The sequence below is a fragment of the Rhinoderma darwinii genome, assembly GCF_050947455.1.
Source record: "Rhinoderma darwinii isolate aRhiDar2 chromosome 3 unlocalized genomic scaffold, aRhiDar2.hap1 SUPER_3_unloc_11, whole genome shotgun sequence".
Lineage (NCBI taxonomy): Eukaryota > Metazoa > Chordata > Amphibia > Anura > Rhinodermatidae > Rhinoderma > Rhinoderma darwinii.
In genome coordinates, this window is record NW_027461736.1 from 341656 (window position 1) to 402603 (window position 60948).

A 60948-nucleotide genomic window follows, 5' to 3' on the forward strand; every position below is an offset into this window, starting at 1 on the left:
CTGCCCCATTATCATCTCCCTGCCCCCATTATCATCTCCCTGCTCCCATTATCATCTCCCTTCTACATTATCATCTCCCTGCTACATTATAATCTCCCTGCCCCGTTATCATCTCCCTGCCCCCATTATCATCTCCCTGCCCCATTATCATCTCCCTGCCCCCATTATCATCTCCCTGCTACATTATCATCTCCCTGCCCCATTATCATCTCCCTGCCCCCATTATCATCTCCCTGCCCCATTATCAACTCCCTGCCCCCATTATCATCTCCCTGCTACATTATCATCTCCCTGCCCCCATTATCATCTCCCTGCTACATTATCATCTCCCTGCCCCATTATCATCTCCCTGCCCCCATTATCATCTCCCTGCCCCCATTATCAACTCCCTGCCCCCATTATCATCTCCCTGCCCCCATTATCATCTCCCTGCCCCCATTATCATCTCCCTGCTACATTATCATCTCCCTGCCCCATTATCATCTCCCTGCCCCATTATCATCTCCCTGCCCCCATTATCATCTCCCTGCTACATTATCATCTCCCTGCCCCATTATCATCTCCCTGCCCCATTATCATCTCCCTGCCCGCATTATCATCTCCCTGCTACATTATCATCTCCCTGCCCCCATTGTCATCTCCCTGCCCCATTATCATCTCCCTGCCCCCATTATAATCTCCCTGCCCCCATTATCATCTCCCTGCCCCCATTATCATCTCCCTGCCCCCATTATCATCTCCCTGCCCGATTATCATCTCCCTGCCCCCATTGTCATCTCCCTGCTACATTATCATCTCCCTGCCCCATTATCATCTCCCTGCCCCATTATCATCTCCCTGCCCCCATTATCATCTCCCTGCCCCATTATCATCTCCCTGCCCCCATTATCATCTCCCTGCCCCATTATCATCTCCCTGCTCCCATTATCATCTCCCTGCCCGCATTATCATCTCCCTGCTACATTATCATCTCCCTGCCCCCATTGTCATCTCCCTGCCCCATTATCATCTCCCTGCCCCCATTATAATCTCCCTGCCCCCATTATCATCTCCCTGCCCCCATTATCATCTCCCTGCCCCCATTATCATCTCCCTGCCCCATAATCATCTCCCTGCTACATTATCATCTCCCTGCCCCATTATCATCTCCCTGCCCGATTATCATCTCCCTGCCCCCATTGTCATCTCCCTGCTACATTATCATCTCCCTGCCCCATTATCATCTCCCTGCCCCATTATCATCTCCCTGCCCCCATTATCATCTCCCTGCCCCATTATCATCTCCCTGCCCCCATTATCATCTCCCTGCCCCATTATCATCTCCCTGCTCCCATTATCATCTCCCTGCCCCCATTATCATCTCCCTGCCCCCATTATCATCTCCCTGATCCCCCATTATCATCTCCCTGCCCCCATTATCATCTCCCTGCCCCATTATCATCTACCTGCCCCAATTATCATCTCCCTGCCCCCATTATCATCTCCCTGCTACATTATCATCTCCCTGCCCCATTATCATCCCCTGCCCCCATTATCATCTCCCTGCCCCATTATCATCTCCCTGCCCCATTATCATCTCCCTGCCCCCATTATCATCTCCCTGCCCCCATTATCATCTCCCTGCCCCATTATCATCTCCCTGCCCCCATTATCAGCTCCCTGCCCCCATTATCATCTCCCTGCCCCCATTATCATCTCCCTGCCCCCATAATCATCTCCCTGCCCCCATTATCATCTCCCTGCCCCATTATCATCTCCCTGACCCCATTATCAGCTCCCTGCCCCCATTATCATCTCCCTGCCCCCATTATCATCTCCCTGCCCCCATTATCATCTCCTTGCTACATTATCATCTCCCTGCCCCATTATCATCTCCCTGCCCCCATTATCATCTAACTGCCCCATTATCATCTCCCTGCCCCCATTATCATCTCCCTGCCCCCATTATCATCTCCCTGCCCCAGTATCATCTCCCTGCCCCCATTATCATCTCCCTGCCCCCATTATCATCTCCCTGCCCCATTATCATCTCCCTGCCCCCATTATCATCTCCCTGCCCCCATTATCATCTCCCTGCCCCCATTATCATCTCCCTGCCCCCATTATCATCTCCCTGCCCCCATTATCATCTCCCTGCCCCCATTATCATCTCCCTGCCCCATTATCATCTCCCTGCCCCCATTATCATCTCCCTGCTCCCATTATCATCTCCCTTCTACATTATCATCTCCCTGCTACATTATAATCTCCCTGCCCCGTTATCATCTCCCTGCCCCCATTATCATCTCCCTGCCCCATTATCATCTCCCTGCCCCCATTATCATCTCCCTGCTACATTATCATCTCCCTGCCCCATTATCATCTCCCTGCCCCCATTATCATCTCCCTGCCCCATTATCAACTCCCTGCCCCCATTATCATCTCCCTGCTACATTATCATCTCCCTGCCCCATTATCATCTCCCTGCCCCATTATCATCTCCCTGCCCCCATTATCATCTCCTTGCTACATTATCATCTCCCTGCCCCCATTATCATCTCCCTGCCCCCATTATCATCTCCCTGCCCCCATTATCATCTCCCTGCCCCCATTATCATCTCCCTGCCCCCATTATCATCTCCCTGCCCCATTATCATCTCCCTGCCCCCATTATCATCTCCCTGCCCCCATTATCATCTCCCTGCTACATTATCATCTCCCTGCCCTATTATCATCTCCCTGCCCCCATTATCATCTCCCTGCCCCCATTATCATCTCCCTGCCCCATTATCATCTCCCTGCCCCCATTATCATCTCCCTACTACATTATCATCTCCCTGCCCCATTATCATCTCCCTGTCCCCATTATCATCTCCCTGCCCCATTATCATCTCCCTGCCCCCATTATCATCTCCCTGCCCCATTATCATCTCCCTGCCCCCATTATCATCTCCCTGCCCCTATTATCATCTCCCTGCCCCATTATCATCTCCCTACCCCATTATCATCTCCCTGCTACATTATCATCTCCCTGCTACATTATCATCTCCCTGCCCCGTTATCATCTCCCTGCCCCATTATCATCTCCCTGCCCCATTATCATCTCCCTGCCCCCATTATCATCTCCCTTTTACATTATCATCTCCCTGCCCCCATTATAATCTCCCTGCCCCCATTATCATCTCTCTGCCCCCATTATCATCTCCCTGCCCCCATTATCATCTCCCTGCCCTCATTATCATCTCCCTGCCCCCATTATAATCTCCCTGCCCCATTATCATCTCCCTGCCCCCATTATCATCTCCCTGCCCCATTATCATCTCCCTGCCCCCATTATCATCTCCTTGCCCCCATTATCATCTCCCTGCCCCATTATCATCTCCCTGCCCCCATTATCAGCTCCCTGCCCCCATTATCATCTCCCTGCCCCCATTATCATCTCCCTGCCCCCATTATCATCTCCCTGCTACATTATCATCTCCCTGCCCCATTATCATCTCCCTGCCCCCATTATCATCTCCCTGCCCCATTATCATCTCCCTGCCCCCATTATCATCTCCCTGCCCCATTATCATCTCCCTGCCCCAGTATCATCTCCCTGCCCCCATTATCATCTCCCTGCCCCCATTATCATCTCCCTGCCCCATTATCATCTCCCTGCCCCCATTATCATCTCCCTGCCCCCATTATCATCTCCCTGCCCCCATTATCATCTCCCTGCCCCCATTTTCATCTCCCTGCCCCATTATCATCTCCCTGCCCCATTATCATCTCCCTGCCCCATTATCATCTCCCTGCCCCGATTATCATCTCCCTGCCCCCATTATCATCTCCCTGCCCTCATTATCATCTCCCTGCCCCCATTATCATCTCCCTGCCCCATTCTCATCTCCCTGCCCCATTATCATCTCTCTGCTCCCATTATCATCTCCCTGCCCCCATTATCATCTCCCTGCCCCATTATCATCTCTCTGCCCCATTATCATCTCCCTGCCCCATTATCATCTCCCTGCCCCCATTATCATCTCCCTGCCCCCATTATCATCTCCCTGCCCCCATTATCATCTCCCTGCCCCCATTATTATCTCCCTGCCCGATTATCATCTCCCTGCCCCATTATCATCTCCCTGCCCCATTATCATCTACCTGCCCCCATTATCATCTCCCTGCCCCATTATCATCTCCCTGCCCCATTATCATCTCCCTGCCCCCATTATCATCTCCCTGCAACATTATCATCTCCCTGCCCCATTATCATCTCCCTGCCCCCATTATCATCTCCCTGCCCCATTATCATCTCCCTGCCCCCATTATCATCTCCCTGCTACATTATCATCTCCCTGCCCCCATTATCATCTCCCTGCCCCCATTATCATCTCCCTGCTACATTATCATCTCCCTGCCCCCATTATCATCTCCCTGCCCCCATTATCATCTCCCTGCTACATTATCATCTCCCTGCCCCATTATCTCCCTGCCCCCATTATCATCTCCCTGCCCCCATTATCATCTCCCTGCCCCCATTATCATCTCCCTGCCCCCATTATCATCTCCCTGCCCCCATTATCATCTCCCTGCCCCATTATCATCTCCCTGCTACATTATCATCTCCCTGCCCCATTATCATCTCCCTGCCCCCATTATCATCTCCCTGCCCCCATTATCATCTCCCTGCCTCATTATCATCTCCCTGCCCCCATTATCATCTCCCTGCCTCATTATCATCTCCCTGCCCCCATTATCATCTCCCTGCCCCATTATCATCTCCCTGCCCCCATTATCATCTCCCTGCTACATTATCATCTCCCTGCCCATTATCATCTCCCTGCCCCATTATCATCTCCCTGCCCCCATTATCATCTCCCTGCTACATTATCATCTCCCTGCCCCCATTATCATCTCTCTGCTCCCATTATCATCTCCCTGCTCCCATTATCATCTCCCTGCCCCCATTATCATCTCCCTGCCCCCATTATCATCTCCCTGCCCCCATTATCATCTCCCTGCCCCATTATCATCTCCCTGCCCCCATTATCATCTCCCTGCCCCCATTATCATCTCCCTACTACATTATCATCTCCCTGCCCCATTATCATCTCCCTGCCCCCATTATCATCTCCCTGCCCCATTATCATCTCCCTGCCCCATTATCATCTCCCTGCCCCCATTATCATCTCCCTGCCCCCATTATCATCTCCCTGCCCCATTATCATCTCCCTGCCCCCATTATCAGCTCCCTGCCCCCATTATCATCTCCCTGCCCCCATTATCATCTCCCTGCCCCCATTATCATCTCCCTGCTACATTATCATCTCCCTGCCCCATTATCATCTCCCTGCCCCCATTATCATCTCCCTGCCCCATTATCATCTCCCTGCCCCCATTATCATCTCCCTGCCCCCATTATCATCTCCCTGCCCCAGTATCATCTCCCTGCCCCCATTATCATCTCCCTGCCCCCATTATCATCTCCCTGCCCCATTATCATCTCCCTGCCCCCATTATCATCTCCCTGCCCCCATTATCATCTCCCTGCCCCGTTATCATCTCCCTGCCCCCATTATCATCTCCCTGCCCCCGTTATCATCTCCCTGCCCCCATTATCATCTCCCTGCCCCATTATCATCTCCCTGCCCCCATTATCATCTCCCTGCTACATTATCATCTCCCTGCCCCATTATCATCTCCCTGCCCCCATTATCATCTCCCTGCCCCATTATCAACTCCCTGCCCCCATTATCATCTCCCTGCTACATTATTATCTCCTTGCCCCATTATCATCTCCCTGCCCTATTATCATCTCCCTGCCCCCATTATCATCTCCCTGCTACATTATCATCTCCCTGCCCCCATTATCATCTCTCTGCTCCCATTATCATCTCCCTGCCCCCATTATCATCTCCCTGCCCCCATTATCATCTCCCTGCCCCCATTATCATCTCCCTGCCCCCATTATCATCTCCCTGCCCAATTATCATCTCCCTGCTACATTATCATCTCCCTGCCCCATTATCATCTCCCTGCCCCCATTATCATCTCCCTGCCCCATTATCATCTCCCTGCCCCCATTATCATCTCCCTGCTCCCATTATCATCTCCCTGCCCCAGTATCATCTCCCTGCCCCCATTATCATCTCCCTGCCCCCATTATCATCTCCCTGCCCCATTATCATCTCCCTGCCCCCATTATCATCTCCCTGCCCCATTATCATCTCCCTGCCCCCATTATCATCTCCCTGCCCCATTATCATCTCCCTGCCCCCATTATCATCTCCCTGCCCCTATTATCATCTCCCTGCCCCATTATCATCTCCCTGCCCCATTATCATCTCCCTGCTACATTATCATCTCCCTGCTACATTATCATCTCCCTGCCCCGTTATCATCTCCCTGCCCCCATTATCATCTCCCTGCCCCATTATCATCTCCCTGCCCCCATTATCATCTCCCTGCCCCCATTATCATCTCCCTTTTACATTATCATCTCCCTGCCCCCATTATCATCTCCCTGCCCCCATTATCATCTCCCTGCCCCATTATCATCTCCCTGCCCCATTATCATCTCCCTGCCCCCATTATCATCTCCCTGCCCCATTATCATCTCCCTGCCCCCATTATCATCTCCCTGCCCCCATTATCATCTCCCTGCTACATTATCATCTCCCTGCCCCATTATCATCTCCCTACTACATTATCATCTCCCTGCTACATTATCATCTCCCTGCCCCCATTATCATCTCCCTGCCCCCATTATCATCTCCCTGCCCCATTATCATCTCCCTGCCCCATTATCATCTCCCTGCCCCATTATCATCTCCCTGCCCCATTATCATCTCCCTGCCCCCATTATCATCTCCCTGCCCCCATTATCATCTCCCTGCCCTATTATCATCTCCCTGCCCCATTATCATCTCCCTGCCCCCATTATCATCTCCCTGCCCCCATTATCATCTCCCTGCCCCATTATCATCTCCCTGCCCCCATTATCATCTAACTCTACCCCCTGCCCATAGAAAGCACCTCTGTATTAGTTTACACTGCAGCATAGGATTGTATCATTCAGCTCCATGACCTGCCTAGGTAGAGTCGTGTGTTAACCTTAAACCATACTATCCCCCACCCCCATTTAGTAACGACACATGACACCGAGGTTGGATGTGAAATGGCCACAGCAGCCGTTTATTAATTTCACAGTTTTATAAAAACAATTTAAATCCGAAACATTCGGATAACTAGTTAGGAATCCACCAGAGAATTCCTCCTAATAATTCACATGACCCAACATGGGTCAGAATCATAAATAACAATTAAACGTTAACATTAACCCGAGCAGAGGAAGTCCTTGAAGCCCCTTCACATGTTCCTTTCAAGAACACACCGAATTAGCCATCTGCAAACCACTAATTACCTCCAGCCGTAAACCAGCTCGGAAGCACCGTTCACCTCTGCAGATGGCTCCAACCACTAGAAGTCCACTTCAAGGGGATAACACCCGATGAAGCCCTCAAGTGATATACCGACCACTAGAAGTCCACTTCAAAGGGATAACACCCGATGAAGCCTTCAAGTGACATACCTTCTACCAGAAGACCACTTCAAAGGGATAACACCCGATGAAGTCTTCAACCATGTACCTTTTTTGGGGGACGCATACCCCCGATGCGACCCCCCCACCATTTTGTACTGACTGGCCTCAAGGACTCCCCCCGCCAGCTGCCATGACAACAGAACCTACTCCGGAAAAAAGAAAAACATGTTAAATAAGCACACAAAATAAAACACAACGCTCATAGACAGACGTACATAAGACCTAAGGAGTAACAAAACAAGGGTGGGAGGGTGGGAGCTTTGCTTACTGTGTGTTACTCCTCCCGCTGCTTCCGGCTCAATGCCGAGAAACAGCGGGAAGCGCAGTAACGGCCCCCCCGCCCCCCTTAACTCCTCCCCGTCCCTCCTTCAGCTCCTTCAACTTTCCCTCACCTCGTAACATTAACCCTTTCCCTACCAGGACGGTCATGTCGGCTTCCCTTAAGCCTGCAGCTGCGTCCAGCCTCTTCTCGACGGCTCTTTTCTCCTGTCCTGGTGTAAACAGAGGGAGAAGACAGGTTTATTGTCACATGTTACACAGGACGGGAGATAAGAGCCGCAGAGCTGATACAATCCTATGCTGCGGTGTTAACATAATACAGAGGTGGGTAAGATATTTACTCTCTATGGGGGCAGGAGGAGATTTTTCAGGAGGCTCCGGGCAGCAGCAGCCGGACACAGACATAACTCAGTACTCACTGAAGGCGACGACTGCTGCTGCTGCTGGACGTATCCTCCGAGGCTGAGCTCATAACTCCCGCTGCTGTGATGTCTCCTCCCCACACGCTGTCACGCTGTTGTGGAGGAGGAGGGGCGGGCACATCTCACTCTCCAGCGGACCCTTATGGTTTTATTCTGATGTAATGAACGGGCACCTGCTTCGTGATGGGACCTGTTCCTTTCACCGAAATTAAATCGTAAGAGCCACACTGCCGTGAGTATATTAATTTCAGCGGCAGAGTGCGGGCCCCTTTTTTTTAAATTTATGCCCGGGCCCCTCACTGCAGTACCCCCAGTACCCCCCTGATGGCGGCCCTGCTGCCAAGGTAGAGCAACATGGGCATCAGGTAAGCCTTGGCCAAGTGCAGTGGCATAACTACCGCTGTAGCAGCCGTAGCGGCTGCTACGGGGCCCGCGGCATGAGGGGGCCCGTGTCGCCTGCCGGCATGGGCCCCCACCATGGCCAGAGGCTCCGCTAGCTGCCGCTATGACTACTACAGCGCGACGCCACTAAACACTATGGCAGAGTAGGGAGGTATCTCCCCGCTCTGCCATTAAACAAAAGATATGTATCCCCTATCCCCAGGATAGGGGATACATGTGTGATCGCTGGCAGCGATAGGGAGAACGGGGGACTGAAAGTCCCCTGAAGTTCTACATCACAAACCTCGGACTTCCGGGGTATGTGTCGGCAGCTCCGTAGAAATTAATAGAGCGGCGGTCGCGCTTGTGCGCATGCGTGACCAGCGCTCCTTTCATTTTTATTGAGCTGTACAGACGCCGGAAGTCAGAGGTTAGTCATGGAGAACTTCAAGGGACTTTTGGTCCCCCGTTCTCCCTATCGCTGCCAGCAATCACACATGTATCCCCTATCCTGTGGATGTCCTGTGGATAGGGGATACATGTCTTTTGTAGGACACACTATAGGTCTGATTTTTTTGGGGGGTTGGGGCTGTATGGCGTTACCTACAGGGGGGGCTGTATGGTGTTACCTACAGGGGGGCTGTATAGCGTTACCTACAGGGTGGTCCGTATTGCGTTACCTACAGGGGGTCTGTATGGCATTACCTACAGGGGGGTCTGTATAGCGTTACCTACAGGGGGGCTGTATGACGTTACCTACAGGGGGGCTGTGTAGCGTTACCTACATGGCGGGCTGTATGGCGTTATCTACAGAGGGGTCTGTATAGCGTTACCTACAGGGGGGCTGTATGGCGTTACCTACAGGGGGCTGTATGGCGCTATCTACAGGGGGGGGCTGTATAGCATTACCCACAGGGGGGCTGTATGGCGCTATCTACAGGGGGGGGCTGTATGGCGCTATCTACAGGGGGGGCTGTATAGCATTACCCACAGGGGGGCTGTATGGCGCTATCTACAGGGGGGGCTGTATGGCGCTATCTACAGGGGGGGCTGTATAGCATTACCTACAGGGGGGGTCTGTATGGCGTTATCTACAAGGGGGCTGTATGGCGCTATCTACAGGGGGGACTCTGGCGCTATCTACAGGGGGGGCTGTATGGCATTATCTACAGAGGGGTTGTATGGTGTTTTCTACAGGGGGGCTGTATGGCGCTATCTACAGGGGGGCTGTATGGTGATATCTACAGGGGGAGGGCTGTATGGCGTTATCTACAGGGGGAGGGCTGTATGGCGTTATCTACAGGGGGGCTATAGGGCGTTATCTACAGGGGGGCTGTATGGCGTTATCTACAGTGGGGGCTGTATGGCGTTATCTACAGAGGGGGCTGTATGGCGTTATCTACAGGGGGGCTGTATGGTGTTATCTACATAGGGGGCTGTATGGCGTTATCTACAGAGTGGGGCTGTATGGCGTTATCTACAGGGGGCTGTATGGCGCTATCTACAAAGGGGGCTGTATGGAGTTATCTACAGGGGGGCTGTATAGCGTTATTTACAGGGGGGCTGTATGGCATTATCTACAGTGGGCTGTATGGCGTTATCTACAGGGGGGCTGTAAAAAAGGCACTATCTACAAGGGGGGGTTGTGTGACACTCAGGGGAGGGGGGGCCCCAGTCAAAAGTTTGCTATGGGGCCCAGTCTTTTCTAGTTACGCCCCTGGCCAGGTGAACCCTTTCCCTATGGGACAAAGACCATCCCTTCCATTGGCCAACTTTCTGGGCAGCTATTGATAGCCTACCTTCCCAGTTTTTCTTGGGATAATCACCCGGGCCAAATTCAACGCCTAAGATTCTAGCAGAACCTTTGGGCTCTGGGAGGGTGTTCAGGAGATCAAAACTGTGATCCCCCACCAACCAGAGACTTTCACACTTGTCTCGGTTGATCCTAGACCCAGATGCCCGTGAATAGCGCTCAACTTCTGACATCACCCACTCTGCCTCCCCTCTTGAAGAGACAAAGATAGTGACGTCATCCACGTACGGAACCACCCTCTGAGTGGCTTTCAGCCCCTCCAAGTCCATCCCCACCCCTGCCAATGGCCCACAATCAACTAGGCTAAGAAAGGGGTCGATTGCGAAAACATACAGCAAGGGGCTTAAGGGACAACCCTGGCGGACACCAGACCCAACCTCAAAGGGGGTTCCAGTCCAACCGTTCACCAGTGCAAAAGACTCAGCCCCCGGCTTATACGGTCTGGAGTCAATAAACAAACTCACCCGGTAGGCCATACCTCAGAAGGACTGACCAAAGGTACTTGTGATTCACCCGGTCAAAAGCTTTGGCCTGATCCAAGGACATCATGTACCCCTCCCATTAGCCAGAATGTCCCTGCTCCACTGCCTCTCTGACACTGAGGACAGCACTAAAAGTGCTGCGGCCTGAAACGGAGCAATGCTGGGTCGACAAAAGGAGCCGGGGTGAAAACTTCACCAGACGATTAAACAGTACTTTTACGAGAACCTTTCTGTCCATATTGAGGAGCGCTATGGGACGCAAGTTCTCAATACGGGTCGAATCCTTACCCTTTGACAGAATGATCAAGGTCGACTTGCCCATTGACTTTGGCAGAGTGCCCGAGGAGAGACACTGATTAAAAACTGCAGTCAAGAGGGGAACTAAGATTCCCTTAAAAGCCTTATAAAACTCAGATGTTAAGCCGTCTGGGCCTGGCGACTTTTTGATGGCCAACCCATCGATCACCAGCATTACTTCCTTGATCGACTCTCTCAAAACACCAAGCGAGGGGTCTGCTCCTGGCTCAGGGATGGTTTCGACCAGGAAAGCCGACATTTGGTCTCGGTTTAGATCCTGCTCACCCAAAAGCTGCGAATAAAAGGATCTGATGACCACCAAGATCCCTGATTTGGATCTCATCAGGGAGCCTGTACTATCTAGCAGTCCTGTCACCACCTTACGACTTACTGACATCTTGCAGTTCCTGTAAGGGTCGGGCGAGCGGTACCTCCCGAAATCCCGTTCAAGAACCAAAGATGTGTGCCTATTATATTGGCATCTTTTGAGCAGAGCTTTCACCCCAGAGATTTCCTCACGGCTACCTCTGGTTGAGACTAGATGTTCGAGTTTCCTTCTCATGTCTTGATACAGGTGATATCTGCTCATGGACTTGAGGCATGAGAGCTGGCTGAAAAACTCAGCCACCCGTTCTTTGAACACCTCCCACCACTCAGACTTAGTACCACCTGGATCCAATAGAGGTACCAGGCTCTGAAGAAAATCCTCGAAGGTCTGTCTTATCTCTGCTTCTTCCAGGTGAGTAGAATTCAGCCTCCATATACCTCTTCCTATCTGGAAGGACTCTGCAACATTCAAAGAAAACATAATCATACAGTGATCGGAGAACTCCACCTCAACTACGGACACTACCGAATTGATGGTTTCCTCCTTTAAAAAAACCTGTCTATTGTAGACCAACGACTACCACTGTGATAGGTGAACTGCCCGTCAGTTCTGGTGGCCCACGCTGCCCAAAGACATAGTTTCATAGTTACATAGTTCGTACGGTTGAAAAAAAGACACATGTCCATCAAGTTCAACCAAGGGATGGGAAAAGGGAGGGAGTGCCCCCTTGTTTTTTGAGTGGGTTTTACATGGAACAGGATTTCACCATATTTTTTGTATGTGCCATTAATATATTTATATAAGTTAATCATGTCCCCCCTTAGTCGTCTTTTTTCAAGGCTAAATAGGTTTAGTTCTTTTAATCTTTCCTCATAACTTAGATTCTCCATGCCTCTTATTAGCTTTGTCGCTCTTCTTTGTATTTTTTTCCAACTCCAGGGCATCCTTTCTATGAACTGGAGCCCAGAACTGAACTGCATATTCTAGATGAGGCCTCACTAATGCTTTGTAAAGTGGTAATATTATATCCCTGTCCCGCGAGTCCATGCCTCATTTAATACACGACAATATCTTGCTAGCCCTTGTAGCAGCTGATTGACATTGCATGCTGTTATTTAGTTTATGATTTAGGGTATGTTCACACGACAGCGTCCGTAACGGCTGAAATTACGGGGATGTTTCCGCCTGAAAACATCCCCGTAATTTCAGCCGTAACGGCATGTGCAGGCGCTTGAACGCCGCATCCATTACGGACGTAATTGGCGCAGCTATTCATTGGAGTCAATGAATAACGGCTCCAATTACGGCCAAAGAAGTGACAGGTCACTTCTTTGACGCGGGCGTCTATTTACGCGCCGTCATTTGACAGCGGCGCGTAAATATACGCCTCGTGTGAACAGACAAACGTCTGCCCATTGCTTTCAAAAGGCAGATGTTTGTCAACGCTATTGAGGCGCTATTTTCGGACGTAATTCGGGGAAAAAATGCCCGAATTACGTCCGTAATTAGTGCGTGTGAACATACCCTTACAAGTACACCCAGATCCTTCTCAACAAGTGTCTCCCCTAGTGTAGCTCCCGCTAGGACATATGTTGAATGCAGGTTGTTCGTACCCAGGTGCATAACTTTACATTTATCTACATTAAACTAGATTTACCAAGTGGACGCCCAAACAATCAGTTTGTTTGAATCCGCTTGCAATTCACGAATATTTTCCATAGACTGAACTATATTACATAGCTTGGTGTCATCTGCAAAAATAGAAATAGTGCTATTAATCCCATCCTCTATATCATTAATAAATAAGTTGAATAATAGTGGTCCCAGCACTGAACCCTGGGGTACACCACTTATAACCGGGGACCATTCAGAGTAGGAATCATTGACCATAACTCTCTGGATACGGTCCTTGAGCCAATTCTCTATCCAATTACAAACTATACTTTCTAAACCTATAGTCCTTAATTTACCCATTAGACGTCTATAAGGGACAGTGTCAAATGCCTTTGCAATTTCCAAAAACACTATATCCACCGCGGCCCCTCTGTCTAGGCTTCTGCTCACCTCCTCATAAAAACAAATCAGGTTAGTTTGACAACTTCTGTCCTTAGTAAAACCGTGCTGGCTGTCACTTATAATACTATTTATTGTCACATAATTCTGTATATAGTCCCTCAATAGCCCCTCAAATATTTTCCCCACAATGGATGTTAAGCTTACTGGTCTATAATTACCCGGGGAAGACCTAGAGCCCTTTTTGAAAATAGGCACCACATTTGCCCTGCGCCAGTCCCTTGGCACTATACCAGTCACTAGAGAATCTATAAATATTATGAAGAGGGGGACAGAAATAACTGAACTAAGCTCTTTAAGAACTCTAGGGTGTAACCCATCTGGTCTCGGGGCCTTGTGTACATTTATTTAATTGAATTTAGCTTGGACCATATCTACAGTCATCCAATTCAGTATATCAACTGATATATTAACAGCACTGGCAGTGGCTACATAAGCTGCTCTTTGTTCTGTTGTATATACAGAGCTGAAGAACCCATTTAGTAACTCTGCCTTCTCTTGATCCCCTATGACCAACTCCCCATTACCACTATCTAGGGGTCATACATGTTCAGACCATGGCTTTTTTGCATTTATATACTTGAAGAATTTTTAGGGATTTGTTTTACTATCCTTGGCCACTTGCCTTTCATTTTGTATTTTTGCTGATTTTATGAAAATTTTACAAATATTATTAAGCTCTTTATAATTTATAAAGGCTACAGCTGTACCCTCAGATTTGTATTTTTCCAATGCCCTTTTTTTTGTCATGTATTGCCCTTTTTACAGAAATGGCTAATTTTATCCCCTTGACTGGTCTGCCTTCTGCTGCACGATTAGCCGACCTCTTCATTCAACACATCTTCCGTCTGCACGGCTTGCCTCTGCATATTGTCTCGGATCGAGGGGTCCAGTTCACCTCAAAGTTTTGGATAGCACTCTGCGCCCTCCTCGGTGTAAAGTTGGACTTCACTTCGGCCTATCATCCCCAGTCCAATGGGCAAGTCGAGAGGGTTAACCAAATTATGGAGAACTATCTACATCACTTTGTTTCCAGACGGCATAATGACTGTGTGCAGCCAGTCCCGTGGGCAGAATTCTCCCATAATAACCACACTAGTGAGTCCACCGCCTACGGCCAACATCTTCGATTACCTCTTCCTGTCTCTACTATGTCCCAGGTGCCTGCAGATGACTACCTTCAGGGACTTTCTGAAAATATGGCAACAGACCTGATCTTATATTCTGCTGGCGGTGGACCCCATGAAGAGAAAGGCAGATACTAGAAGACGGGATTCTCTGCAGTTTCTTCCAGGTACGAAGGTCTAGTTGTCCTCAAAGAACATCCGGCTGAGGGTGCCGTCCTGCAAAATTGCTTCCAGGTTCCTCGGACCCTTCGAGATCCTGCTACAGATTAACCCGGTGTCTTACAAGCTGCGGCTGCCTCCTATCCTCAAGATCCCTAACTCCTTCCATGTCTCCTTGATGAAGCCCGTGGTCCTAAACCGCTACTCCAGGACTCCTTGTTCCGCAATGCCTCCTGGCGGCTCGTCAGGGACTTTCGAGGTAAGGCAGATTCTGGCCACCAAGAAGGTGGGAGGAAGGACGTTTTATTTGGTGGATTGGAGGGTATTCGGTCCAGAAGAGAGGTCTTGGGAGCCAGAGGAGAACATCGATGCCCCTGTCCTCGTGAGGAAGTTTCTCTCCCACTCTGGTCCCAAGAAGAGGGGGCGTAAGAGGGGGGATACTGTATCGTTTATGGCTGCAGTCCGTCGTTCTGACTTACCCCTCGACGGCCGCGGCCATGGACAGGTGTGTTCTCTGCAGCGTCATCCTCCTGTGAGGCACCGGCACTCACTTCCTGGTATCGAGACTATCTCCCGGAGGGTCCGCCCGCCCATGCTTTAACGGTTATTAAAGGGCCGGTGTGCGCATATTGCAGGAAGTCTGTAGGAAAGCCCAGAATGCTACAGGACTATAAAAAGGGTTCTACCCTCTTATTCTTTGCCTGAGCGTTGTTAGTTACCCAAAGTTTGTCTTGCAAATGGTCTCCTAAGTGTCTTCCAGTTCCCAGTGTTCCCCGTACCTGTATCCTGTATCCCGTGCTATCCTGGTCAAGTACCGTGCTGAGCTGTTTTTGTGTTGTGCTATATTCCACGCCTGTTCTGCTACTCTACGCCTGATATCAACCTGCTGCCTGGTCCCAGCCGAGCCTGCCTTGCTACTGTCCGAGTTGCCCCAGGTACCCTTTTCTGAACTATAGACTCTGTACTGTACCTATATGGCCAGCTGCCATCCCGCTATGCGGTACGGCCCAGTGGGTCCACACCCCACATCGTGACAACCCCCATACTGTTACTGAATAAAACCACCACACCATAACCACATAGTGACTGAATAATACCCCCATACTGTTACTGAATAATACCGCCACATTATAACCACATAGTGACTGAAAAATACCCCCATACTGTTACTGAATATTACGGCCACATTATAACCACATAGTGACTGAATAATACGCCCATACTGCTACTGAATAATACTACCACACCATAACTACATAGTGATTGAATAATATGCCTATACTGTTACTGAATAATACCGCCACCCCATTACCACATAGTGACTGAACAATACCCCCGTGCTGATACTTAATAATAGCGCCACACCATAACCACATTGTGACTGAATAAAACCCCATACTGTTACTGAATAATACCACCACACCATTACCACATAGTGACTGAATAATACTCCCATACAGTTACTGAATAATACTACCACACCATAACCACATAGTGACTGAATAATACTCCCATACAGTTACTGAATAATACCTCCATACCATAAACACATAGTGACTAAATAATACCCCCATACTGTTACTGAATAATACCACCACACCATAACTAGATAGTGATTGAATAATACCCTAATTATCTTACAGAATAGTACCTCCATACCATAAAAACATAGTGACTGAATAATAACTCCATACTGTTACTAAATAAAACCGCCACATCATAACCACATAGTGACTGAATAATATCCCCATACTGTTACTGAAAAATACCACAACACCATTACCACATAGGGACTGATAGGATGTGTAACGTCTATGGCTGACTTACCCCTCAACGACCGTGGCCATGGACATCTGACTTGTGTGCAGCGTTGTCCCATGTAAGGCACCGGCACTCACTTCCGGATACCGAGACTGTCTCCAGGAGGGCGCGCACGCCCGTGCGTGTACATTCTTAAAGGGTCAATGCGAACATATTGCAGGAAGTCTGCAATCTAGCCCAGGATGCTCTGGGCTATAAAAAGGGCTCTGCCCTCTTGTTCCTTGCCAGGGCGTGGTTTGTTACCCGAAGTTTTTCGTGCTAATGGTCTCCTTGTGTCTTCCAGTTGCCCAGTGTACCCTGTTCATGTATCCTGTTTCCGTGCTATCCTGTTCTAGTGCCGTGGTGAGCTGTTGCCATATTGTGCTGCTTTCCACGCCTGTCCTGCTACGCCACACCTGACGTCTACCCGCTGCCTGGTCCCAGACGTGCCTGCCTTGCTACTGTCTATGTTGCCTCAGGTATCCTCTCTGAACTATTGACTCTGTACTTTACCTGACTGGCCAGCTGCCATCCCGCTATGCCGTACTTCCCAGTGGGTCCACACCCCACACCGTGACAGTATGCTCTGGCCATGGACTCCGCTGGTCAATTCAAAGGCATGTCACCCTCCCAAGCCATGCATGTGGACCTGCTGGATCTCTGAGCTAGACAAGATCAACTTCTTGTGGCAGTGGACTCTATGGCACAGCAGCTAGGGACGCTAGTTGCTTCTATTCCTGCCTCTATGCAAACTCCTCAGGTCGACCCTCGTGCTACACCTCCTGGCAGTTCCGGATCGGATCCTCGGTTCTCGCTGCCATTGCCCTCTCGGTTCTTTGGAGACGCCAGTACGTGTCTGGGGTTAATGAAACAATGCTGTATTCATTTTACCCTGCATGCCCGAAAATTTCAGTCGGATGGCACCAAGATCACCTTCATCATGTCCCTACTTGCCTGCAAGGCCCTGGCGTGGGCAAACCCTATCTGGGAACATCAGGGACCCGAGACCCAAGACTTCCAGGGGTTCGTGCAGTTATTCCGGACTGTTTTCAAGGAGCCAGGGCGATTCTCATCGGCTGCCACTGCTATCTTCAACCTTCGCCAAGAGGACACCTCCGTGGGCGAATATACCATCCAGTTTCGGACCCTGGCAGGAGAGCTATCCTGGAACAATGAGAACTTGGTGGCATCCTTTTGGCATGGTCTGTCGTCCGAGATCAAGGACGAACTGGCCGCTCGAGATCTGCCACCTGCCTTGGATAACTTGATTCTGCTTGGCACTAGGGTAGACATAAGGCTGAGGGAGAGATTTCATGAAGTTCGTCAGGAGAGATGGCTTCCTAGACTGGCGCCCAACTGCCAGCAATCCCTCTTGCCTGCTTCTCTTGCTTTGCCCGAGGTTCCGATGCAAGTGGACCGGCTAAAATTGTCGGTCCAGGAGAAAAAGCGCATGCGCACCTCTGGACTATGTTTATATTGTGGCCTCGCTGGCCATGTCGTGAGTCTGTGTCCTCAGAAGCCAAAAAAAACCAGCGTCTAGGTTTGGATGGAGAGACAACTCTGGGTGTCACTTCATTTAATCAAGGACTCTCTTCCAAACTATTCATTCCCGTAACCATCATTGCTGGCGAAAGGTCCCATCCGGGGTCTGCCTACCTGCAGCCAACTTCATCTGTCAAGACCTTGTGGATCTTCTTCAGTTGCCTACTGTCCTGCTAGAAAAGCCATTGATCGTTACCTCGGTGGATGGACTGCCATTGCCTGACCTAGTTGTGTCTGTGACGAAGCCGTTGAGACTCCAAGTGGGAGCTCTTCATGCTGAGCTCATCTCCCTGTTTGTCCTGTCTAAGGCCGTCAACCCCGTGCTGCTGAGTTGTGGGGTCCGAAGTGTCTTGACCGCTGTCTGGGTCATGTCCAGTCTCTAAAGTCTTCTCCGCTTCAGTCATTGGTAGAGTTCCCTTTTTGTTTCTCCATGTTCTCCGATGTCTTCAATAAAAAGGAGGCTGAGACCTTGCCGCCACACCGGGCATACGATTGTCAGATCTACCTGTTTCCTGAGTTGTCTATACCTTGTGGTAGCCTCTCTCCTTGCCAGAGACCCAGTTTATGTCGGCATAAATTAAGGAGAGTCTGGAGAGGGGCTTCATTCGTAAATCCTCATCCCCGGCCGGAGCGGGGTTCTTCTTTGTTAAGAAGAAAGATGGATCGCTACGACCTTGAATTGACTACCGAGGCCTGAATCAGATCACGGTGAAGAACAGTTACCCTCTGCCATTGATTTCTGAACTGTTTGACCGCAAACGGGAGGCAAATTTTTTTTCTAAACTGGACCTGCGGGGGGCCTACAATCTGATGCGGTTTCGTTGAGGTGACTTGTGGAAGGCTGCTTTTAATACTCGTGATGGGCACTACGAATATCTAGTTATGCCCTTTGGCCTGCGTAACGCCCCCGCAGTGTTTCAAGAATTTGTCAATGAAATTTTTCGTGATCTCCTTTATGTTTGTGTTGTGGTCTATCTCGATGACATTTCGAGTTTTTTCTCGAGCTTTGTCTAAGGGAGAATCGCCTGTATGCCAAGCTAGAGAAGTGTGTGTTTGAGAAGAGGTCTCTACGCTTCCTGGGCTATATCATCTCTGATCAGGGCCTCAAGATGGACCCTCAGAAGGTAAAGGCTGTCGTGGAATGGCCACACCCCCAAGGCTTAAGGGCCATACAACGCTTCCTGGGATTTGCCAACTTCTACCGGCTGTTCATCCCCAACTTCTCATCTTTGACTGCTCCTATCTCCACCCTCACTAAAAAGGGTATGAATGCCGTAGTGTGGACTCCGGAGGCAGAGGCCGTATTTGAATCCTTAAAGAAAGCCTTCACGTCAGCCTCTATTCTGCACCACCAAGATGTATCCCTACAGTTTTCGTTAGAGGTGGACGCTTCCTCTATTGTTGCTGGTGCACTGTTGTTCCAGAGAGGTTCGAATGGCAAGGCTGTGGTATGTGGCTACTATTCCAAGCTGTTTTCTTCCGCAGAGCGCAACTACTCGATTGGGGACCGGGAGTTATTGGCCATCAAGCTGGCTCTGCAGGAGTGGAGACATCTACTAGAGGGCGCAGTTCATCCTATCCTGGTCTTCACGGATCACAAGAACTTGACCTACCTACAGACGGCCGCTTTTCTGTTGGAGGTAATCTTCTGCCCTTAATTTCTTGTCCTCTTTCATGAAACTATGTCTATGAGGACTTACATTCTTCCAAATCAATTGCCCCGCACCCTTATTTCCTAGGTGGCCTGTGTGGACTGTCTCTCCAGGAGAAACCTGTTGAATCCTCGTCGAACTCCACTACCGACCTGCCGACGCCTTGTCTAGGTCAATTGAAACTGAGGACACTGTGGAGTCCCCACAGAATATTATTGATCTGTCCTGCATCTTCTCTGTGAATCCTCTGCAAGTTAGAGACATTCCTCTGGGAAGGACTTTTGTGCGTTTCACAGACAGAGGAAGAATTCTTCGCTGGGGTCACAGTTCTAAACTGGCAGGTCACACGGGTACTTGTAAGACCTAATCGCCCGTCAGTTCTGATGGCCCCCGCTACCCAAAGATGTTATGGACTTTGTCTCCTCATGCACGGTATGCGCAGCAAATAAAGTTGCTCACTCCAGACCTGCTGGCCTGCTCCAACCACTGCCTGTGCCCGTTGCTCCCTGGCAGCATGTCGCAATGGACTTTGTCACGGACCTTCCTCCTTCTGTGGGATGCAGTGTGATCTGGGTGGTGGTGGATCGATTTTCTAAGATGGCTCACTTCGTTCCCTTGACCGGTCTACCGTCTGCTACGCGATTGGCTGACCTCTTCATTCAACACATCTTCCGTCTGCACGGCTTGCCCCTACATATTGTCTCGGACCGAGGGGTACAGTTCACCTCGAAGTTTGGAGAGCACTCTGCGGTCTCCTCGGTGTAAAATTGGACTTCTCTTTGGCCTATCATCCCCAGTCCAATGGGCAAGTCGAGAGGGTTAACCAGATTATGGAGAACTATCTGCGTCACTTTTTTCCCGGCGGCATGATGACTGGGTGCAGCTTCTTCCATGGGCAGAGTTTTCTTATAATAACCACACTAGTGAGTCTATCACTTCCAGTCCGTTCTTCATAGTCTACGGCCAACATCCTCGTACACCTCTTCCTGTCTCTACTATGTCCCAGGTGCCTGCAGCTGACTCGACCTTCAGGGACTTTCTACAGATATGATAACAGACCCGATATTCTATCCTGCTGGCGGTGGACCGCATGAAGAGAAAGGCAGGGCTCCTCCGCAGTTTCTTCCAGGGACTAAAGTCTGGTTGTCTTCAAGTAATATCCGGCTGAGGGTGCCGTCGTGCAAATTTGCCCCTAGGTTCCTCGGACCCTTCGGAATCCTGCTACAGATTAACCCGGTATCTTACAAGCTGCGGCTGCCTCCTACCCTTAAGATTCCTATCTCCTTCCATGTCTCCTTGCTGAAGCCCGTGGTCCTTTACCGCTACTCCAGGACTCCTAGTTCCGCAGTTGTCCCTGACGGCTCTTCTGGGACTTTTGAAGTAAGGGTGATTCCGGCCACCAAGAAGGTGGGAGGAAAGACATTTTATTTAGTGAATTGGAGGGGGTTCGGTCTAGAAGAGAGGTCTTGGGAGCCAGAGGAGAACATCGATGCTCCTGTCCTCATGAGGAAGTTTTTCTCCCGCTCTGGTCCCAAGAAGAGGGGGCGTAAGAGGGGGATACTGTATTGTCTATGGCCACGTCCCGTCGTTCTGACTTACCCCTCGACGGCCGTAGCCATGGACATCCGACTTTTGTGCAGCGTCGTCCCCCTGTGAGGCACCGGCACTCACTTCCGGATACCGAGACTGTCTCCAGGAGGGCGCGCGCCTGCGCGTGCACGGTCTTAAAGGACCAGTTTGCGCATATTGCAGGAAGTCTGCAATCTAGCCCAGGATGCTCTGGGCTATAAACAGGGCTCTGCCCTCTTGTTCCTAGCCAGAGCGTTGTTTGTTACCCGAAGTTTGTTGTGCTAATGGTCTCCTAGTGTCTTCCAGTTTCCCAGTGTACCCTGTTCCTGTATCTTGTTTCGGTGCTATGCTGTTCTAGTGCTGTGCTGAGCTGTTGCCATATTGTGCTGCTTTCCACATCTGTCCTTCTACGCCACACCTGACGTGTACCCGCCGCCTGGTCCCAGACGTGCCTGCCTTGCTACTGTCCAGGTTGCCTCAGGTATCCTCTCTGAACTATTGACTCTGTACTTTACCTGTTTGGCCAGCTGCCATCCCGCTACGCGGTACGGCCCAGTGGGTTCACACCACGCATCGTGACATGATGCGGAACAACTTGACCACTGTGACCCTATAGTTATGCCACTAGTATGCTATATAATAGGGGATATTTCAGTAAAGTAAAAAGATGATCAAATCATTTAGTAATGATGTTTAAGCACACTCGGGTATGAAGTACAGTAGGAAGTAATGTTGATGAGGAGTCCAACATGCAAATCAAGAGTTAATACACAATTCTGAAGAAGGGTTAACTTAAGCCTACGATTAGTATCTCCACCTCGACCTGACAGTGAAGCCATCTTAGATATGGTGTCTAGCTCTCCGTGCGCTCTTCACATGCCAGCCCCATTGTAAAACTTATTGCGATGATGGCTGGAGGCACTGACAGTCATGGATCAGGAGTGTCAAAGCTACCTAACATATCAACAAAGGTCTGGTTCACATTTTATCTTCATCCAAACAACATTTTATATACAAACATAAGGAGAGGGATCTCTTTCTAAAAATCCAGTCACGCAGGATGCAGAAACCTTTGATGTCCTAGAGGCAATTTTCACCATTGTGTTTCCAACTATATTCCTCATATCTGACCTTAGACTAAAAATGTATTCAATGTCTCCTATTGTGAGATGTTTGCCTGCTGATCCTCTCGTCTTTGTTTGTGGATTTCAGATTTACATCTAAGCAAAATACCAGGTCGTAACTGTGAAGAATAATGTCATAACGACCTAACATGGTGAAACCATCCATCTATCGCACGTGAAATTTAACAATAGGAGGTCGGGGTTATAAATACAGGCTGCCCAGAGAATTTTCCTTAAGGAGATCTTCTTCCCTTTTCAGAAGATGGTGACCTTAGTTGTAGTGTTTGTTCTTATACAAGCAACATTGACCAATAGTTGGTTTATTTCCGTTGGTAATGGTGGGCCATGGGGTAATTGGGGCACTGCAGAAACATGTACTTCTGGGTCCAGTGCCAGAGGATTCAGCTTGAAGGTAAGTCAACTTTCTGTCTTATAAAATTACTTTGCAATCATGTTTTTGCCGCTTTTCTGTTGGAGGTAATCTTCTGCCCTTAATTTCTTGTCCTCTTTCATGAAACTATGTCTATGAGGACTTACATTCTTCCAAATCAATTGCCCCGCACCCTTATTTCCTAGGTGGCCTGTGTGGACTGTCTCTCCAGGAGAAACCTGCTAATCCACAGGCCTTTATAGCTCCTATTTGGGACCATCTATACCTAAAGTCTTGCACTATGCTGGTCACGGCAGGTACACCTCTTTCTGACTCACTTGAATGTTTCCTAATTGCCTAGCTAGCTTTACATACAATGTGAGCTGCCACCTCACTTACTGCTCATTCTTTAGGAACTGCTGCCACTACAAGCACAATGATGAATGCAGCCTAGCCCGATTCTGACAATTCTCCTGTAGGCTCCTCAGTTCCAGTCTCTATCCGGTGGATCCTTCCAGCCTCTCTCTATGTCCTCCGGTCACTGCCTAGCTTGGAGTCCTAGACCCTCTGTCAGTTTGTTTTGATCTGGGAAAATTTCCAGCCCTGTCAGAGTCCCAATCAGTATAGCTGACGTGTCTATCTCTGACAGCAGCGTCCTCCGTCGGGTTGCTACATTTCCAACCCAAAAATAACGACCTGGTTGACATGCATAAAAAGGTGTGGTGGTTTGGGGCAGTAGCTTCACACGGAGAGTGTTTTTACAATTGGTGTTTTAATGCCTTTTAGATTAATACTGAGCGATCCCCACCCCACACTGCCTCCTAAATACTATTGGCTCACACCCAGCACCACATGAAAATAGTACCATAGGCTTTGCCCCATACAAACAGTGCCACACATAGTGCCTTTGTAGAAAGTGCCACTCGAAGTACCCCCTTTAGACAATGAACACACAATGCCCACGGTAGACAGTGTCAGACAGTGTCACACACAAAGTCCCCTGTAAAAAGTGACACACACGGTGCTCCCTGTAGACAATGCCGCACACATTTCCCCCTGTCGAAAGTTTCACACACAGTGACCCCTGCAGACAGTGTCGTATAGAATGCCCCCTGTAAAAAGTGCCACGCACAGTGTCCAATGTAGACAGTGCCAAACAAAGTGCCATCTGTGGCTAGTGCCCCACACAGTGTCATCTGTAGATAGTGATACACAGTGCCTTGTGTAGATAGTGCCCCACACAGTGCCCACTGTAGTTAGTGCCCTACACAGTGCCATCTGTAGACAGTGCCCCACACAGTGCCATCTGTAGATAGTGTCACACACACACACGTTCCAGTGGTCAATTACAGGCCTCGATTGGATGCTGTGGTCACGTGAATTATGTACGTGGCAACATTGCTGCAGGACCGACGGGGACCATGCAAACGTCGGCAGTGTAGGGACTGGGGAATTTAACATGTGAATAATCTTTTTTAATATTTAAAAAAAACTGACTGCCGTTACTCAAAGATGTTGCGTTAAGCTCCACCCTGGTGCTAAGCTCTACCTATAAAACAGCGCCAGACTGTGCATCCGAGTGCCTACAATTTAGATAGGGTCAGCAAGCCAACCATTCCTTGCTAGACCCGCAAAGGAACAGAGTTAAATAAACATAACGTCAGCACCTACTATACACAGTGCAATATATACATGGCCAGAGTGACCACTCCTTCTCCAATAATGTCATTACAGTGGCTGGACTCACCACTGACTGGACACCACCTAGTGGGGAAAATACACAAATCCAGCAGATAACAGTAAACAACAGCACATCTTAAAGGTATAGTGCACCATTATACTTGCATACTTTACAATGCCACAGAGGGCCCAAAATACAATAAACCATGTACACCAACATTTCTCTCTAACTTGGGTATATAACCCCCCTTACAATTGGAGCAGAAAGATATTCTGCTCCACTACTATCTCCTTGACACTAAGCGCTGATGTCTATGATCAGTACAGAGGAACTTGGGGAAGAAATGAGTATCGTCTTTAAAGGACGAGTGTCGCGAAAAAAAAAAAATTTATATCAATTTGCTTTTAGTGTTTTATTTTAAAAATAATTATTTATTTGTGTGTTTTACTTTTTTTTATTTTTTCACTTTTTCTTGTCCATGGGGGCTGCCATTTTCTTTTCCATCTCTGTATGTGTCGATTAACGACACATACAGACATGGAATATGGCACATACAGTCCCATAGTGAATGCAAACGGGGCCCGTTCCATCCACTATGCTGTACGCCGTCTGTGTGGGAACGGCGCATGCGCCGCTCCCACACAGCCCAAATTGAAGGTCTTCGGTCCAGCGACATCCGGCGCCATTTTCTTGTGGACCGGAAGCCGCGGCCGGACAGTAAGATTACTACTTCCGGTCGCGGCTTCCGGACTTGTGCACTTGGAGCGGAGGGAGCAGACGGAGCGGACGGACCGGAGTGAGCGGCGGCGGCAGGAGCAGGTAAGTTAGGTCTATGTATGTACGTGTTTTAGTGTGTGATTACTACTGTATGTTAACCTACTACACTGTGTGTTATCTCAAAAAATGGCGACACACAGTGTAGGAGGTTTGACCGTTCAATCCCCTCCTTTCTCCTGGCACTAGCCAGGATAAAGGAGGGGGGATTCTGTGAGCTCACTAAAGCGAGTGAGTTTTCTCAAATTTTGCAGCATAAAGCAATGTGGTTGCTTTACCACATGCCAATGCTGCAATTTTGGGAATTGCTCCATCTAGTGACCAGCACTGGGAAATGTTATAAATTAGAATCTAATTTATAATATTTCCTGACTGGTGAAAAAAATTAAAAAAAATTAGGACAATGTTTAATCACTTATACACTAACTGTTAAGCTAAAAAAAAAAATTCTAGCGACACATTCCCTTTAACCAAAAAACCCTTAACTGCCCTACCCCACCAGGGAGTTTACCAATAAAAGATTCGCTGTGCTATACCACCAAGGACTTTACCAATGACCCCTTGTCTGCCATAGATAACCAAGAACTTTAGCAATAATTTCACTGCCCTAGACCCCGAAAGGCATTACCAATAACCCCCTTTCTGCCATAGACCACCAAGGACTTACCAATAACCCATTCCCTGCCATAGACCACCAAGGACTTTACCAATAACTTCACTGCCCTAGGCCCCCCAAGGACTTTACTAATAACCTCCTTCTCTGCCCTAGACCACCAACGACTTTACCAATAACCCATTCTCTGCCATAGACCCCTAAGGACTTTACTAATAACCCCCTTCTCTGCCCAAGACCACCAAGGACTTTACCAATAACCCATTCTCTGCCATAGACCACCAAGGACTTTACTAATAACCCCCTTCTCTGCCATAGACCACCAAGGACTTTACCAATAACCCATTATCTGCCATAGACCACCAAGGACTTTACCAATAACCCATTCTCTGCCATAGAACACCAATGACTTTACCAATAACATCCCTGTCTTTAACAATAACATCCCTGTCTTTAACAATAACTGTCTTTAACATCCTGGGACTTTAACAATAACCCCTTCACTGCCCTAGACCACCAAGGACTTTAGCATTAACCCCATTATTATTCAGGCATTGTATGGCAGTATTATTTTAAATACCTTAGGGCAGTTTCATTGCATTAATGGCTATGTAAATCTTTGAAGGCAATTTTTTTTTAAAATATATCAATGTTTTATTTTATTTTGAACAAGTTTTACATTAGGCTTTGTTAATCCTGATGGATTTGGCTTTTGACCCAAGATACCTAGAAGCTGTATCTCAAAATGTTATTTTTTTATATAAAACCCAGTGTTATATGGGCACTATAAGAGCATTATTTGAATATGTTATGGAGGTATTATTTAGACATTGTACAGCTTAAGTTTTGGGAACTGTGGGGGCATTGCATATATGAAATGTACATGCAGATTTTGAAATCACAAAAATAAAAATGGCAAATGAAGGAGCCCATACATTGCTTGTTGCCCATGGCCCCATTTTCTATAAATCCAGCCCTGTATAACAATTTTTTTAATGTTCCTTATGCTCGTGAGATGTCTCTATTTTTAGGTGGAGGGTCCCCAGATATCTGAAGATAACACAGCTCTGAAGAGAAGCAGACTATTTTTGCATTTTGTGGGGAATATATGGGCATTATATGTAACTATCAGTTGTACACTTTATGGCGGTATTATTTAGATTTTTTATGGCATATTTTTTTGGGCACTGTGTGGAAGCATTATTTAGGTATGTATTAACTATATATGCGTCGCCTCTTGTGGATGGCGTCATCACTATATCTGGTATCATCACAAGTTTCATGTGGGGCATTCTTCGCTTCCAAATCCATCTCCACGTAAGATGCACACGGACTTGTATGGTACTGACTGTTTTTCTAATTCAGCGACGTGGTAGTGTGTATGTCTGAACTGCTAACGTCCAGAGGCCGCAGCGACTTTCTCCTGCAATTTGTCCTTCACGGGGATCCTTCCAATTTTCCAATCTTCCAAATAGGGGGAGTATGCGGCACTATCTACAGGGGAGTATGTGGCACTATCTACAGGGAGGTGTGTGGCATTATCTACATGGGGTGTGTGTGGCATCATCTACAGGGGGTGTGTGTGCCATCATCTACGGGGGGTGTGTGCCATCATCTTCAAGGGGTTAGTGTGGCATCATCTATAAGGGGTCTGTGTGGCATGTACAGCAAGGTTATGTGGACTCACCTACAGGGGGCTGTGTGGCATCATCTAAAGGGGGTGTGTGTGGCATTATCTAAAGGGGCTGTGGCATCATCTACAGGGGGTCTGTGTGGCATGTAAAGGGGGTGTGTATGGCATCATCTACAGGGAGTGTGTTTGGCATCATCTACAGCGGGTCTGTGTGGCATCTACAGGGGCCATGTGGAACTATATACAGGGGGTAGTGTGTGGCATCATATACAGGGAGTAGTGTGTGGCAAAATCTACAGGGAGCAGTGGGTGCAATATCTACAGGGAGCAGTGTGCGGCAATATATACTGGGGGCAGTGTGGAGCACCATCTACAAGGGGCACTGAGTGTGGCACTATCTACGCTGGTTTTTACGCTACCAGTAGTGGTCAGCACATATCGCCTAGCCCTAGTGATAAAGTGAGATATCAACTGCCTGTAAACAACCAGATAACCAGAAACATACCGGCCACCATAGTAGTTGTCAGCCAAATAAGTGCAGACATTTTGTTTGTTTTTTTGTATGCAGAAATTCTGGAAAGCCACTCCCACTAGCCACACCTTCCGAATAAACCACACACCCATAAGACACACCCACAAAATATACCACACCCTAAATGTCCCTGGAAAAAAAAATTCCAATGTTGGCAGCTATGCAACATCTGTTATTTGTTGCAGGTTTTACCATTGAATAAAATAAGGAAAACCCGCAACAAAAAAATCAGCAATTACGCAAATACAATTGACATGAAGTGGATTGAAAAACCACACCACAGGTCAATTTCTGAGTGTATTTTTCCGCTCAGCATTTACAAAGCATTTGTTCAAATCTCATCCACTTACGTGTGAACCCGACCCTACAGTGATTTGGCAGCAGTAGTTTTTTTTTTTGGATGGTGTCTTCGTGCCTCGTGTTTTGCGCACACGTGATATTGAGATGTTGTTTTGTACTTTGTATTTTTGATACATTAATAAAGTGATTTAGAATTGTTTGCATTGTGTTGTCCTTTATGATTACAGGTATGGGAATATGTGCCCTGTATTTTAATAGTAAGGTATAAGAATTTTCTAGATGTCCCGTAACCTCATGAGATGTCTCTATTTATAGGTGGAACGTTTTCAGGGATCTGGAGATGATACAGCGCTGAATGGAATCAAACTATATTGTTGTAAGCCTGGAAGCAGAACTCCCATAAACACAATCACCTCGACAGTTTCCGAGTAAGTTCGACTGGTAACAGATCCTGTCTCGGGGGTCACGTGATTAGAGAATGTGCTAAATCACATGATACAATAAAATATCTCTAATCTGGCAACCAACACTCCAGAAATCCTAATAATTCAGCGTAGAACATAAGTAGTGCCATACCTGATCCAGTGATCGGCTGATCGGCTGTAACTGTGTCCAATGAGGGTTTGTATAATATAAGTAAATATAAAGACCTACATTATGTATTTGGGGATGAGATTGTTTTATAATATTGTCGCCATCTGCTGCATGTGTCAGGACGTTGCTATCAATGCCGCCACCTATACGCTTCAGCATCCTCAGCCACATAATATTAATATACAATAGACGCCAGCTATGTCCAAGTGAAAAAGTTACAGTCTAATTGTCGGGTATAATATTACTGCGCAAGGCTAAATGATCACAGCCGACCTGCCGGCGCCAATCAGATCCCTGCCACCATATGTATATACAGTATATATTTGTATGTGAGTACAGTGAAGGAAATAAGTATTTGATCCCTTGCTGATTTTGTAAGTTTGCCCACTGTCAAAGTCATGAACAGTCTAGAATTTTTAGGCTAGGTTAATTTTACCACTGAGAGATAGATTATATAAAAAAAAATAAAAAAAAATTACATAGTCAAAACTATATATATTTATTTGCATTGTGCACAGGGAAATAAGTATTTGATCCCCTACCAACCATTAAGAGTTCAGCCTCCTCCAGACCAGTTACACGCTCCAAATCAACTTGGTGCCTGCATTATAGACAGCTCTTACATGGTCACCCGTATAAAAGACTCCTGTCCACAGACTCCATTAATCAGTCTGACTCTAACCTCCACAACATGGGCAAGACCAAAGAGCTTTCTAAGGATGTCAGGGACAAGATCATAGACCTGCACAAGGCTGGAATGGGCTACAAAACCATAAGTAAGACGCTGGGTGAGAAGGAGACAACTGTTGGTGCAATAGTAAGAAAATGGAAGACATACAAAATGACTGTCAATCGACATCGATCTGGGGCTCCATGCAAAATCTCACCTCGTGGGGTATCCTTGATCCTGAGGAAGGTGAGAGCTCAGCCGAAAACTACACGGGGGGAACTTGTTATTGATCTCAGGGCAGCTGGGACCACAGTCACCAAGAAAACCATTGGTAACACATTACGCCGTAATGGATTAAAATCCTGCAGTGCCCGCAAGGTCCCCCTGCTCAAGAAGGCACATGTACAGGCCCGTCTGAAGTTTGCAAATGAACATCTGGATGATTCTGACAGTGATTGGGAGAAGGTGCTGTGGTCAGATGAGACTAAAATTTAGCTCTTTGGATTTAACTCAACTCGCCGTGTTTGGAGAAAGAGAAATGCTGCCTATGACCCAAAGAACACCGTCCCCACTGTCAAGCATGGAGGTGGAAACATTATGTTTTGAGGGTGTTTCTCTGCTAAGGGCACAGGACTACTTCACCGCATCAATGGGAGAATGGATGGAGCCATGTACCGTCAAATCCTGAGTGACAACCTCCTTCCCTCCACCAGGACATTAAAAATGGCTCGTGGCTGGGTCTTCCAGCACGACAATGACCCGAAACATACAGCCAAGGCAACAAAGGAGTGGCTCAAAAAGAAGCACATTAAGGTCATGGAGTGGCCTAGCCAGTCTCCAGACCTTAATCCCATCGAAAACTTATGGAGGGAGCTGAAGATCCGAGTTGCCAAGCGACAGCCTCGAAATCTTAATGATTTACAGATGATCTGCAAAGAGGAGTGGACCAAAATTCATCTAACATGTGTGCAAACCTCATCATCAACTACAAAAAACGTCTGACTACTGTGCTTGCCAACAAGGGTTTTGCCACCAAGTATTAAGTCTTGTTTTCCAAAGGGATCAAATACTTATTTCTCTGTGCACAATGCAAATAAATATATATAATTTTGACAATGTGATTTTCTTTTTTTTTTTTTATATAATCTATCTCTCACTGGTAAAATTAACCTAGCCTAAAAATTCTAGACTCTTCATGTCTTTGACAGTGGGCAAACTTACAAAATCAGCAAGGGATCAAATCCTTATTTCCTTTACTGTATATGTGGTGTATATGCATCCAAAATGTTGTATTCAATAGTCAGAGGTGCAGCTATGTTCTCCAGCACCCGGGGAAAAGATTCAGTTTGGCACACCCCCCCCCCCCCACAACTTCTTTCCCGACATCTTCTTTCCCCTCGCCATGTTTAATTTCTCTACCAATCGATGAGGTGTCATTTTTGTTTTTCACATGTGCCTGACTAAAACAGATTGTATAACTGGGGCTAATGAGACTATATGGTGAAATAACAAATATCCCCCTCTTGTAGATAGCTCTACACAACTCCCTGTAGATAGTGCAACACACCCCACTAGTAGTTAGTATTATACACACACTCCCTTGTAGATAGTGCCACACGCCCCTTGTAGATAGTGCCACACTTCCCCTTGTATATAGTGCCCCACTCCCCCCATGTAGATAGTGACTGTCACGTTGGGTACGTGGACCCACTGGGCCGTACAGCCTTGGCGGTATGGCAGCTGGCCAACTGGGCGCAGGTTAAAGTCTAAAGTTCGTATAGGGTACCTGTGGCAGCTCGGATAGTAGCAAGACAGGCTTGGCTGGGAATAGGCCGCAGGCAGACATCAGGCGTGGTGAAGCAGGACAGGCGTAGTATACAGCACAGCACGACTTTGGCTCAGCACAGCACTTGACCAGGATAGCACGGGATACAGGTAACAGGAACACTGGAAAACACTAGGAGACCATCGCATAGACAAACTTAGGGTACGACAACAATGCTCAGGCATAGAAGCAAGGGGCTGAACACCTCTTAAAGTCCAGGGCACTCATGGGCTGATACTTCATTAAAATCCCGTGAGCGCGCTGCCCCTTTGAGAGCGGACACGAGCGTGCTTGCCCACCCTACGTAGATAGTGCCACACAGACCCCTTATAGATAGTGCCACACATGCCTACTTGTATATAGTGCCACATTCCCCTGTAGATAGTGCCACACAGCCCCTTTTGTAGATAGTGCCACACAAATCCCCCTGTAGATATTGCCACAAACCGCTCCTTGTAGATAGTGTCACATTCTATAGATAGTACACACACAGCCCCCTGGTAGATAGTGCCACACAAAGCCCCCTGAATATAGTGACACACACACCCTGTAGATAGTGAAACACAGCCCCTATTTTAGATAGTGCCACACCCCCCCCTGTAGATAGTTTTACACTCGCCCTATAGATAGCGACACACAGACCCCCTTGTAGATAGTGCCAAACAACCCCCTCGTAGATAGTGCCACACACACATACTTGTAGATAGTGCAACACAGCCCCCTTGTAGAAAGCGCCACACAAAAAGTCCCCTGTAAATAGTGACACACCCACCCTGTAGATAGCGACACACCGCCCCCTTGTAGATAGTGTCACACACCCCTCCTTGTAGATAGTACCACATTCACCTATAGATAGTGCCACACATCCCCCCTGTAGATAGTTTCACACTCGCCCTATAGATAGCGACACACAGACCCCCTTGTAGATAGTGCCAAACAACCCCCTCGTAGATAGTGCCACACACGCATACTTGTAGATAGTGCAACACAGCCCCCTTGTAGAAAGTGCCACTCAAAAAGCCCCCTGTAGATAGTGACACACCCACCCTGTAGTTAGCAACACCCCCCTTGTAGATAGTGTCACACACCCCTCCTTGTAGATAGTACCACATTCACTGGTAGATAGTGCCACACAGCCACCTTGTAGACACTGCCACACAGCCCACTTGTAGTTAGTGCCACACTCCCCCACTTGTAGATAGTGCAGCATTCCGCTGTAGATAGGGCCACACAAAGCCCCCTGTAGATAGTAACACCAAACCGCTCCTTGTAGATAGTGCCACATTCCCCTGTAGATATTGCCACATAGTCCTCCTTATACACAGATCTACACAATGCCCCCTGTAGAGAGTGCCACACGCGCCCTGTAGATAGCGACACACAGCCTCCTTGTAGATAGTGCCACACACACCCTTTGTAGATAGTTCCACACCCGCCCTATAGATAGCGACACACAGCCCCCCTTGTAGATAGTGCCAAACAACCCCCTCGTAGATAGTGCCACACACCCATACTTGTAGATAGTGCCACACATCCCTACTTGTAGATAGTGCAACACAGCCCCTTTGTAGAAAGCGCCACACAAAAAGTCCCCTGTAAATAGTGACACACCCACCCTGTAGATAGCGACACACAGACCCCTTATAGATAGTGGCACACACCCCTACTTGTAAATAGTGCCACATTCCCCTGTAGATAGTGCCACACAGCCCCTTTTGTAGATAGTGCCACACAAATCCCCCTGTAGATATTGCCACAAACCGCTCCTTGTAGATAGTGTCACATTCTATAGATAGTACACACACAGCCCCCTGGTAGATAGTGCCACACAAAGCCCCCTGAATATAGTGACACACACACCCTGTAGATAGTGAAACACAGCCCCTATTTTAGATAGTGCCACACCCCCCCCTGTAGATAGTTTTACACTCGCCCTATAGATAGCGACACACAGACCCCCTTGTAGATAGTGCCAAACAACCCCCTCGTAGATAGTGCCACACACACATACTTGTAGATAGTGCAACACAGCCCCCTTGTAGAAAGTGCCACTCAAAAAGCCCCCTGTAGATAGTGACACACCCACCCTGTAGTTAGCGACACCCCCCTTGTAGATAGTGTCACACACCCCTCCTTGTAGATAGTACCACATTTACTGATAGATAGTGCCACACAGCCCCCTTGTAGACAGTGCCACACAGCCCACTTGTAGTTAGTGCCACACTCCCCCACTTGTAGATAGTGCAGCATTCCGCTGTAGATAGTTCCACACAGCCCCCCTTGTAGATAGGGCCACACAAAGCCCCCGGTAGATAGTAACACAAACCGCTCCTTGTAGATAGTGCCACATTCCCCTGTAGATATTGCCACATAGTCCTCCTTATAGACAGAGCCACACAAAGCCCCCTGTAGAGAGTGCCACACGCGCCCTGCAGATAGCGACACACAGCCTCCTTGTAGATAGTTCCACATGCCCCCTTGTAGATAGTGAAACACACCCCCTGTAGATAGTGCCACACACACCCTTTGTAGATAGTTCCACACCCGCCCTATAGATAGCGACACACAGCCCCCCTTGTAGATAGAGCCAAACAACCCCCTCGTAGATAGTGCCACACACCCATACTTGTAGATAGTGCCACACATCCCTACTTGTAGATAGTGCAACACATCCCTACTTGTAGATAGTGCAACACAGCCCCTTTGTAGAAAGTGCCACACAAAAAGCCCCCTGTAGATAGTGACACACCTACCCTGTAGATAGCGACACACCGCCCCCCTTGTAGATAGTGTCACAAACCCCTCCTTGTAGACAGTACCACATTCACCTGTAGATAGTGCCACACACCCCCCTTGTAGATAGTTTCACACCCGCCCTATAGATAGCGACACACAGACCCCCTTGTAGATAGTGCCAAACAACCCCTCGTAGATAGTGCCACACACCCATACTTGTAGATAGTGCAACACAGCCCCTTTGTAGAAATTGCCACACAAAAGCCCCCTGTAAATAGTGACACACCCACCCAGTAGTTAGCGACAACCCCCTCCTTGTTGATAGTGTCACACACCCCTCCTTGTAGATAGTACCACATTCACCTGTAGATAGTGCCACACAGCCCCCTTGTAGACAGTGCCACACAGCCCCCTTGTAGATAGTGCCACACACCCCTACTTGTAGATAGAGTAGCATTCCCCTGTAGATAGTTCCACACAGCCCCCCCTTGTAGATAGGGCCACACAAAGCCCCCTGTAGATAGTGACACAAACCGCTACTTGTAGTAGGTGCCACATTCCCCTGTAAATATTGCCACATAGTCCTCCTTATAGACAGTGCCACACAAAGCTCCCTGTATAGAGTGCCACACGCACCCTGTAGATAGCGACACACAGCCCCCTTGTAGATAGTGCCACACACCCCTCCTTGTAGATAGTGCCACATTCCCCTCTAGATAGTGCCACATAGCCCCCTTGTAGGCAGTGCCACACATCTCCCTTGTAGACCGTGCCACACAGCCCTCCTTTTAGATAGTACCCAACACCCTTGTAGATAGTTCCACATGCCCCCTTGTAGATAGCTCCACACCCGCCCTATACATAGCGACACACACCCCTCCTTGTAGATAGTGCCACACAGCCCCCTTGTAGAAAGTGCCACACACCCCTACTTGTAGGTTTTGCAGAATTCCCCTGTAGACAGTGCCAAACAGCCCCCCTTGCAGATAGTGCCCCACAAAGCCCCTGTAGATAGTGGCACACCCACCCTGTAGATAGCGACACACCACCCTCCTTATAGATAGTGTCACACACCCCTCCTTGTAGATAGCACCACACCCCCCTTGCAGTTAGCGCCACACGCCGCCCAAACTGCCCATATGATGATCCGCCATTGCTGGGACCCCATTATTTGCTAGAACTGGGGACCTCGATCTCACCACTTGCCATAACCAGGGACGGCCCTAGGATAGATGGCGTCCTGTGCGAAATGAACTTTCAGCGCCCCACCATATCATTAAAAAAATGCCCCATAAAAAAATTATAATGCCCCTTTAGTGCCCCCATACAGTATAGTAATAATATTTAATAATATAATATATTACAACCCCTTCAAGGACCGAGTATTTTGTCCTCTAATTGTGCCCACAGTGTTATGCCACCTGTAGTACCCCTACACAGTATAATGTCCGCTTAGTGGCCCCTACACAGTATAGTGACCCCTGTAGATTTTGCCATATAGCCTCCCTGTAGACAGTGCCATAATCCCCCACCTCCTTTTTGTAGATCGTACCATACAGGCCCACCCACCTCCCCCTTGTAGACAGTGCCATACAGTCTCCCACCTCCCCCTTGTAGACAGTGCCACCAAACAAAAACAAAAATTGTACTCACCTAGGCCCCGTTCCCATGACGAACTTAGCTGCTCCATGACGGGACCCTGTAGCCTAGTACAGAGTTTCCCAATCTTTTCAGACTCGAGGCAGCACTGGAAAAATAAAATTTCCTCAGGGCTCCCCTACCAAAAATTGTTTTGAGAAAAACAGAAAACGGCTAAGAAAAAGCACTACACTCATAGGGTATGTTCACACACGTTTTTTGTAAGGCAAAAAAAATCTGCCTCAAAATTCCTTCAGCAACTGACAAGTACGCAGGAAAAAAAGCTCAAAACGAGCGCCGCAGGTATTTTCTGCCTCCTATTAATTTCAATTGGAGGTCAGAGGCAGAAACCACTTGAAGACCATCAGTCCCCAACTCACAGTAAAATGTCCATCATCCCCCCACTCACAGTAAAATGACCATCAGCCCACCACTAACAGATTCCCCCTGTAGGTAGCGCCACACAGCCCCTTGTAGGTAGCGCCACACAGCTCCTTGTGGGTAGCGCCACACAGCCCCTTGTGGGTAGCGCCACACAGCCCCTTGTGGGTAGCACCAGACAGCCCCCTTATAGGTAGCGCCAGACAACCCCCTTGTAGGTAGCGCCAGACAGCCCCTTGTAGGTAGCGCCAGACAGCCCCCTTGTAGGTAGCGCCAGACAGCCCCCTTGTAGATAGCGCCACACAGCCCCATTGTAGATAGCGCCATACAGTCCCCTTGTAGATAGTGCCACATAGCCCCCTGTAGATTGTGCCACCCAGCCCCCTTTAGGGAGCGCCGCACAGCCCCCTGTAGGGAGTGCCGCACATCCACCTGTGTCACGACGCAGGGTGGGGACCCACTGGGCCGTACCGCGTAGCGGAGTAGCAGCTGGCCAACAAGGTACAAAACAATGTATAGTTCAGAACGGGTACCTGAGGCAATGTAGACAGTAGCGGGAGCACGACTTGACTTTCACAGCAGGTGAGGCCGCGGATGCAGCGGGAAGACACAATGTAATGATAGGGGTAGGGAGAAGGACAAGTGAGCTCTAATCTACCCGCCACTCTGTCCCTGCCTACTTGCAACGACCCGCACCAGGCGGCGGGGTACAACTGGGCGGCGGTCCCTACGCTCAGTAAGTGCACGAGACAAACAGACAAGGGTAAACAAAGCTAAGGGAAATGGGGCAGTTGCCCACGGCAACACCGTGAGCAACAAGAGAGGTAAACGAGCCGAGTCAAACCAGGAGTGTACGAGGTACCAAACGCAGAGCAGGAGAGTAGTCAATAAGCCGGGGTCAATATGGAGCAGGATCAAATAGTCAGAAGCTGTAGCTGGGCCAGGAAATCACACGGGAAGAATCACAAGCAAGGAGGAACAGGAAAGGCAGGTATAAATAGACAGAGGGAGGGAGCTAGCTGAGTCTGGCCAGGCTGCGATAGGCTCTCCCACTCCTAAGTCTGCCAGCCTGAGTGGTGGAAGCTGGAGTCAGTCTCAGAGACATAGACTCAGGTGAAGACTGATTACCTATGGAAGTTAACCCCGAAGCTGTGCCTGCCAGATCATTTACAGTACCCCCCCTTTTATGAGGGGCCACCGGACCCTTTCTAAGTGGACCTGGTTTATTGGGGAAACGAAGGTGGAACTTCCTGACCAATACCCCTGCGTGAACATCCCGGGCGGGTACCCAAGTCCTCTCCTCAGGCCCGTATCCTTTCTAATGGACCAGGTACTGCAGGGAGCCTTTGGACCATCTTGCTGTCCACAATCTTGGCCACCTCGAATTCCACCCCCTCAGGGGTGAGAACGGGAACAGGAGGTTTCCTCGAGGGAGCCAAGGAAGGGAAGCAGCATTTAAGGAGGGAGGCATGAAACATGTCGTGTATTCGAAAAGATGGGGGCAACTCCAGTCGGAAGGAGACAGGATTGAGGACTTCAATGACCTTAAATGGCCCAATAAACCGGGGAGCAAATTTCTTGGACAAGACCTTAAGGCGCAAGTTCCTAGACGATAACCACACCAGATCCCCGACCATAAACAAGGGGTTAGCAGAACGTCTTCTATCAGCCTGAGTTTTTTGTATGCTCTGGGACGCCTCTAGGTTCTTCTGAACCTGGGCCCAGACTGTGCACAGTTCCCGATGAACAACCTCTACCTCGGGATTGTTGGAACTACCAGGTGAAACGGAGGAGAACCGTGGATTAAACCCAAAATTACAGAAAAAGGGGGAGACCCCTAACGAGTTACTGACCCGGTTATTAAGGGAAAATTCGGTGAGGGGAATGAATGAGACCCAATCATATTGACAGTCAGAGATAAAACACCTTAAATATTGTTCTAGAGATTGATTAGTCCTCTCGGTTTGGCCATTAGTTTCAGGATGGAAGGCAGAGGAGAAGGACAGATCAATCTCCAACTTTTTACAGAAGGCTCTCCAAAACAATGAAACAAATTGTACCCCTCTGTCCGAAACAATATTGACAGGGACCCCATGGAGACGCAGGATGTGTTTGACAAATAAGGTAATTAACGTCTTGGCGTTGGGTAGTTTCTTGAGGGGCACAAAGTAGCACATCTTACTGAAGCGGTCTACTACAACCCACAACACCAACTTGCCTTGAGATGGAGGCAAATCGGTGATAAAATCCATGGAGATATGGGTCCAAGGTCTCTGGGGAATGGGCAAAGAACGTAGTATCCCGCTGGTCGGGACCTGCGAGTCTTGGACCTAGCACAAACCTCACAAGCGGCGACGTAGGCCTTAACGTCTTTAGGCAACCCAGGCCACCAATAGTTTCTAGCAACGAGGTGTTTGGTACCCAGGATGCCTGGATGACCAGATAGTGTGGAGTCATGATTTTCCCTAAGTACCCTTAGCCGGAACCGCAGGGGAACAAACAGCTTGTCCTCAGGATGGTTCCCGGGAGCTGAACCCCGATCAGCCACAATTTCTGAGACTAAATCAGAATCAATAGAAGAAATGATTATACCAGGCGGCAGAATACAAGCAGGATCTTCCTCCGAAGGGGGGCTGGCCATGAAGCTACGCGACAGTGCATCGGCCTTAATATTTTTAGACCCAGCCCTATAGGTAACCAAAAAGTTGAATCTGGTAAAAAATAGCGCCCATCGAGCTTGTCTCGGGTTAAGCCTCTGGGCAGATTCTAGGAAAACCAGATTCTTGTGGTCGGTAAGGACCATTACCTGGTGCCTAGCCCCCTCCAGGAAGTGGTGCCACTCTTCAAATGCCCATTTAATGGCTAAGAGTTCGCGGTTGCCAACATCATAGTTACTCTCAGTGGGCGAAAACTTCCTGGAGAAGTAGGCACAGGGACGGAGATGGGTGTGGGACCTGGTACCCTGGGACAAAACAGCCCCCACTCCCACCTCGGATGCGTCAACTTCCACGATAAATAGCTCCATTTGGTTGGGCTGAACCAGCACAGGGGCTGAGATAAAGCACTTCTTAAGGACCTCAAAAGCCTGCACAGCCTCAGGAGGCCAGTGGAGGAGATCAGCACCTTTGCGAGTGAGGTCCGTAAGAGGCTTAGCGATGACCGAGAAGTTAGCAATAAATCTTCTGTAATAATTAGCGAACCCCAAGAAACACTGTAATGCCTTCAGGGAGGCAGGTTGGACCCATTCCGCCACAGCCTGGACCTTGGCGGGGTCCATGCGGTATTCATGAGGAGTGAGGCTTTGCCCCAAAAATGGTATCTCCTGTACCCCAAAAACACATTTTTCGGTTTTCGCAAACAGTTTATTTTCCCGAAGGACCTGGATAACCTTCCTGACATGCTCAATGTGGGAGGACAAGTCCTTGGAAAACACCAGTATGTCATCAAGGTACACTACAAGAAATACCCCAGGTAATCCCTTAAAATCTCATTTATGAAATTCTGGAAGACCACAGGAGCATTACACAACCCAAAGGGCATGACGAGGTATTTGAAATGACCTTCGGGCGTGTTAAACGCAGTCTTCCACTCATCCCCCTCTTTGATGCGGATAAGGTTATTCGCCCCCCGTAGATCAAACTTAGAGAACGATTGGGCCCCCTGAACCTGATTAAAGAGATCAGGAATCAGAGGAAGGGGATACTGGTTCCTTACAGTGACCTTATTCAAGTTACGGTAGTCAATGCATGGCCTAAGACCACCATCCTTCTTCCCTACGAAGAAGAAGCCAGCACCTACCGGAGAAGTAGAGGGGCGAATGTAACCCTTGGCCAGGCATTCCTGGATATACTCTCTCATGGCTTCACGTTCGGGACAAGAAAGATTAAATATCCTACCCTTAGGGAGCTTAGCTCCTGGTACCAATTCGATAGCGCAATCGTATTCTCAATGAGGAGGTAACACTTCGGAGGCCTCCTTAGAGAAAACATCAGCGAAGTCCTGCACAAACTCAGGTAGCGTGTTCACCTCCTCAGGGGGAGAAATAGAATTAACAGCAAAACATGACGTCAAGCATTCATTACCCCATTTGGTAAGCTCCCCAGTATTCCAGTCAAACGTGAGATTATGCAACTGCAACCAGGGAAGGCCTAAAACCAAATCGGACGATAATCCCTGCATCAAAAGTACAAAGCACTGCTCCAAATGCATGGAGCCAACAAGGAGTTCAAAAACAGGGGTATGCTGTGTAAAATAACCATTAGCAAGAGGAGTGGAGTCGATACCCACTACCGGGACAGGTTTAGGCAAATCAATCAAAGGCATAGCTAGAGACATAGCAAATTCCACAGACATGATATTAACAGAAGACCCTGAATCCACGAAGGCACTGCCGGTAGAAGACCTACCACCAAAAGAGACCTGAAAGGGATGCAAGATTTTATTACGTTTCATATTTACGGGAAATACCTGTGCGCCCAAGTGACCTTCCCGATGATCACTTAGGCGCGGAAGTTTTCCGGCTGCTTATTCTTACGCCTAGGACAGGTGTTCACTTGATGCTTGTCATCCCCACAATAGAAGCAGAGACCATTCTTCCTGCGGAACTCTCTACGTTGTCGGGGGGACACGGAGGCCCCGAGTTGCATAGGTACCTCTGAGTCTTCCGTGGAAGAGTGAAGCAACGGGACCTCGGGAGGCATCATGGGGGAGTCAGAGGGGAAAACACAAAAACGTTCAAGTTGTCGTTCCCTGAGACGTCGGTCAAGTCGTACCGCTAAAGCCATAACCTGGTCTAGGGAGTCAGAAGAGGGATAGCTAACTAGCAGGTCTTTCAGGGCGTTCGACAGACCCAACCTAAACTGGCACCTTAAGGCAGGGTCATTCCACCGAAAAGCTACGCACCACTTCCTAAAGTCAGAACAATACTCCTCAACAGGTCTCTTACCCTGACGTAAGGTCACCAGCTGACTCTCGGCAAAGGCAGTCCTGTCAGTCTCGTCATAAATGAGTCCGAGAGCAGAAAAGAAACGATCAACGGAGGAAAGTTCAGGGGCGTCAGGAGTCAAGGAGAAGGCCCACTCTTGGGGCCCTTCCTGGAGCCGGGAAATAATTATACCCACCCGCTGGCTCTCAGAACCTGAGGGGTGCGGCTTTAAGCGAAAGTAGAGCCTACAACTCTCCCGAAATGTGAGAAAATTCCTCCGGTCCCCTGAGAACCGGTCAGGCAACTTGATGTGGGGTTCAAGAGGAGAGGTGAGGGGCACTAACATGGTAGCGTCAGGCTGGTTGACCCTGTGAGCTAGGGCCTGGACCTGTAGGGAGAGACCCTGCATTTGCTGAGCCAGGGTCTCAAGGGGGTCCATAGTGGAGACAGGGACCAGGGTAGACTAGGTAAGGGCTTGTGATTATGTAATGATAGGGGTAGGGAGAAGGACAAGTGAGCCCTAATCTACCCGCCACTCTGTCCCTGCCTACTTGCAACGACCCGCCCTAGGCGGCGGGGTACAACTGGGCGGCGGTCCCTACGCTCAGTAAGTGCACGAGACAAACAGACAAGGGTAAACAAAGCTAAGGGAAATGGGGCAGTTGCCCACGGCAACACCGTGAGCAACAAGAGTGGGAAACGAGCCGAGTCATACCAGGAGTGTACGAGGTACCAAACGCAGAGCAGGAGAGTAGTCAGTAAGCCGGGGTCAATATGGAGCAGGATCAAATAGTCAGAAGCTGTAGCTGGGCCAGGAAACCACACGGGAAGAATCACAAGCAAGGAGGAACAGGAAAGGCAGGTATAAATAGACAGAGGGCGGGAGCTAGCTGAGTCTGGCCAGGCTGCGATAGGCTCTCCCACTCCTAAGCCTGCCAGCCTGAGTGGTGGAAGTTGGAGTCAGTCTCAGAGACATAGACTCAGGTGAAGACTGATTACCTATGGAAGTTAACCCCGAAGCTGTGCCTGGCAGATCCTTTACACACGACTTGAGTTTCACTTGTAGACACGATAGCACGGAATACAGGGTACAGGCAGCAGGAACGGGTAACACTGGGAACTGGAAAACACTGGGAGACCATTTGCAAAACAGACTTAGGTATACAACATTGCTCAGGCAAGGAACTAGTAGGCAGAGCCCTTTATTATAGTCCAGCAGCCTTTTGGGCTGATAATTGATAGATGACAGCTGGACGCGTACTGGCTCTTTAAGTCCGTACACGCGCGGGCGCGCGCGCCCTGCGGGAATCAGTCCAAGGACCCGGAAGACAGTGCCGGCGTCTGCCTGGATGGAGCGGACGCCGAGAAGAGAGATGTCCATGGCCGGGATCGTCAAGGGGTAAGTCTGAACGACGACCCCCGGCTATAGACGTTACATTATCCCCCCTCTTACACCCCCTCCGCTTCGGGCCAGAGCGGGAAAGAAATTTCTTCACGAGGACAGGAGCATCGATGTTATCCTCTGGCTCCCAAGACCTCTCCTCTGGACCAAATACCCTCCAATCTACCAAGTAAAACGTCCTGCCTCCTACTTTCTTGGTGGCCAGGATCTCCCTCACTTCGAAAGTTCCGGATGAACCGCCAGGAGTCCTGGAGTAACGTTTCAGGACCACGGGTTTCAGCAAGGAGATATGGAAGGGGTTAGGGATCTTGAGGGTAGGAGGCAGCCGAAGCTTGTACGACACAGGATTGATCTGTAGTAGAATCTCGAAGGGTCCAAGGAACCTGGGAGCAAACTTGCAAGATGGCACCCTCAGCCGGATATTCCTGGAAGACCGCCAGACCTTTTCACCTGGAAGAAACTGGGGAGGTTCTCGTCTTCTTGTGTCTGCCTTTCTCTTCATGCAGTCCACCGCCAGCAGTATAGAAGATCGCGTCTGTTGCCATATCTGCAGAAAATTCCTGAAGGTAGAGTCGGCTGCAGACACCTGAGACATAGTAGAGCCGGGCAGGGGTATTCGAGGATGTTGGCAGTAGACTATGGAGAACGGACTGGAGGTGGTGGACTCACTGGTATGGTTATTATAAGAGAACTCCGCCCACGGGAGCAGCTGCACCCAGTCATCATGTCGTCTTGAGACAAAGTGCCGCAGATAGTTCTCCATAATTTGGTTAATCCTCTCAACTTGTCCATTGGACTGAGGATGGTAAGCTGAGAAGTCCAACTTTACACAGAGTAGGCCGCAGAGTGCTCTCCAGAACTTAGAGGTGAACTGGACCCCTCGATCCGAGACAATATGCAGGTGTAATCTGTGCAGACGGAAGATGTGTTGCATGAAGAGATCAGCCAGTCGAGCGGCAGAAGGCAGGCCAGTCAGGAAAAAAATTAGCCATTTTAGAAAAACGATCCACCACCACCCAGATCACACTGCATCTCGCAGAGAGAGGCAGATCTGTGACTAAGTCCAAAGCAATATGCCACCAGGGGGCATCGGGCACAGGCAGTGGTTGGAGCAGACCGGCTGGTCTGGAGTGGGCAACTTTGTTTGCTGCACACAACGTACAGGAGGAGACAAAGTCCATGACGTCTTTGGGCAGCATAGGCCACCAGAACTGATGGGCAATTAGGTCTCGGTTCTTACGGGCACCCGCGTGACCTGCCAACTTGGAACTGTGACCCCAGCGAAGGTTTGTCCTTCGCTGGGGTCACAGAGATGATATAGCTGAGATGATATAGCCCTGAGATGATATAGCCCAGGAAGAGTAGGGACTTCTCTTGGAACACGCACTTCTCTGCTTGGCATAAAGTTGATTCTCCCTTAATCTAAGCAATACCTGGCGGACATGGCCCTGATGAGTCACAAGATCTGGGGAAAAAATTCAAGATATCATCGAGATACATCACAACACAGACATAGAGGAAATCACGAAAAATGTAATTCACAAATTCTTGAAATACTGAGGGAGCATTACACAGGCCGAAGGGCATGACCAAATATTCATAGTGTCCATTACGTGTGTTGAATGCAGTCTTCCACTCTTCTCCCTGACGGATACGGATTAGATTGTAAGCCCCCCGCAGGTCAAGCTTGGAAAAAAATTTCGCTCCCCATATACGATCAAAGAACTCCGAAATCAACGGCAAAAGGTACCTGTTCTTCACCGTGATCTGATTGAGACCTCAGTAGTCAATGCAGGGTCGAAGGGATCCATCTTTCTTTTTGACAAAGAAAAACCCGGCTCCGGCCGTGGATGAAGACTTTCGTATGAAGCCCCTCTCCAGATCCTCTTTAATGTAGGCTGACATTGCAAGGAGAGAGGGTATACTCTACCCCGAGGAGGGGACGAATCAGGAACCAAGTCAATAGGACAATCGTATTCTCGATGTGGTGGCAATGTCTCTGCCTCTTTTTTGTCGAAGACATCAGCAAACTGAGAATAACAAGGCGGCAACCCTGTCAATGACTGATGCGGAGAAGGCTGGGATGGATGGACATGACCCAGACAGCGGTTTAGACACTTGGGGCCCCACTCAAGAACCTCTCCAGAGTTCCAATCCAGGACTGGGGCGTGAAGACGGAGCCAAGGCAAACCCAGCAGCACGGGGTTGACGGCTTTGGGCAGGACATACAGGGAGATGAGCTCAGAATGAAGAGCTCCCACTTGGAGTCTCAATGGCTTGGTCATAGACAATACCGGGTCAGGCAAAGGCAGTCCATCTACCGAGGTAACCCTCAATGGTCTCCCCGGCAAAACAGTAGGCAACTGAAGAAGATCTACAAGGTCTTGACAGATGAAATTGGCTGCGGAGCCAGAGTCCAGGTAGTTAGAGACTGGATGAGGTCTCTCGCCAGCGACGATGGTCACAGGAATAAACAGCTTGGAAGAGAGTTCTCTCCGACCAATTTCCAGGCATTGGGGTTTCTTTGGCATCTGGGAACACAAACGCACGACATTGCCAGCGAGGCCGCAATATAGGCAGAGTCCAAAGGTGCGCCTGCGCTGTTTTTCTTGATCAGACAGTTTAAGTCGATCCACCTGCATCAGAACCTCGGGTGCAGCAGAAGAACAAGGCAAGAGGGGTTGCTGGAAGTTGGGCGCCAGTCTAGGAAGCCGTTTCTTCTGTAGAATCTCTTGGGATCTCTCTCTGAGCCTTATGTCCACATGGGTAGCCAGTAGAATTAGATCATCCAGGGCAGCTGGGAGATCTCGAGCAGCCAGTTCGTCTTTGATCTCAGGCGATAGGCCATGCCAGAAAGATGCGACCAATGCCTCATTGTTCCAGGACAATTCTCCTGCCAGAGTCCGGAACTGGATGGTGTATTTGCCCACGGAGGCGTCCTCCTGACGCAGGTTAAAGATAGCAGTGGCTGCCAATGAGGCTCGTCCAGGCTCCTCAAATACGGAACGGAAGAATCGCACAAACCCCTGGACGTCTCGGGTCTCAGGTCCCTGTCGTTCCCAGGTTGGATTTGCCCATGCCAGGGCCTTGCTGGTGAGTATGGATATAATAAAGGCGATCCTGGCTCCGTCCGAAGGAAATGCTCGGGCGTGCAGAGTGAAGTAGATTTGGCATTGATTCAGAACCCCCTTCACAAACTTGCGTCTCCATGGAACAGAGGTGGCAATGGCAACAAGAACCGAGAGTCCGAACTGGGGCTGCCAGGAGGTGTAGCAGGAGGATCAATCGGAGGAGCTTGAATAGGAGTGGTGACGGAAGTAACTATCGCACCTAGATGCTGTGCCATGGTGCCATGCAGTCTAGTACCACAAAGAGTTGATCCTGTCGTGCTTGCAGATCCTGCAGGTCTGCCTGCATGGCTTGGGAGGATGACAGGCTGTTGACTTGGCCAGCGGGGTCCATGGCCTGAGCGTATTGTCACGGTGTGGGGTGTGGACCCACTGGGCCGTACCGCGTAGCGGAGTAGCAGCTGGCCAACAAGGTACAAAACAATGTCTATAGTTCAGAGCGGTTACCTGAGGCAATATAGACTTTAGCGGGAGCACGACTTGACTTTCACAGCAGGTGACGCCGCGGATGCAGTGGGAAGACACGACTTGACTTACACTTGTAGACACGATAGCACGGGATACAGGGTACAGGCAGCAGAAACGGGTAACACTGGGAACTGGAAAACACTGGGAGACCATTTGCAAGACAGACTTAGGTATACAACAACGCTCAGGTAAGGAACCAGTGGGCAGAGCTCCTTATTATAGTCCAGCAGCCATTTGGGCTGATAATTGATAGATGACAGCTGGACGCGTACTGGCCCTTTAAGGCCGTACATGCTCGGGCCCGCGTGCCTTTCGGGAATCAGTCCGAGGACCTGGAAGACGGTGCCGGCATCTCCCTGGAGGGAGCAGACGCCGAGAAGAGAGATGGCCGGGCCATGGGCCATGGCCGGGATCGTCAAGGGGTAAGTCTGAATGACGACCCCCATCCATAGACGTTACACCCTGTAAGGAGTGCCACACAGCCCCCTGGTAGGAAGTGCTGCAAAGAACCCTGGTAGGGAGTGCCACACAGCCCACAGCCCACTGGTAGGGAGTGCTACACAGCCCCCTGGTTGGTAGTGCCCCACAGCCCCCTGGTTGGTATTGACCCACAGCCCCCTGGTTGGTAGTGCCCCACAGCCCCCTGGTTGGTAATGCCCCACAGCCCACTGGTTGGTAGTACCCCACAGCCCCCTGGTTGGTAGTGCCCCAAAGCCCCCTGGTTGGTAGTGCCACACAGGCCCTGGTTGGTAGAGCCACACAGCCCACAGCCCACTGGTAGGTAGTGCCACACAGCCCACATCCCCCTGGTTGGTAGTGCCACACAGCCCACAGCCCCCTGGTTGGTAGTGCCACACAGCCCACAGCCCCCTGGTAGGTAGTGCCACACTGCCCACAGCCCCCTGGTAGGTAGTGCCACACTTCCCACAGCCCCCTGGCTGGTAGTGCCCCAAAGCCCCCTGGTTGGTAGTGCCCCACAGCCCCCTGTTGGTAGTGCCCCAAAGGCCCCTGGTTGGTAGTGCCACACAGCCCACAGCCCCCTGGTTGGTAGTGCCACACAGTCCACAGCCCCCTGATTAATAGTGCCACACAGCCCACAGCCCTCTAGTAGGTAGTGCCACACTGCCCACAGCCCCCTGGTATGTAGTGCCACACTGCCCACAGCCCCCTGGCTGTTAGTGCCCCAAAGCCCCCTGGTGCCACACAGCCCACAGCCCCCTGAATGGTGGAGCCACACAGCCCACAGCCCCCTGGTAAGTAGTGCCACACAGCCCCCTGTTTGGTAGTGCCACACAGCCCACAGCCCCCTGGTTGGTAGAGCCACACAGCCCCCTGTAGGTAGTGCCACACAACCCACAGCCCCCTGGTAGGTAGTGCCACACTGCCCACAGCCCCTGGTAGGTAGTGCCACAATGCGCAAAGCCCCCTGGTTGGTAGTGCCACACAGCCCACAGCCCCCTTGTAGGTAGTGCAAGCACTACAAAATTATCCTGATTGCTGGCGGGCAATAGACATTTCAAAAAAGGACAACTGTGCAGGAGCACACAAAATACCCAGCTTTCCCAGCTATCAAATAAATGTGTGGAAATAAACTAAGATATATATTTTATTTAGTCTAGCTAAAGGATTAATCCTTTTAGCAAGATTAAATAAAAGTTATATCTTAGTTTATTTCCACACATTTATTTGTTAGCCAGGAAAGCTGGGTATTTTGTGTGCTCCTGCACAGTTGTCCTTCTTTGTAGGTAGTGCCACACAGCCCACAACCCCCCTGTAGATAACAACCCCCCCCCCCTCTTCCAGTATAGATAGCACCACTGTAGCTCCCTGACAGAGTGGAATCCCCTTGTGGCCGTGGATTCCGCTCCTGGAGCGCTGCTTGATGTCTCTGTCCATATATGGACAGTAACATCCGGGAAAACTCCTGAAGCGGAATCCCCGGTCACAGCGTTGCAGACTCTATGACCGTCGATTCCACTCCAGGAGAAGCTCCTGTCGTCTGTGTCATTGGCTTCTCCTGGAGTGGAATCCCCGGTCATAGAGTCTGCAACGCTGTGACCGGGGATTCCGCTTCTGGAGTTTCCCCTGTTGTCACTTTCCATATATGTACAGAAACATCAAGCAGCACTCCAGGAGCGGAATCCCCGGCCACATTGGGATTCCGCTCCTTCAGGGAGCTACAGTGGCGCTAGTAGATAGCAGAGCAGGAAGATACCTCCCTGCTCTGCTATAGTGCCGTCGCTACTGCTATAGCAGGCGCAGCAGCTGCTAGCGTTGCCACCACACGCATACCCGGTGTGGCCGCTAGCAGCCGCTATGGCTGCTACAGCGGTAGCGGCGAACACTAAGTGAAAAAGCGCCCGGGTGGAAAGGTGACTGCAGTTAGTGTGTATCCCCGCTGGTAGTTGCAATGGCGCGGGGATACACACACCCGCTGGCGCCCCTCTTGCAGTGTGGCGGCTGGCACCCTGTGCGACCGCACTGGTCGAACGTATCTAAGGCCGGCCATGGGCATAACTGTGGCAAGGAGGAGTTTAAATGGAGTGGTGATCGAGCATGTTCATTGCTGCTCCATATAAAGTCTATGGAAAGGAGCACATAACTCTGACCCCCAGTAGTCGGGCCACCACCAATCTAAGATGTATCACCTATCTAGTGGATTGGGGATAAATGTTTTTGGAATACCCATTTAAGCCTGTGGTCTCCAACCTATGGCCTTTCAGTTGTTGTGAAACTACAGCACCTAGCATTTGCTGACAGCAGCATGCTGGTAGTTGTAGGATGGGGCTATTGGATCACATTTAAATGTATTCTCCTTTACTGACGAGTGTCCCAATAGTGCCCAAAGTGTCCCATATTATCCTTGTCAATATTTTTGTCTATCCTCTTTGAACAGTCTTTTCGGTCTTCTTCTCGATCTTCTCATTGATCTTCTAGCAGTCTTCTACTCAATTTTTTTCTCAACTAGCATCACCTTTTTGGCCCAAATCTTATTGTCGCTGGACCCATGTCATGTGGCCACCACCTCGTATGGACAATGTTTGGTGGCTTTTCTCCTCTAGGGACCACAAGGAAGGAAAATTTTCTAAATAATTATCTTTTCTCCATAGGTGGGGGGACTGGACTAACATATATTGGTGTCCTAATGGGAATCTCATCAACTTTTCCTTACGAGTTGAGCCAATACAGGGTTCTGGAGATGACACAGCGGCCAACAACTTGATGATGCAATGTTCAGATTCCAGCTATCTAACTGGAGAGGGAATGTCCTGGGGAGATTACGGAGGATGGAGTGGAGTTTGTATAAACGGTATTTGTGGTATCAAAACCAAAGTAGAAGGAAATCAAAGAGGTGGAGATGACACCGCTCTCAATGATGTCCAGTTTGAATGCTGTTAATTCTTCACCCTTCACCAGCCACAAACCGAATGAGATAAAATTGCCTTATAAATGTTGGTAATAAACTTACCATTATTAAAGAGACATGTACATGTTTTTTATTATTAAACTATCATACGTTGTACTGTGCCACATAGCACCTGTGACGCCCCCTATAGGGTCAGCATAGTAATCACTATAAAGCAGAACGACATGTACCATTGTCCCCGTCATACAGAATTATCCATAATATGGTGCCAGTCACATTGCAGCCAGGGCCTTCCATAGGTTGGATATTGCCTCTTGGAAGTAAGCTCTATAAACGCCTCCCCCTTATGGTTGACCATGTAGTGCCCAAAAAACACAATGATAAATTAGCATTAAACTAATTAAAATACCCTAGGGCAGAATGGGAGGAGTGCAAGATCAAAAATGGAGGAAATCACTAACCCCACATATCTAAATCACAAAAAAAGCACAAAAGTTTGACCAGCACATTCCAACAAAATGAAACAAAACGTGTATACAGGTGCAAGAATGCCTGTGACTGCAAATATACAGCACACAAGACTTATAGAGGATGCCTTGTCGTGGCAGGTGGGCCCACACATTTTGACCCTGGCATCTCCACCCGTCATTGCCGGACGCATCTCAAGGATCTCTTGTTTTCCACATGCCTGCCACAATACAGCACCTCGCTGCTCTCAGGGACCTAGCCCATGCACTGAACCCCCATTGTCGGGAACCGCTACCTGACGGTCTGGAATTTTGGATCCGGGCAGTTTATAAACCTTATACTTATTACAACGATGATGTCCTATTACGGGATCATGCTGGAATTCAGTGGTCTCTTTACAACGACTCGTTCTATCACAAATGTCTGTAAAGTGACTGCAGGGCGAGTGCTGGATGTTATACATCGGTGATAATGGGACTGAAGGAAACACTTGAATTCAATGATTTAGAGGTGCGTCCCAATATGTTTGTCCATATATCTGTACATCTTCGTGTAGACCGTCTATGAGGTTTCCTGACTTCAAAAGCAACTGAAGTTATTAGCATCTGTGCTGACTGGAGTCATACTGGCATTGAGTGCAAGGATTATAATGTAATCTAATGTGGACACCAATCTACTGGAATTAAAAGACAAAAAAAGGAAGAATATTCTCCAAAATAACTATACTGATTAGGAAATGAATCCCCTATTGAATGTCATTGTTTTTAAGGTGGCATTTTTATTTTACCACTTAAGGTAGCAGCTAATGTTGGCCAATAGACCAAACACAATTTAATCCTTTGTCATTATTTTTCAGTCTCCGTAGCTATATGAGATTTTCAGGATTGTTAACCTTTGATCTTTATTTGTCCACGCTGGTGATCTGATGGTCAGGGCTTATAATGCAGAGGAATTTTGGATCCCTGCTGTTTATAAACCTTCAGCAATGTGATCGAAACACAAGACCCAGTTTATTAAGAAGCATATACAGAATAAAATGACATTATACAAATCATACTAAAGAAAGCAGATACAAGCTAAAATTCTGGTGATTGGTCAACCGTGTTATGAACCTACATCTGGTACGTGAACAGGATCTGACAATGACAAGTAGGGGTCAGGCACAGAATAGAAATGGAAGGGACACAAGCAATAGTATATCTATAGTAAGATAACAGGACAATTCCAGACCTAAAATATCAGTATTAATTTTTGCAGGTGCAATAAAAAAAACACAGAAAAACACGAACAAAAAGGGAACAAAGAAAAAGACACAAAATTAAGTAACTAGAACAGAGTAAGGAGACCTTAGTGTACATGTGTCTAAATCTGAGCCTAGAGGGGTCTTCACAGGTTTATTGTAGGTGGTTATATAAGTAAAAATGAGGGGTGCTAAGAGAGTAGAAGACAGGGGCAGGGGCGTAGCTAGAGGCTCATGGGCCCCGATGCAAAAATTCTTACTGGGGCCCCCCCCCCCGCAAACTTCTCATGGCCGACGGTCCGCAGCTTTCAGCTGCATCGCTGGGTCTCCTAAGTGACCCAACAATGCAGCACTAGCAGCCGGTGGCGTCACTAAGGCTGGGTTCACACACACTATTTCCGGACGTAATTCGGGCATTTTAGCATTGAATTACGTCCTAAAATGCGGCTCAAAAGCGTCGGCAAACATCTGCCCATTCATTTGAACGGGTCTTACGATGTTCTGTGCCGACGGTCATTTTTTTTTACGCACCGCTGTCAAAAGGCGGCGCGTAAATAAGACGCCCGCGACAAAAAAGTGCCTGTCACTTCTTCAGACGTAAATGGAGCCGTTTTCCATGGACTCCATGGAAAAACAGCTCCAATTACGTCCGTAATGGACGCAGCGAAAGACGCTTGCACATGCCATTATGTCTGAAATTACGGTGCTGTTTTCTCCTGAAACCAGCACCGTAATTTCAGCCTTAACAGACGCTGCCGTGTGAACATACCCTCAGGGCTTAAAATGTCCGGGAAATAGCCCCAATACATATGTGTCCGCCCAAAAAAAAGTGTGTATATGAGACAGCATAGCATATCCATAGCACTACGACCCTATAAACTATGGATAGGATTAGATACAGTGGCCCAGCAGACAGTATCACACATGATAGGATTAGATACAGTGGCTCAGCAGACAGTATCACACATGATAGGATTAGATACAGTGGCTCAGAAGGCAGTATCACACATGATAGGATTAGATACAGTGGCTCAGCAGACAGTATCACACATGATCGGATTAGCTATAGGGCCCAGCAGACAGTATCACACAAGATACGATTAGATACAGGGCCCAGCAGACCGTATCACACATGATTGGATTAGATACACAGCTCAGCAGACTGTATCACACATGATCGGATTAGATACAGGGCTCAGCTCGCTGACATTGCAGCTCCAGCGCTGGACCCAGGAAAGGTAAGAATAATAATTTTGCTTCTTTATGTGTTACTAATTATTTTTGTGTGTTTGTGTTTTTTTACAGGTTCGGTTGTTGGACTTCGGATACGAGGACTTCAATGACGGCGTTTTTTATTCTCAATAAAATGGTTAATGAGGGTTGTGTTTTTTTATTTCAATAAAATATTTTTTCTATGTGCTTGTATCTTTTTAAGCTTTATTATCACCGCCTTAGTAATGGCCGCTGGCTGATTGACAACCTCCATTACTAAGGCGGGGCTTAATGTTAGCCGGTGCAGAGGCTACACTAACCCCCATTATTATCCCGGTACCCACCGCCACCAGGAGTACTGGGAAGAGCCAGGTACGAACCAGTACCCGACCATCTGTAGTGACGGGCAGGCACCAGGGTGGCCGCAGGCTGGTAGTATTAGGCTGGGGAAGGCCAAAAACAGTGGCACCTACCACCCTGGTAATGCTGCCTGCTGCTGCTGTGTTGTATCTGGCTGGTTATGAAAATTGGGGGGGACCAGACATCGTTCTTTCCAATTTTATTATTTTTTTTAAATGACGTGGGGTCCCCCCCCATTTTTCATAACCAGCCAGATACAATAAAGCAGCAGCAGCCTAGCATCACCAGGGTGGGAAGGGCCACTGTTTTTGGCCTTTCCCCTCCTGATAATACCAGCCTGTGGCCACCCCAGTGGCCGACCATCACTACAGATGGTCAGGTACTGGATCGTACCCGGCTCTTCCCAGCACCCCTGGTGGCGGTGGGTACCGGGGTAATAATGGGGGTTAGTGTTAGCCTCTGCATCGGCTAATACTAAGCCCCGCCTTAGCAATGGATGCTGTCAATCAGCCGGCGGCCATTACTAAGGCGGTAGTAATATAGTTTAAAAAAAAAACACAAAGACATAGAAAAAATATTTTATTGAAATTAAAAAAAAAACCCACACAACCCTCATTAACCATTTTATTGATAATAAAAAAAAAGCTGTCATCGAAGTAGTCCTGGAATCCGCCGTAGTCCAATGACCGAACCTGTAAGAAAACACACAAGAAAAATGATTAGTAACACGTGTTAGGCTGAGTTCACACGAGCAGATTAACGTCCGTAATGGACGGACGTATTTCGGCCGGAAGTCCCGGACCGAACTCAGTGCAGGGAGCCGGGCTACGAGCATCATAGTTATGTACGAACTAGGAGTCCCTGCCTCTCTGCAGGACAACTGTCCCGTACTGTAATCATGTTTTCAGTACGGGACAGTAGTTCCACGGAGAGGCAGGGACTCCTAGCTCGTACATAACTATGATGCTAGGAGCCCGGCTCCCTGTACTGAGTTCGGTCCGGGACTTCCGGCCGAAATACGTCCGTCCATTACGGACGTTAATGTGCTCGTGTGAACCCAGCCTTAGGCTTAGATACAGGGCTCATGTGTGATACTGTCTGTGGGACCCTGTATCTAAGCCTACCACAAGGTAGGCTTAGATACAGGGTCCAGCAGACAGTAATCTTATACAGTATAAAATTACTGTGTGCTCAGGCCCTGTATCTAAACCTACAGTGTGGTAGGCTTAGATACAGGGCCCAGCAGACAGGATCACGCATGGGACATGTATCTAAGCCTACCATGTGATTGGCTTAGATACAGGGCCCAGCAGACAGGATCACACAATCTGTGATCCTGTCTCATGGGCCCCCTAAGCCTGATACATCGTAGGTTTAGGGGTTGTGCAGTCCCTAAACATTGATGGCCTTTCCACAGGATAGGCCATCAATAGCTGATGTGTCGCCCGGGACCCGCAAATCAGCTGTTTTGAAGGGGCCGCAGCACTCGTACGAGAGCTGCTTCCCCTTCATTAGCCTACTTGCTCACACTGTGAATCGCCGACACCGATTTACAGTGTGACCGGTATGAAGTGACAGGAATGAAGGGGAGCAGCTCTCGTACGAGTGCTGCGGCCCCTTCAAAACAGCTGATTGGCGGGTCCCGGGAATCGGACCCCGCCAGTCAGGGCTAACCTTACCTTCCTCTTCGTCTGCGGCGGGAGTTCTGACGTCTCGATGCTGTGCGCGGCGCATAGCGCTGTGACGTCATGCGCTGCGCACAGCGCTTGACGTCAGGACCTCCGCTGCGATCCGGAACCAGGAAGGTAAGTAAAGTATGTTACTATAGTAACAGGGGCCCGCGGCCCGAGTTACTATAGTAATTTTTTATTGATGTGGTGCGGGGGGCCCCCCCCGGCTTCGGGGGCTGGTCGCAATTGCGACCGCTGCGACCCCTATAGCTACGCCAGTGGACAGGGGGCTTCCCGGAGGTGAGGGTCCTATCATATAATTCATCATATAATGAGGGGGTTATAGATTAAACAATTTACTGCGGGAGTTCTGAGAGTAAATCTGTAGAGCTCCCGTTTTAAAGGAGTATCATAGTCGGGGATGGAGGTATAATAGTAGTATCTTGCATATAAGGTGGGGTGGGGGGGGCAGTCCAACGGTGACAAATTTTGATGACTTTTCCTGACAGTCTCTATGAAGATTTTTGAAGTGAAAGTGGGCATTATCAGAATTGATCCAATCTGTTGAGTTGGAATAGTAGCAGTTTGGGGTCTTGTGTCACACGGGACAAGTTGTAGTTTCTACATGTATCATGTTTATTTGCATTAATTAAAATTATCAAAAAAAAACACCAATCTGCCATGTTTTGCTTTTATTTTATTTTGACATTGTTCATTACTGACCTAAAATAAGTGTATGGGACACCAGGTATGTGAGGGTTATGTTACTGTGTATAGGGTATTTAACCCTTTGTAGCCATTTTTCATTATTTTCGGTTTTGTTTTTTACTCCCCACCTTCCAAGAGACAAAACGTTTTTATTTTCCCATCAATGGAGCGGTGTGAGGGATTTTTTTTTTTTTGCGGGAGGAGTTGTAGTTTCACCTTTTAATGTACCATATAATGTAATGGGAAACTGAAAATACATTTTTTTGCCGGGTGGAATTGTAAAAAACTGTGATTCCTCCATTGTTTATTAACCCCTTCAAGACCCAGCCTGTTTTGGCCTTCAGGACCCAGCAAATTTTTTCAAATCTGACATGTGTTACTTTATGTGGTAATAACGTTGCAATGCTTTTACCTATCCAAGCGATTCTGAGAATGTTTTCTCGTGACATATTGTACTTTATGTTAGTGAAAAAATTTTGGCGATAATTTTGGTATTTATTTCTGAAAAACACCACAATTTAGAAAAAAATTGCAAAAATTAGCATTTTTCTACATTTAAACGTATCTGCTTGTAAAACAGATAGTAATACCATGCAAAATAGTTACTAGTTAACAATTCCTATATGTCTACTTTATGTGTGCATCGTTTTTTGAACATCCTTTTATTTTTCTAGGACGTTACAAGGCTTAGAACTTTAGCAGCAATTTCTCATATTTTCAAGAAAATTTCAAAAGGCTATTTTTTCAGGGACCAGTTCAGTTCTGAGGTGGCTTTGAGGGCCTTATATATTAGAAAATCGCCAGAAGTCACCACATTTTGAAAACTGCACCCCTCAAGGTATTCGAATCAGCATTCAAAAAGTGTTTTAACCCTTTAGGCGTTTCACAGGAATGAAAGCAAAGTAGAGGGGAAATTTACAAATTAAATTTTTTTTGCCGAAATTCATTTCTAATACATTTTTTTTTGTAACACAGAAGGTTTTACCAGAGAAATGCAACTCAATATTTTATTGCTCAGATTCTGCAGTTTTTAGAAATATCCCACATGTGGCCTAAGGGCATGCCCAGACGTGGCGGAATGCTTCCGCAACTGTCCGCATCGATGCCGCACATAATCTGCGTTGCGGATTACGCTGCGGATCTGCCCAAAATGTGCAGTAAATTGATGCGGACTAGCTGCTGCGGACTGCGGTAAAAGTACTTCCCTTTTCCCTATCAGTGCAGGATAGAGAGAAGGGACAGCACTTTCCCTAGCGAAAGTAAAAGAATTTCATACTTACCGGCCGTTGTCTTGGTGACGCGTCCCTCTTTCTGCATCCAGCCCGACCTCCCTGGATGACGCGGCAGTCCATGTGACCGCTGCAGCCTGTTATTGGCCTGTGATTGGCTGCAGCCTGTGATTGGCTGCAGCCGTCACTTAGACTGAAACGTCATCCTGGAAGGCCGGACTGGAGACAGAAGCAGGGAGTTCTCGGTAAGTATGAACTTATATTTTTTTTACAGGTTGCTGTATATTGGGATCTATAGTCACTGTCCCAGGTGCAGAAACAGTTACTGCCGATCGCTTAACTCTTTCAGCACCCTGGACAGTGACTATTTACTGACGTCTCCTAGCAACGCTCCCGTCATTACGGGAGCCCCATTGACTTCCTCAGTCTGGATGTAGACCTAGAAATACATACAGTGGAGGAAATAAGTATTTGATCCCTTGCTGATTTTGTAAGTTTGCCCACTGTCAAAGTCATGAACAGTATAGAATTTTTAGGCTAGGTTAATTTTACCAGTGAGAGATAGATTATATAAAAAAAAAAAAAAAAAAGAAAATCACATAGTCAAAATTATATATATTTATTTGCATTGTGCACAGAGAAATAAGTATTTGATCCCCTACCAACCATTAAGAGTTCAGCCTCCTCCAGACCAGTTACACGCTCCAAATCAACTTGGTGCCTGCATTATAGACAGCTCTTACATGGTCACCTGTATAAAAGACTCCTGTCCACAGACTCAATTAATCAGTCTGACTCTAACCTCAACAACATGGGCAAGACCAAAGAGCTTTCTAAGGATGTCAGGGACAAGATCATAGACCTGCACAAGGCTGGAATGGGCTACAAAACCATAAGTAAGACGCTGAGTGAGAAGGAGACAATTGTTGGTGCAATAGTAAAAAAATGGAAGACATACAAAATGACTGTCAATCGACATCGATCTGGGGCTCCATGCAAAATCTCACCTTGTGGGGTATCCTTGATCCTGAGGAAGGTGAGAGCTCAGCCGAAAACTACACGGGGGGAACTTGTTAATGATTTAAGGCAGCTGAGACCACAGTCACCAAGAAAACCATTGGTAACACATTACGCCGTAATGGATTAAAATCCTGCAGTGCCCGCAAGGTCCCCCTGCTCAAGAAGGCACATGTACAGGCCCGTCTGAAGTTTGCAAATGAACATCTGGATGATTCTGAGAGTGATTGGGAGAAGGTGCTGTGGTCAGATGAGACTAAAATTGAGCTCTTTGGCATTAACTCAACATGTTTGGAGAAAGAGAAATGCTGCCTATGACCCAAAGAACACCGTCCCCACTGTCAAGCATGGAGGTGGAAACATTATATTTTGGGGGTGTTTCTCTGCTAAGGGCACAGGACTACTTCACCGCATCAATGGGAGAATGGATGGAGCCATGTACCGCCAAATCCTGAGTGACAACTTCCTTCCCTCCACCAGGACATTAAAAATGGCTCGTGGCTGGGTCTTCCAGCACGACAATGACCCAAAACATACAGCCAAGGCAACAAAGGAGTGGCTCAAAAAGAAGCACATTAAGGTCATGGAGTGGCCTAGCCAGTCTCTAGACCTTAATCCCATCGAAAACTTATGGAGGGAGCTGAAGATCCGAGTTGCCAAGCGACAGCCTCGAAATCTTAATGATTTACAGATGATCTGCAAAAGAGGAGTGGGCCAAAATTCCATCTAACATGTGTGCAAACCTCATCATCAACTACTAAAAACGTCTGACTGCTGTGCTTGCCAACAAGGGTTTTGCCACCAAGTATTAAGTCTTGTTTGCCAAAGGGATCAAATACTTATTTCTCTGTGCACAATGCAAATAAATATATATAATTTTGACAATGTGATTTTCTGTTTTTTTATATATATAATCTATCTCTCACTGGTAAAATTAACCTAGTCTAAAAATTCTAGACTGTTCATGTCTTTGACAGTGGGCAAACTTACAAAATCAGCAAGGGATCAAATACTTATTTCCTTCACTGTAGGTCCAGCCAGAAGGAAGAAATGTCAAGTGAAAAAAGCAAGACGCATCCGCAGCACACATAACATGTGCATGACAGCTGCGGACTTCATTGCGGAATTTAGAATCTCCATTGAAGTCAATGGAGAAATTCCGCCATGAGTCCGCAACCAGTCCGCCACTGGTCCGCAACAGACAGAGCATGCTGCAGACACCAAATTCCGCTCCGCAGCCTATGCTCCGCAGCGGAATTTTCAGCATCGTCTAAACGAACACTTCTAAATAGAAGTGGAAGTCAATGGAGAAACGGCTCCGCTGCAGATTAACGCTGCGGAGTGTCCGCAGCGGAATTCAAGTGAAATTCCGCCACGTGTGATCCCAGCCTTAGTGTGATAATGGACTGAAGCACCAGCCTCAGAAGCAAAGGAGCACCTGGTGGATTTTGGGGCCTCTATTTTATTAGAATATATTTTAGGCACCTTGTCAGGTTTAAAGAGGTCTTGTGGTGCCAAAACAGTGGAAACACCCCAAAAGTTACCCCATTTTGGAAACTACACCCCTCAAGGAATTTATCTAGGTGTATAGTTAGCATTTTGACCCCACAGGTTTTTCGCTAAATTTATCAGAATTAGTCTGTAAAAATGAAAATCTATTTGTAATTTGTAATTTGTAATATTTACGAGGAATAATGAAGAAAATCACCCCAACATTTGTAAAGCAATGTCTCCTGATTACAGCAATATCCCATATGTGGTAATAAACTGCTGTTCGAACCCTCAGCAAGGCTCAGAAGGGAAGGAGCGCCATTTGTATTTTGGAGCACGGATTTTGCTGGATTGGTTTTCGGTTCCATGTCGCGTTTGCAACACCCTGGAGAGACCAAAACAGGGGAAACCCTCCAAAAGTGACCCCACTTTGGAAACTACACCTATCAAGGAATTTATCTAGGGGTATAGTTAGCATTTTGACCACACAGGTTTTTTGCTAAATATATTGGAATTAGTGTGTAAAAATGAAAATCTACTTTTTTTCTGAAAAAACATAGAAATTTGTAATATTTACGAGGAATAATGAAGAAAATCACCCCAACATTTGTAAAGCAATGTCTCCTGATTACAGCAATATCCCATATGTGGTAATAAACTGCTGTTCGAACCCTCAGCAAGGCTCAGAAGGGAAGGAGCGCCATTTGGATTTTGGAGCACGGATTTTGCTGGATTGGTTTTCGGTTCCATGTCGCGTTTGCAACACCCTGGAGGGACCAAAACAGGGGAAACCCTCCAAAGGTGAACCCACTTTGGAAACTACACCTATCAAGGAATTTATCTAGGGGTATAGTTAGCATTTTGACCACACAGCTTTTTCGCTAAATATATTGGAATTAGTGTGTAAAAATGAAAATCTACTTTTTTTCTGAAAAAACATAGAAATTTTAATATTTACGAGGAATAATGAAGAAAATCACCCCAACATTTGTAAAGCAATGTCTCCTGATTACAGCAATATCCCATATGTGGTAATAAACTGCTGATTGGACCCACAGTAGGGCTCAGAAGGGAAGGAGTGCCATTTGGATTTTGGAGCACGGATTTTGCTGGATTGGTTTTCGGTGCCATGTCGCGTTTGCAACGCCCTGGAGAGACCAAAACAGGGGAAACCCCCACAAGTGACCCCATTTTGGAAACTACACCTCTCAACGAAATTATCTAGGGGTATAGTTAGCATTTTGAAAACACAGGTTTTTTGCAGAATTTAGTGGAATTAGGCAGTGAAAATGAAAATCAACTTTTTTTCTGAAAAAGCATAGAAATGTTACATTTTTACAAGGAATAAAGGAAAAAAGAACCACAACATTTGTAAAGCATTTTCTCCTGATTACGGCAATACCCCATATGTGTAATAAACTGCTGATTGGACCCATGGCAGCGCTCAGAAGGGAAGTAGCGCCATTTGGATTTTGGAGCACAGATTTTGCTGGATTGTTTTTCGGTGCCATGCCGCCTTTGCAATGCCCTGGAGGGACCAAAACAGTGGAAGCCGCCCAAGTTTCCCCATTTTGGAAACACCCGTCAAGGAATTTTTCTAGGGGTATAGTGAGCATTTAGACTCCACGGGTCTTTTGCAGAATTTATTAGAATTAGGCGGAGAGAATTAATATCACAATTTTTTTCAACTAAAATGTTGAATTTTCTCATTTTCACAAGGGATAAAGGAGAAATAAACAACCAATTTTTGTAAAGCAATTTCTCCCGGGTACGGAAATACCCCACATGGGGTCATATATTTTTTTCATTAGAAATGAATTAACCCTTTCAGGACAGATCCATTTTTTGCTTTCTTATTTTCGTTTTTCACTACCCGCCTTCCAAGAGCCATAACTTTTTCTT

The 60948-nt window shown here is 48.2% G+C and overlaps 1 protein-coding gene across 1 annotated transcript; it reads left to right on the forward strand.

Moving 5' to 3' along the window:
- The first annotated feature begins 22716 nt into the window (after positions 1 to 22716).
- Positions 22717 to 49763, forward strand: LOC142682185 (vitelline membrane outer layer protein 1-like). The gene is made up of 3 exons (XM_075847309.1): positions 22717 to 23027; positions 28834 to 28946; positions 49395 to 49763. Exons 1-3 carry the CDS (start codon positions 22878 to 22880, stop codon positions 49681 to 49683), a joined length of 552 nt encoding a protein of 183 aa, XP_075703424.1. The 5' UTR covers positions 22717 to 22877; the 3' UTR covers positions 49684 to 49763.
- Positions 49764 to 60948: the final 11185 nt, after the last annotated feature.

Excerpts from the sequence above, each read along its gene's own strand:
- LOC142682185 (XM_075847309.1), top strand. The coding sequence starts at position 22,878 with ATGGTGACCTTAGTTGTAGTGTTTGTTCTTATACAAGCAACATTGACC. Across the intron at positions 23,028-28,833 it reads CCAGAGGATTCAGCTTGAAG|GTGGAACGTTTTCAGGGATC; the intron begins GTAAGTCAACTT and ends CTCTATTTATAG. Across the intron at positions 28,947-49,394 it reads ATCACCTCGACAGTTTCCGA|GTGGGGGGACTGGACTAACA; the intron begins GTAAGTTCGACT and ends TTTTCTCCATAG.